General features: G+C 34.6%; 3 protein-coding genes across 6 annotated transcripts; 1 reads left to right on the plus strand and 2 right to left on the minus strand.

Annotated features, from left to right (window-relative positions):
* Window positions 1-12,342: 12,342 nt before the first annotated feature.
* On the minus strand, window positions 12,343-15,762 carry LOC137818727 (Zinc finger (CCCH-type/C3HC4-type RING finger) family protein). 2 transcript variants are annotated; one of them, XM_068622305.1, is made up of 4 exons: window positions 15,416-15,762; window positions 13,903-13,977; window positions 12,929-13,761; window positions 12,343-12,677 (listed from the first exon to the last, which is right to left on the minus strand). In XM_068622305.1, exons 2-4 carry the CDS (start codon window positions 13,955-13,957, stop codon window positions 12,576-12,578), a joined length of 990 nt encoding a protein of 329 aa, XP_068478406.1. In that variant the 5' UTR covers window positions 13,958-13,977; window positions 15,416-15,762; the 3' UTR covers window positions 12,343-12,575. The 2 variants fall into 2 exon arrangements, with proteins under 2 accessions (XP_068478406.1, XP_068478407.1); XM_068622306.1 differs by having other exon boundaries at window positions 13,903-14,001; window positions 15,416-15,728.
* A 7,976-nt stretch (window positions 15,763-23,738) lies between these two features.
* On the plus strand, window positions 23,739-29,093 carry LOC137819355 (glutathione S-transferase 2). Of its 3 annotated transcripts, none has more exons than XM_090296500.1 (10): window positions 23,739-23,854; window positions 23,977-24,082; window positions 24,451-24,507; window positions 24,617-24,702; window positions 25,109-25,180; window positions 26,034-26,087; window positions 26,173-26,245; window positions 26,336-26,397; window positions 26,972-27,031; window positions 28,148-29,093. In XM_090296500.1, the coding sequence occupies exons 1-10, from the start codon at window positions 23,837-23,839 to the stop codon at window positions 28,175-28,177; spliced, it is 618 nt and encodes a 205-aa protein (XP_090152626.1). In that variant the 5' UTR covers window positions 23,739-23,836; the 3' UTR covers window positions 28,178-29,093. The 3 variants fall into 3 exon arrangements, with proteins under 3 accessions (XP_090152626.1, XP_068479269.1, XP_090152627.1); XM_068623168.2 differs by having other exon boundaries at window positions 28,789-29,093; XM_090296501.1 differs by lacking the exons at window positions 24,451-24,507; window positions 24,617-24,702 and having other exon boundaries at window positions 23,787-23,854; window positions 28,789-29,093.
* A 1,000-nt stretch (window positions 29,094-30,093) lies between these two features.
* On the minus strand, window positions 30,094-37,432 carry FAS4 (RNA helicase family protein). The gene is made up of 13 exons (XM_068622030.2): window positions 36,987-37,432; window positions 36,656-36,733; window positions 36,486-36,558; window positions 36,326-36,397; window positions 36,193-36,242; window positions 36,041-36,101; window positions 35,599-35,952; window positions 35,006-35,245; window positions 34,690-34,905; window positions 34,121-34,237; window positions 32,803-34,014; window positions 30,846-32,376; window positions 30,094-30,526 (listed from the first exon to the last, which is right to left on the minus strand). The coding sequence occupies exons 2-12, from the start codon at window positions 36,703-36,705 to the stop codon at window positions 30,862-30,864; spliced, it is 3,960 nt and encodes a 1,319-aa protein (XP_068478131.1). The 5' UTR covers window positions 36,706-36,733; window positions 36,987-37,432; the 3' UTR covers window positions 30,094-30,526; window positions 30,846-30,861.
* Window positions 37,433-58,659: the final 21,227 nt, after the last annotated feature.

The raw sequence follows: 58,659 nt of genomic DNA on the forward strand, positions 1-58,659 counted from the left end.
TGGTCTTTCTAGAATGTTCACACAAATATGCTTTCTACACTACTCTAATTACTAAGCACCCCTATTGGGCCTTTATGTAACAATTACAAAGGTCTTCTCTTCCCAAAACCGTAGCTTTGACCCATGTGTATGTGAAGCTAGACGGTCTAGAAGGAATCCTCATCATGGCCTAGACGCTCCTTATGTAGCCACTCCTCATCATGGCCTAGACGCTCCTCTTCATGGGCTAGACGCTCCTTTTTGAGTCTAGACGCTCCTCATCATAGGCTAGACCGTCTAGTCTTGGAGGCTTGGCTTTCATCGTGTGGTGAGCTTGGGCCCTCCTCCATCATCCCCTCCCTCTTGAAAAGGATTTGTCCTCAAATCCAAAGCTTTTGCTTTTGAAGGGGATTGTTGTGGCTGGATGGTGTCCATCATCTCCTCCTTCGGGAAAAGATCTATCCTCAGATTTGCTAACTTGATCTCGTATAGCAGCCTCTTGCTTCGTCAAGGTGTGTCCTCCCGGATCAAATATCAACCTATGAGAATCTTGAAACAAAGCAAAGGAGTTAGAGTGAGTATTTGGAGAACAATTAATTGTGTGAAGTTGCCATCTTTGTTTTTTTCTTGTTTTGGTCAACTTCTTACAATGCTTCCCTTTTGATGGTTGTAGGTGCCCTCTAATCCTCTTATGTTTTCTAAAATTTCCAAAAGTAGTTACTTTTTCCTTAGGCATAATCCCTTTAGGAAATGGTGACAACTTTAAAAAGGCAAGAGGACTATGTTTACATACAACTTCAAATGGAGAGATATGAGTAATCTTGTGGACTACTCCATTGTATGCATGCATAAAAGGAAAAGGATTCTTATCCCAAGAATTGTGGGTGTCCCTCATGATTTCATGAAGCATAGAAGGGAGAGCTATGTTTTCAAATTTTGGAGCTCTATCCCTTATTTTTGAAAATAAATCATGGAGGCTTGTCACTTTTCTTAAGAAGAGTTTATCCACTTCCATGAAGATTGAATCACAACCTTTTGTTGTCCTAGGGAGTTTTAATATGAAATTTATATCTCCCCAAGGATCATTTGCAAAAGGTGAAGGAGTATAAAGTTCATGAGACATTGCCTTGGGCGTAGTTTGAAAACAAGAATTGTACCTAAGGTAATGTCTTTGAACTTCTTTTCTCATGGGGGACAAAAGTTTTCCTTTTAAAAGCTCTAGAGTTTTATCAACTCTAATTTGTCCCATGAGTTCTCCTTCATGAAGAATTTCTCTTTTATGTGTGAAGGTAGTCTCGTTGATACAACCTTTGTTCATGGAAATTTCAATTCTTTGCAAAGGTTGTCTCAATAAGACATGACAAGTTTCTTTAGGCACTACTTCACATAAAAAATTGTCTTTGTAGATGCCTATAGATGACTTGACCTTCACTTGGTGATATCTTGGCATGTATGTAAAATAATCTACTATATTTTTATCTATGCAAGCCTTTTTTAAGGATTCTTCTTTTTTTTCTAGGCTTGCAAGTGTTCCTTTACAAAAGGTAAGGCTAGGTTGTTCAACAAGAGGTATATTTTCAAATGTATTTTCAACTTTTCCTTCTTGTTGAATGACCTTGTGGGAAGGAACACTCTTCTCCCACGCCTTTTGTTTTCCAAGGGTTTTCTCTTGCTTTTCTATTTTTACATTTTCTTTACTCTCACTAGCTTCTTTTTCTTGGCTACTATTCTCATCTTTGTCCCTTAAGATCATAGATCTTTCATTGAAACATTGAGATGCTAATTGATCATTGCCAAGGTATTCTAAACATGGAATTTCTCTAGCTTGAGTGTGAGAGATATGCTTGGTTAGGTTTTCTTGTCTCTCTTTCCTAGCTCTCCTAGGGAATTGTTGATGATATTCATTTTTCCTAAGACTTTCTTCCCCAAGATAATCATGATGTTTAGAGCTAGATGCATGAGAATGTAATTTTTTTGAAAATTGAGACTTCTCATTCTTTGCTTTAGTCAAAACATTAAGTTTAGTCTCACTCTCCAATTGTCTATATGCAATTGATTGCACAGTTTGTGAAACTTCTTTCAAAAGAGTTTTTAAAGATTTTAATTCACTTCCAATAGACTTTGTAGAATGAGAAGAAGAAGACATGGCTAAAGCTTTGTGTATACAAGTATTTTACCTTGAGAAAACTTAGGAAAGTCAAAGAAGGTAGTTTTCCAGGTAAGGGAGGTGAGTCACAGTGGACTACTTAAATACCAAGTCTTTGCCTTAGCCAAAAACTATCCCTCAATGTCTTCACACAAAGCTTTCTCTTAGTAAACCACTTGGAACACAATTAAGTTGAGAAATCAGATTTTAATGCAAGAAAACAATGCATGCTAACTAATTAACAAAGCTAGACGGTTTTTAACAAAACTTAAACAAAATTAAACATGCAAAGCGTAGCTATGAAAACAAAAGAAAAGCAATTACAAACAAGTAACAATTACTAATCAAGAATGATATACTATTCGGCCCTAGGTGAGGCTTCTTGGACACTTTGAGCCCTTGAAGACACACTCACCGTCTAAAGCGTAGTTAACAAGGTAATTAACAATAAATCAAGTTGCAAAGGAAAATAAGAGAACTCCCTTTGTTGTTCCTCCTTTTGGTTAGTGCACTTCTTTGTTGTCTTGATTGTTGATCTCCTAAGTGTTTGTTTCAAGAAAGCTTGTTTCGGCTTTGGCTTTGTCTCCTCCTTAGAATGTTGGCTTTAATTCTCCAATTTCCAGCACCTATTCACAAGGGCTAAACCTTAAACCAAGTCAAATTCCATGCACATAAGCACCAAGGGAGAAATTAAATTCCAGCACCCAAAAAGAGAGGTCAAGGAACAAAAGCAAGAAACAAATTTAATTGAAAGAAAACAGTACCACCAAAAGGATTTATAATATGACAACTTAGAAAGAGATTCAAGAAATTAAAGCAAACAATTAAAGGTACTCAATAAAAGGTTGGCACACAAAAGAATTCCTAAAGAAAAGCACTAGATTAGATGACCAAATAAAAAAAACAGCACCACTGGAAAATGTTGTGGGCCAGAAAACGTGTTTGTTCCCCGATTTATGCTGATCTGTATTTTTGGAATTTGGCTCTGAAATTTGTTATGCAAGATATTCAGGATCTTATCTAAAATCTGGCTTTGGATTCACTCAAAACGGATGCACCATTTTTTTTTAATAAATTTTGCAAAATTGGTGTTCGGTTATGCCAGCTGGAGCGCTTCAGATTTGCACTCTGATGTTAAAAGATTTATCATTTTTTTTCTGTTGCTTCTTTTGACCTAATTCTTTTTTTGTCTTTTCTATAACACTTTAAACTTGCATTTTCCAGAAAATCAGAATTTTCCTATGGGTGGAAATATTTTTCTGGGTTAAAACAACCAAAACAGAGAAGGTGTAAACAGGGGAATCTGAAAACTGGAAACAAAAACAGCAAGATACCAAAGTTTAGACACAATAGAAATTTGTGAAATAGAATTGTGTATGATCTAAACACAATATGAACTCAAACTAAAAATAAAAAAGGCACCAAAGGATCAAAGAACAACAGATTCAAACAAATTAAAGAGACCCAAAAGCAAGAAACAATCAAGCCAATAATAGGACTACTAAGAATTGTTGACAAATATGGATTCACATGACTTGACACAACATTTATAGATTCAGAAAATAAAAACTCAAAGCATAAAATGAAGCAAAATTAAGAAAGCAATAAGGACTCAAATTCCTAAAAGAAAACAGCCACTCAATGGTGTAAGGAATCCTATCACAAGCTGCACAGAATTTGTTCAAGATCAATTGAACAATTGTGCTTCGGTTGGATCTTCCATAAGCACACCAAGAACAATTTAAAAAGTAAAAAACAGCAAGACAAGTATGGAATTTAAATGACAATATGAAATAAAGAAGAACTGAAAATTTAAAAGACCAAGCTACTCATCTTGAAGAACCAAAAGCTCATGATACCAAATGATGGCATTTTCATGTGTTCTTCTTGAATCAAAGTAGAAAAATAAGGTGCGGAAGCAATGGGTGAGATGATCAAGACCCTCCTAGGAGTTGTGTTGGCCTTGTAGGTGCATGATAAGTGTGGGTATTGAGTGGTTCGGCCAGCTCAAGGGAAAAGATGAAGGAATTGAAGTTTAGAGCCTAGGATTCTAGGGAGAAGCAAAGTTGAGCACAAATTGGCAGCATAACTTTACTCACAATAAACTTGAAAATACAAGGTGTAGGCTCCTCCTTTTATAGGCTAAGGAGGACCATAATGCAACCCTAATGCTAGCCAAATGAAATGTAAATGTGAAGCACATGGGTGCACATGGCACATGGGTGCACAAATGAGCACATGGGGAGGGGTGTGTCTAGTTTTTATGCTCACCCCCCTCCATGGTCTTTCTAGAATGTTCACACAAATATGCTTTCTACACTACTCTAATTACTAAGCACCCCTATTGGGCCTTTATGTAACAATTACAAAGGTCTTCTCTTCCCAAAACCGTAGCTTTGACCCATGTGTATGTGAAGCTAGACGGTCTAGAAGGAATCCTCATCATGGCCTAGACGCTCCTTATGTAGCCACTCCTCATCATGGCCTAGACGCTCCTCTTCATGGGCTAGATGCTCCTTTTTGAGTCTAGACGCTCCTCATCATAGGCTAGACCGTCTAGTCTTGGAGGCTTGGCTTTCATCGTGTGGTGAGCTTGGGCCCTCCTCCATCAATGCATATATTAGGCGGTTAAAATATAATAAGAATGCTTATTAATATAATAAAGAACATAATGAAGACTATAAACATTCTACTAATATTGAAGGATCATAATGAAAAAAAAATGTGATAAATGTAAAGAAAGTCTACAATGCAAGGTATGCATATCGAACAATGAACCAACGTCCTCTGACATAGATTGAATAACAACTTAGGAGTTGTGATATATACTTTTTAGACACATCTTGATTTAGTGAAATTATTTAATGTCTTTCATGTAGTATTGTTGATATATAATGCATACAAAACTAACATAAATAAGTTTCCTTAACTTGAGATTGTTGATGTTGGAATGTTGCACTTTGTGGCATCTATAATATTGGGATTTGAATATGGAAACAACTTTGTGTGGACTCTTGAAAGATTTAGATGACTCTTTTTTTGAGTTAATTCATTCTTATAGAGATGTAACATCGATGAATGCAAGTAGAATTGTGTTTCCTGAGGCATGCAATCCTCTATGTCGTAATAAAAAAATGTCAAAGCAAATTCTAAAATATTTGTGCATCCTAGAGACACATGGGACAAGTGATGGAGTTTTGGGAAGTATTATGGAGTTTTCAAGTGTTGATGTTTTTGAAGATCACTCTTAACTTTAAAATTATTTGTTCAACATTGACTATCTTTTTGTGTGAATGATGCATGGTTAATTTTGCACAAAGAGATAAGGTGATGCTTGGGGAACACAACAAATAACAAGTATGTTAATGTATATCATATTTATTTATTTAATTGCATTTATTACTCATTATGATTTTTCTATAGTTACTTTTGATTGTAATATGTAGGGTTGAACTTGTCCATTAAACCTAAATATGTTGCTTCAAAGTAGTGTGGAGAGTTAAGGAATTGTTAGGATGTAATAAACAATATGAAAATGTTGTAATATAATGAACTTAAATTTTCATTTTAGAAAAGTCATCATGTTATGAGTCATACTTTTAACATATTGTACAAAAGATTGTGGAGTTTTATCTCAAAATATGCATTGAAAATTATTATAAGTATGTTACGACCAACCATGATCATTATGTTTGCTCACTGAGATATATCAATGGTATTTCTTGTGCATGTGAATTAACTAGATATGATATGAAGAGCATATCACTCTCTTATGCATGTAGTTTGGAAAAGACTAAGTTTTTCTTTCAAATAGTTATCTATTTAATGGGAATTTAGTGTTATCTTGAAGCAAGGTAACAAAAAAAAGTAAATTGCATGAAATTGCATACCCCGAATCTAACATCACTATGTATGTCTTTGGACAAGGTCAAAACAAAATGTTTACAAAAAAGTGTACTAATAAATGTACAAGATCTACTAAACATGAATCTTCTTATTCTAAGTAGGTTGATGTGTTATATTTTATGCATGATAGTTCATCGAGTTTGAAGTCAACCAAAGGATAACAACTTCTACACAACATGAGCGTGAAATTTCATGCCCACTTCCAACCTTATATATTTTATCTTAGTAATATGAACTACAATAATTGAATTGAAAATGTCTCCCAAAGATAGAAATGCATTTAACTCATCCACAAAAGAGAAAAATAAAGATCACTCCAACTTAACATTATATATGATTTGATCCTAAAAATAAAAATAAAGGTGTATTCCTTTTGTTGTTATTGTAGCATGAATGAGCTAATTATATATCTAATGTTAGTCTATTATATACTTTGTTTTGATATAAGGATGGGGAAGGGAAGTATTTGGTGAATCCCTTCCCATTACACTTTCTATATAAGAAGAGTTCATATAAGCTAATAAGAATTAGAAATTTTTTTTTCTTGGAGTGTTCTTATCTTGAGTGAGTAATACCTCAAGTGGCAACATTCCTGCCATTTCTTATATATTGGTCAAGAAATGGTGATCTTCCATCTTTATTATTTATCCTTAAGTGATGTTCTTTAGTTTATCTCATGTGTGACACAATTCTTTTTCAATAACAAATATAATAAGGATCCCAATAAAATCAACAAAACAATGAAAATCTTATATAAAATTGAATTATTAAATTTTTAAAAAAATAGTAAATTTTTACAAATACAAACCAAATAAAAATAAAGTATTAAAATTTAGAAATATAATATAATCTCATAAAAAAGAACAGTGATACAAAGATCCCTAGTAATATATAAGTCTAAAACATATTGAACATTAGTTTCGTATAAAAAAATTAGTGTGTAATTGATCGTTGTCGTTTCACAATCAAATTAAACAAAAATAGATTCAGTATAAACCATCTAACGTAGTGTTAGACCATCTACCACCGAAAAGATGATAGTAAAATTTTGGTCATTTAACCCCAATAGTAGATTCAGTTAATCAGTTGTAATTCATCCACAAGAAATAAAAATTAGAAATAACTATAAAGATTAAAGGAGATTTAAGGATGTTTAGCAGAAGAAATAAAATAGACGATGAAAAACAATAAAGAAAAGAACAGGTTGAGTCTCAAACGCTTTCATCAATGAATTCTTTATTAATTGATATATTTATAATTCATTCAATCATTCAAAATGGAACAAATTGACCAACATGTATCAACCAAATTAATGAAACATGTATTCACTAATTCATTTAGTACCTTGCTTATCTACATATGTTTACTCATAATATTTTTAATATTTTACTTTTGAATTATGTCTTCAAGAGATTGTTAAGAATAATGTAAATTAAACAATAATTTCAATTAGAGAGCAGAGTTTAATTATCAACATGTTTTTTCATCATCACCATTTGCTACAACTCTAAAATTATTCATAACATAAATTTACCTTTCTTTTAGTTTACTTTAAAACTTGTAAGTCAGTGTTATTTTACATAACGTTGCATCTCATTCCATGTATTTCAAAAATAGTTAATTTTTATTTATTATAAGAAAAGTAAAGAATGACTAATAAAGTTATATCTCTTAGAATTTTAAAAAGAAAGGTACTTTCAAACCACTCATATTGAGAACTATCTATGTCCAAATTATTTTTTCTTTAATATTCTAACTTTGTCTTCCAAAAGGGCATAATAACCAACCATTATGTAATAAAAAGAATAAAGATACTTTTGAGATAAAGACGATATAGCGAAGAAATATTTAAAAAAACATTTCTAAATTTATACAACAACTCAATTTTATATTATAACCAACTTATAATATATAAATTATATACATTTTATTGTAAATAACATAAAAGTCTAGGAATCATTAGCCTTATGTAGTTTTCATTTACAAAATTATGGAAAAACAATTATTGTTGGAATATTCATAGAATTTTAAGTTTTAAATATGATTAAGAAGTAGGAAGAGTTTATCATTAATTTTTCTTTGGATTTTTAATTTCCTGATTATATTTGTGAAACATATGTTGAAAAGGAAGTTATAATTCATCTTGAACTTTTAAAATAGTTTCTTTCACCTCAACGAGTTTTGAAAGTTAAAGTTAAATGGAAGCAAATAGCATTAATATGATTAAGAAGTAGGAAGAGTTTATCATTAATTTTTCTTTGGATTTTTAATTTCCTGATTATATTTGTGAAACATATGTTGAAAAGGAAGTTATAATTCATCTTGAACTTTTAAAATAGTTTCTTTCACCTCAACGAGTTTTGAAAGTTAAAGTTAAATGGAAGCAAATAGCATTATTAGGTTTATTTCCTCTAACGAGTTACCTTGTAAATAACTTTAATATTTTATAGTCTTAAGAAATTTTGTATACTTGGCATGAGATACATTGTGTACTTTGTGCTCAATCTTAGGGAAAGATTAATAGATATCCAAAACTGGTCTTGTGTACTCATTATAATCCAAAAGTGTCAATGATAATACTTGTAATAATTGATTGATTAGTGAAATCCTTTATGATTTACAAAGGAAAAATGGAACTAACTCAAGTTTTGTGTACTATAGTATAAACCAATGTTTTCATTGTTGATGTCTATTACATAGGTTTTTCTACTCTTGTCCATCATTTTTATGTTTGTGGAAATTGTTTTAAACTTATTCAAGAAACTATTGGACTACCCCTTACCAACATTTGATATGCCTTATTGCAAAAAAAATCCAACTATTTTAAGTTATATTCAAACATCCCTCCTTTCTAGAGCTAATGGTATGTCTTAGGTTAGTTGATAACTTTTTACGGCAAGTGCATTGCGTTATCAGAAGTAATAATGTATTCATAAAGACGGATATCGAATCCACAAGGAAAAGTTGAATATTCAAGTAAAAGATTCGCTAAATATAAAAAAGAATAATAAAAGTTGGTTGAAGAATTGTTATAATGGCAAGAATTAAAAAGAAAACAAATCAAATAGTGGTTTTCAGTTGGAAAAATAGGGATTGAGTTTCATCTTTCTCACTCTTTTGTATTTTGATTAGCATTATAATATTATGCTCTTCTGATTGTTATTGATACCCGTATAAAATTCATTTATATCGATTCATCACATATTTATAAAAACAACTTAGTATCAAGATCAAACGTTGATAACAATTAACATTTCAAGTTTATTCCTATGACAAATATGTTAAGTATTAATGTTTAAGTCAGAATCATAAAAATACTTCCTAGTAAGATTTAAGATTCTAGATCAATGCATTAGGAGCAAAACAATAATACCAATAATCAATAAGAACAGAATATTATATTTAAAAATATCACCTCAATACATCAGAGTTTGAATAAATTACTCCCAATCCCAAAGGGTAGGACTAGCCACACACATGATAACCGTTACAAGCATGGATGACATGAAAAAAAGATTCAGGATATTTCTCCTTGACGGTTGCCTCCTCTAATGTTTGTCACACTTTTCTATTCTCCCAATTGGATTACAATTCACTCAATGGTATTTTTCTCTCAATTTGGCTCACTAGGGTTGTGCCTCAAGCCCCCTATTTAACCTAATTTTCATTGGCTTAAGTGTATTCTCACTCAAGCGAGAATGGGCTCGCTTGAGTAAGCAAAACGACGTCCAACCCAACTTCATTGGTGCTATCTCACTTCAGCGAGCTCCCATGGTGGCAGTTGATGCTTTTTGTGCGTTTGGGCCGCTTTGCTGAGTGTTGATGCAATCCAACTTTCTCTTTTTGGCTTTGTATATTTTCATTTTGCCTAATCATCTTTATTCTTTCCTAGAATCTTGGAATTAATACCAAATTTGAGAATAAATCGTTCATATTCAATTACAAATCACAAAATATGTAAAAATGTATAAAATCATTAATTAAGGGTTATTTTATAATTATTTTAGCAATTAATACTCATAAATATCTATATTTTAATGTGAAATATTACTGAAATTTAACACTTATCATTAGTCATAACTAATATTTCATATTCATGTGCTTCATCTTTTTATAGACAAGTTTTTTGTGATTTAATTTAATAATATTTTGATATAGAATTTGAATATGAATGAACATGTGCATCATATAAAATATGTGCTTAAATTTTTTTGGAAAAAAAATATTGAATGCTAATAAAGAAAAATGCATTGGTGTGAACTATGTTGTCCTTTTAGGATTCGTGTTGAGCTCTAAAAGAGTTCATTCAATGAGGAAAAGGTGATGACAATAAGAGATTATCCAATCCTACAAATATTAATGAAGGTACACATTTTCATGAATTGATTAGTTTCTACAGGAGATTTGTCAAAGATTTAGCATAATTGTCAGCCCTTTAAATAAGATAATAAGAAGGATATAGTGTTTCAATTTGAATAAATCAAGATAATTTTTTTCAAAGATTTAAAGAACACTCTATCAAAATGCATCTATTCTAGCACTTCCCAACTTCATCAAATTTTTTGGGTTGAATGTGATGATCCAATGTGACATTGAGTTGTCTTACTTTAGACAATTCAAGGATGGTCACTCTAACTATGATAAACAATTTATAACTCATTTGAGTGAGAATCTGAAGGGTAGTTACTCTAACTATGATAATGAACTTTATACTCTTATTAGTGTCTTGCAAAATTGAAACGTTATGTTTTCATAAGAAATTTATGATAAAGAGAGATCATGAATCTCTTAAATATTTGAAAGGTCAATGCGTGATTTAATAATATACATGTAAAATTTATTGAACAACTCTCTTACATGATGAAACATATGTAAGAAAAATAAAATGTGGTTGCAATGCCCTTTCAAGAAAACATGTTACTATTCTTGAAACAATTTTTATTTTTTTTTGGGTTTAATCATTATAAAGAAGTTAGCATCAAAATGATGACGATTTCTCTCAAGTTTTTAATGAGTACTCCAAAACGCTCCAGAAGAACTATTTTCAACAAGATGGATACATTTTTAAAGACAAGGCATACCTGAAGTTTCTTTAAAATAACCACTTATAAAATAAACACATATTGGTAGAATAATGGGACATTTATGGGCTTTGAAATTTTTTTAAAAGTCCTAAATGATAATTTCTTTTGGCCACACATGAAAAATCATTTTTAAATTATTTGTGAAAAATTCATTACATGTTAAAAAATCAAATCTAAAGTTTAACCCATGGACTTTATATATCGATGCATTTTGTACTTGGCTTCAAATTATAAGCAAGGGGTCATGATTCCAAATCTTTGTAGTTATGAACAAATTTTTAAGAATGACCCCTTTTATTATATATCACAAGGTTAATAGTGCGTGCCACATTGAATTTTCATTTAATAGAGTGGTTGACAACATATCTTCCCATTTTAACTTTCTACCTCTTCCTAACTTTCACTATATGTTATACAATGATGATCTTGAAAAAAATACAAAAAACTTAATTATTAAGTCAAAGTCCAAATTTAAAGGAACAAAGTCACTTTTGAAAGTAGTGATAGGAAGGAAATCATTCAAAATATATTTTGAAGTGTACAATTCAAAATATGATTTCAAATTACATGATGCAAAAATAACATTTCAAATTGTACGATCTATGATACATTTCCAAATTTAAAAAATACTTTCTGAATCGTGTAAATTACTTAATTGAAAACGCATTGCCAGAATTAAAAATGTATTTGGGATTGTGCAATACAAGATATGTTTTTAGATCATGCAGTCCAAAAACCAGACTTGTGAACAATTAAAATCTTTTTAACACTATAACTTTTAACACTCAATAGAGATGCAAGAAGAAACTATAACTATAAGAGTGTGGAAGAAGAGAGTCACCTTATTGTCAATCCATACTCTCCTTCAAATTAACTTGTGGAAGAAAATATAACTCATCTCCAACGACAACTCCAAGAAACTATTCCGACAATGTCCGATCGCAATGGTTCAAACCTAAACAAAGGTTAGAGAAGTCGCCGGAAGGCGTAGGAAGTAACTGCCCTTGTAAAATTGCTTCCAAAAGCAGATTCTAAATCCGAAAATTTATTTTAAAATGATTTTAAAATTAAACAAAGTCGTCAAAACAGTACCCTTTACACAAATTCTCTAAAAGGGTAATCACTAGTACTATGCATTATTATATGCAAATTCAAACAGGTAATTTATTTGGGACAAAAATTAATTTAGAAACAAACTAAAGCAAAAAAAAATATAAAAAAAATCAGTAACAACAACAGAGGTGCTATATACAAATGGGTAAATGTCTCTAACCGTTAGGTATTCTGAGATCTATATGTAAAAGAAATACAGCAAAATGAAAAAAATACCTAACCCACTGTCTAGACATTTGAATGTTTTGAACTCATCACATATAATCACTTCTTAACACGAAACTAAAATGGGAGGTTAAAGAAAAGTTCCTTAAAGCAAAGAGATCCATGAATTCAACAGAGAATACTTATTTTTCCTCGGCCATCCTCCTGCGTATCTCATGAGCAACATTAAAAATGCCAAGTGTTGGCTGGTTGCAGACAAAACACTTCTTATTCTTTGCATGATGCTGTAAATAAAACAAATAGCAAGTTAGACATAACTCAATGGCAAGATATTTAGTGTTACTAAAGGAACAGAAAGAGTATTCATTAATAACATGTATGCTTAATCAATCAATTCTTTCAGAGCAGAATCATTTAACCAAGCATAGGACCTAATCAGCAGTCATGTAACAACTGCAACCTAATATACCAAACTAAAATGAACACTAAAAATATTTAATCAGGTGCACAACACTAAATAACTATAAATCTATACCTTCAATGCACAATGCTCGCAGAAGTAGTGCTTGCACTTGGTTACAACAGGATCCACAAAAGGGTTTCTACAGATGAAACATGCAAAAGGTAACGAATCCTCATCATCTTCATCAGTCAAATTAGCACCCTCCTCCTCACCTGCATCCTCACCTGCAGCCAATCTCATCTTCCTTGCTTTCTCAGCTTCATCCCATTCCTTCTCCAACTGCCACCCAGACTTGTAATCCCCTCGATCATGCATAAACTTACATGAATCACCATATCCACAGTAACCAGTTTCCTTATAGTCCTTACATATGTCAGGCTGATAATCAAACCTTGCTGAAACTCTTATATGAGCTGAAGCCCTAAGAGGACCATGTGCTCCACCAGCTTTTTCACTAGCAATTGTTTGTTCTCTACGAAAGCCAGCCTTGTAGTCTTTGTAACTGTTCATCCCCTTATATAATTTTTCATCCTCAGACCTTGCACTTTTCCCTTTCAGACTCTCTGATGCTTGCTTGAGAGCTCTTTCACGGATGGCACGGGCATCTTTCGAGAACTCAGTCTCAGTCTCCAGAGTTGCTGTTGCTTTGCTATCATGTTGAACTTGAATCTCTTTTGAAGACTCAAATTGAAAGACTGGTTTTCCTGACTCTACACTGGGTTCAGCAGATACAGAACTTTTTGAAGAGCCAGTGGAAAAGTACAACTTATTGTCAGGCTTTAAGGTTTTCTTTTGAATATGCAACAGAGAAGTTTCTTTGTTTGAGTCCTCCTCATTATCTTCATCACCAATAGTCCGTTTCCTTATATTCTTTTTATTTATCGGTTTTCTGAAAAAACTACAAACTGAAAAAAAAAATATTAAATAATACAGAGTACTAACTAAGAAACTCCTAATCCAGAGAACAAAATGCAAACAAGATTGGACGTTTGGGTCCAATGCAGAGGCAGAAATTAACAAATTATAGATCAAATAATCCGGCATACCTTGGTCAGTTTGCTGGTTTTCAGCAGACTTAGCAGGTTGGTCAGAATCTTCCATAATTAGAATGATTTATACAGCTGACACAGATAAACATCCAAATCCTAATTAGGAATAAGACCATATCATATTTATGAATCTATATTTACAAATTGTATAAACCAATGTCAAAAAATAAATAAAACAATTTCCTTAAGATACATTAACTCAACAAAAAGATCAACCTCACAACCAGAGTACACCAGCCCAACCAAAGTTTCCCATTTAGTTAGTTAATATAAAGGATCCAGGTCCTCTAAAGAATTACATGCTCAACATAGCCAATGTCGACCACCAGAGCACACCAAGGCAACCATTTTTCCCCTTTTGGTTTTGCTTTGAAGAATTGATTACAAGTTGAAGCAACTCTAGGTTGCTTTGGTATCGGATCAAATATTTTATATAGTTTATTAACTTGCTTATATATTAAAAATATCCAAACATCATTCACATCACTTCAAAATCAATTTTAAGGAAAATCAATTTCACCAACGATCTTCCAAATACACACAGAGGAACGTGCGTTATATATACATAATACACACATAACTGTACAGGCAGGGTGGCGGATAGTATGACAACATATTGCCATATTCCCCACTTGTGACAAACTCAACATACAATATGTACATGGTAATCCAATAACATATGCTGACATGAATAACCAACAAATTGGCCGCAATTTGCAACAAATGTGGCAAAACGCAATGTAACTCAAAATTAGAGGGGCCTTTAATAACAATTCATTAAAAAATCATTTTTAGTTTTTGTGTAAAACCAGTAAAAGTTTATATATAATTAATATTTTGCACTACCCTAACTTTAAAGTGACTATATTTTTTTTTCTTTTTTTCATCGTAAAAAACTAAGAGATGGGTACTGCTGTTCTCAAGCTCATGGCTGATACCACTACTATATGTTTTCTTCCTCACAACCCTTGATTATTCTTAAATTACGCAATGACTCTTACCAAAAGATTTTCTCTTCAACCTCACCCTACAATTCTCTTTTTCAATCCCCCACACAAACATCTTAAACAGCTGCATACAGTTCATATTTGTATATATTACGGAGCATGCTGATACAAAGACAAACAAAAGAAACAATTAAAGCAAAGAAACATAATGGTGAAGCAAAACTTGGTCCACTCTAACAAATTGAGCCCCAAGCCCTAGCCATATGAGATGAGACAGTTTATTACAACAGAACCAGAAACAATAATCAAAATCACTATCATCCTACATGCCCCATTAGTAACAACACACACGCCCACTCCCCTAATTTAGGAGAATCCATTTTGGAAGTTAAAAAATTTAAACAGTAGAAAACTTCCACTAGAGCATATCTTCCATCTTCAATTCTATATACCAAACAAAGGAACTTTTTTTTATCTAAAAAGAGCCTAAGGTAATTACAAAAAAAATTAACACAGGGAGGAAGAAAAGCACTGGGTGAGATAAAAATAGGCGTGAGACATACCTGGTGAGGAACCGCAATTGGAAGACAGGGAAATGGAATGCGCAACCTCTCTTCGGTGATTCCCCAACAAAGGGAAAGTTGAAGAAACAAGATGAGTTGGTGAGAAAGGGAAGCAGATCGCTGTGTCTCTAGGTTTATTCAGGACCCTTGGATCTGTAAATTCAAACCGATGGAGGGAAGGGCTTCATTGATCGCGGCGGAGACTAGTCTTTCTACGACGTCACTGCGTCTTCTTCCTCGCGGCGGCGGAGGTGGCGGCGCGGTGGAGGCTACGCGCACGAGAGAGATGAGATAAGATAGAAGAGATGACAGCAGTGTGTTACCGTTAGGCTAAAGCATTTCTTAACAAAGTTTTTATTAAGAAAATTATTATTTTAATAAACTTTATTTACGAGTATTTACATTTTTATCACATTAAAATATAATTTTATTATTTTTATAAATAGTTAATTTTAAAAAAATCAAAATATATATAAATTTATAAAAATAATATCATTTTTTTATAATAATTATTTAAAATTTATTTATTTTATCAAATAAATAAATATAAAATTGTTCGATTAAAAAATAACACACACAAAAATTAATAGATAATGTATCTTTTTATTTACTTCATTTTTTATAAGAATAAAGTGTTATTGATGGCATCCTCATATTGATTAATGGAATAATGAAGTTCAAAAGTGAAATTGATAAAATTAAAATATAAATGTAAAATTCGTAAAGTTTAAAAAATAATGTAGTAAAGTTTTCAAAATTAAAAATTTTGTAATAAAATTTGTAGAAGTTTACTGGCAAAATACGAAATTCAAAATATGATACATATATTTCATCCTGGACTAAAACATACTTACAATTGTCACGTCATTACACGTTAGTAATTTGATGATTAATTAATAAAAGAGTAAAATGAATCTATTTTTTAAATTTAGATAATAAAATTCGTGAAATTGTGAGTTTAATGAAAAAATTCATAAAAATGTGGAAAATTATAAATAAATAATATGCAGTTAAGCATCTTTTATTAAAAACTTGCAACAACACATCAAACGTCAAATTGAAAGGAAGGTGTGCAAGTATGCGCAACACACCAATAAGGGGTGCAAAACATTGATCTTCTTTGAACTTGGGGGGATTGAGTTTGGCTTCATTTGAGGAATGATCGCTTTCATACTCAAAGGAAATCCAAACTCCTACCACGTGGTGATGACCCCTACCAAATCATCAAAAGGATCAATGATAATGCTTATGAGTTAGATTTACTTGACACGTATCTAGGGAGTCATTCTTTTAATGTTAGTGATCTAACTCCTTTCTCTGCAGGTGTTGCAAATTAGTGGACGAAATCTCTCCCACCCAGAGAGCATGATGAAGACCTGAGAGATAGAGCATCCCTTGACCAAGTCCAACCTTCTAAAAGGATTACCCGGAGTATGACACAAGATTCAAGGCTAGGTCAGGACCAACCACTAGCCAGTGCCTCAGATCCCATCATTCCTTAGAGGATCACTAGGAACAGAGCCCAAGCCATGGGAGTTAAGCACCAACTAGTCTCTTTGTTTTTAATTTCAGTAGAGTAGGATTCATATAGCATAATAGGGGGTGTATTTATCAAATTGGGCTTGTGCCAAGTCCATTAAGGTTAGGAGGTAGCTCTAGCTTCTAGAAGCTAGGAATAAGGGGTGGCTTTGACATAGGTCAGCCCCTAGGTCGCCCTTTTCTTATTTCATTTCTACCCTCCCCCCATCTTGCCCGCCAAGGCACCCATTCTTATAAATTGAGTATTTTGCCTCATGTATTTTCACATTGAAATTGAATACTAAAGAAACTCTGCAAGAGTGATTTTGTGAGACTTATGAGCTCTCATTTTTTGGTCTTATCTTTGGTGGGTAAAATCTCAATTGGCGGCCCTTTGCACCACTCATCTTGGAGTCCTCTCTTCTCCAAGTGGCGTGACATCTTTCTTTCTTCCATAAGCTCTCTTCATCTCTTCCTCTTTTTATCTTTCTTTGCGCCCTCCATTACATTCCTCTTTATACTTTCATATTTGTCTCTTAAATTGTTGGTTATCTTGGCCTTCTTATATTCAATTCCGCATCATTGCATCATTGTCACCATATAATTGTGTTTTTCTCTTTGCCCTCTAGAAGTGAACTTTCACACTTACTTAGCCACTAGGTTAAGTTCGTGTTCAATGGGGATTTTCTTTGGATTCTCACCTTACATTGCTAAAAATAAAAAATCATAAACAAAGAGCAACCAATAAAGATGTGCACACTTTTAATCAATTAAAATCAATAAAGACCCCTTTTTAAATGATTTTGGTTGATTTGGTTGATTAAAATATTGTTTTAGTGGACTGAAATTTTTTTCAATGAATGACGAGGTCATTCGAGAAGATATTGATCTGAGTTATCTAAGCCTTCAAATGTTAATTTTGATCGTTCAATTTGTCATATCTCTTAATGCTCAGACACTTTCACTTGGGTGGAAGACTCACAACTGTAATTTTGGGAGTAAAAGGATGATATGTTTGACATTTTTACCTACAAGGGTAGTTGGTCGAGTTTCCATGGTGTGGGAAGCGAAAACTACCCCTTTGTTGTTTGGATTCCTTTTCTTCTTTAATGAGAATTTGTGTTGGAAGTTTGTCACACTTAATAAGTTGTTTTAAGGTGTGGGCATCTTCTCAGACCCGTGATTTAGGAACATGCTCGATGTATCTAGGATCATTGTTGTGTTGTTCGTCTTTAGTGTTCTAAGGACCATGGATCTTCATTGAGGTTGTTAGTCGTGAATTGATATGCTCAGTTGGTTATGTATAATTTGGAATTTGTTGTGTTGTTGGTGATGTAACCTCTGGAACTTGTAACGTAAGTGATGGCCTTCTTCTCCATCCTTATGCGATTTCTTGAGTTAATGTGGAATTAGATGAAGGAAGCTTCTGGACTTTTGTGGAGAAAGAGTTGATATGAACCATGATTTTTTGAAGTAGAGATGTGGAAGATGCCTAGTGAAAGGTTAGGTCAATTCACTAAGAAAGGTTCTAAGGGATGCTAAGAGGAATACTACCCTAGAGATAGAGCTTACACAAGTGTTTGGACTAAATTTGGATAGCATAACACTACTCATACATAAGCTGAGAATACATGAAGTTATCACACTTATTTATAGTGCTAGAAGTTGCCCAAAGATAGCCAAAATCTGAAAAATTCAAATCCTAGATCTAGAAGAGCCAATGAAGATGTACCATGTGTATAGTCACACCTTCTATGTTGTCCTTCATGTGTAGCACATGCTAAATGCTTTAGTTGCAGCTTCAATGTTGTGACCTCTCCTTTTTGGACGTCCGCATTTGGTTAAGGAAACTCAATTGCAATCCTAGATGGCTTATGTTACTTTATTCTATCTCTATTATACTCTTGGAACTAATTCTCCCTGCACCAGACCAATTATGACCTACACCCAACACTGCAAAGAAAATGTCTGTTTTACCCTTATTTTTTCGGATACTTATATCCGCAACACAAATAAGACAGTTCCAGATATACAAATTCAGAACTATAATGTGCCTTTCGGATATGAAAATCCGCAGCATAATAATGTCTTCTGAATGCTAAAATCTAGAAGCTTTTTTTTTTCATTCCATGTGAAATTCCGAAAAAGATGACAAGGGCAATTTGGGGTTTAAAAATAAATGATGGGTGCAGATCAAAATTGATCTGGTGCAAGGAGAATTAGCCTACTCTTGGTCCAAATACGAAGCCAAAATCCTACACTACTTGGCCCAATTATTCTATTCTATTAGGCCCAATACATGACCCAAGAAATACTAAACTACTTTATACAATTAATAAAACAAAAGTTTGGCTCAAAATGATGTTGACTTGTCTCCTCTAAAGTCAACTGAGACTCATTCTTCTTGTATTTTTTTTTACCAACACTCTAATTGATGTTTGGATGGCTTGGATGTCTTATTGGATATGTTTTATATCTTCCTTCATCCTAGAGTTGTTCTCTTTAGTGTGCCTACAAAAGTCTCATTAGGCTCATATGTGTTAGTAAAAGCTTAGACAAACTCTAGGTCTTCATCCTCCTTATTTTGTAAGTGTTTGTGGCTGGACAGTTTCCATCAGTAGGACTAGAGGTTAATTTGATGTTATTGTCACACAAGTTTTAAATCATTGGCAAGCTTAACTCTTATGTTTTCTTCATTAGACTACTACATGACTGCAATTATGTTGTTTCATCACTCTTAGGCAGTTTCTTTTTGCACCCCCATGTTTTTCTTCCCGCACTCCCACACTCTTATGCAAAGACTAAATTGCCCTTATTAGTTTTTAAAATTCCAAAAATACCCTACCCTAATAAAAACCTAGAAACTGCAAAGTTATTTTCTTCTTGCGCAGTCGTTTTGATCTCCTTCTTGCAGCGACACCTCCAAATTAGAAAAGTGCATCCTCCTCTCAATCCTACACATCTCTTTGTGATTTAGAGTGCTCTTGGCAAAGGTAAGTAAATATTTTTGTTTTTGGATCTGTAAATCCGTTTTTTTATGGATTTTTGTTTCCGTAATTGCTTGTTCACATTCCAGCTTATAGAATTTGGTAAACTTTCGAATTATAGAATACAGATGAATTTCGGCTTTTGAAATCCGGTAAAATCCTGAATTTAAGCTTCTGGTAAAATCCCGAATTTGTGGTTTTGGGAATGTTCCAGATTTTTTGTTTCGGGATTGTTCCAGATTTTTTGTTCTGGGATTGTTCCGAATTGATGTTTCTGGAATACTAATTTGTTGTTTCGTGTTTGTGTTGGCTCAAATTCGTGTTTGTGTTGGCTCAATCTCAAACTAGAGGAGTTGCGGGGTTGGGTTAGTATGCACTCGTTCATTAGTTTGTAATTTGGTTTAACTTGATTCGTGTAATTGAACAGAAATGGTGAAGACTAGAGGAGGAGGTTCACAAGGTGAACATCTACGTCCCAACCTCTGTTAGAAGAAGAAGAAGAAGAAGAAGAAGAAGACATGCTAATGAAGATGAAGAACATGTTGAACATGAAGATGCAGAACATGTTAAATCTGAAGAAGTTGAACCCAAATGGAGGTGGAGGATGAAGGCGCACCTGAAGTAGAAGGTGAAGGTTATCCCTGAGGTCCACTGGATGGGACACTGTTCACAGGTTATGAAGACCATATGGCCATGCAATTATGGAATGGTTTGGTAAGTAAATATGTTGTAATATGATACTTGTTCATTGTTAATGTGATATGATTTTGGTTGATTAAATTGTATATTGGTTGGTTAAATTAGGATCAAGGGGAGTTAAAATTGGTGTCTCATGGCCGAAAAATGAATAAGATGGGTGCTCCTCATCCTGAGATACTACCTGCAATGGAGTTGTCAGGTTTAACTAGGCTTGTTGGGGCAAGCTGACACGATAGACAAAGGATTATTGTGTGCCTTTGTAAAAAGGTGGCACGAAGAGACAAATTCTTTTCATTTGCCTGTAGATGAGTTGACAATCACATTGGATGATGTGTCAAATTTGTTACACCTCCCTATTATCGGACAATTTTGCACATACCCGAGCTTAGATGCAGCTGCAGCGACCGATTTGCTTGTTGATTCACTTCGTGTAGATCATGGAGTAGCAATTGCTGAGACTCGTCATTTTCAAGGTGGACATGTGCATCTAAGTTGGTTGAGGGAGGTGTATGAGGACGCATGTACCAGAAGACAGTGGACCATGGTTGCACGGGCATATTTGCTACACCTAGTAGGTTGCACCATCTTTGCAGATAAGAGTGCTACGTCAGTTAATGTATCCTACTTGGGATTATTTGTAGATTTGAGGCACACCGGGGGATACTCAACAACTACTTTGACCCACATATATGAGCAGTTGGGAGATGATTCCTAGTTCCAACTCTCAGTAACCTATAAATCCTTCTTATATCATTTGTATTTACCTCCTCTCTCACAACCTAATAATACAAATGTTTTCCTTCGTCGTTGGCCAGTTGAAGTATCCGATCTCAATATCACAATAACAAAACCAAAGTGAAACACAACTTTTCTAACCCACATCAAGAGCTCATCCCGACTACGAAATACCTACAATAATTATCATAACAAATTATTTCATTTACCAATTAACAAACAACCTAAACATACTTTACAAACTTAACTTTACCTCATTTGTAGTAAACACATTTGTACATTCATATCCCTTCGATATATTGTCTATTTTTTTGTTCCATAATGACTTCTCAATATCATCATCATGTAGACCATCCCACACATCAACCCTATCATATAGTTCTTGTTCAAATTCTTCACTATTGTCCATGCTTCTACAAATAAAAAATGAAACTAAATCATTGCATTCTGGATCCATGAGTCCATAAGTCAAACAATTCATTCCGGATCCAATAATCCATAATTCAGAAGAACCATTCTGGATGCAGAAATCCATAACTCAAAATATGCATTCTGGATCCACAAATCCGTAATTCAAATTACGCATTTCGGATTCAAAAATCCATAATACAAAATAGACATTTTGGATCCACTAATCCGTAACACAAATTAGGCTTCCGGATTTAACAATCCGGAAATCAAGAATCTATAACACCCCCTCATCTAGAAAACAAAATTTAATCAATTACGGATTCATGAATCCATAACACATTACCAGATCCCGATTTCCGATAACCACAAAATCTCCATAACCACCAATGCTAAAAAAAAACTTAATTCTTACCTCTATAACCCAAGCAACACTTTTGCAATGTACCCTACTCCTCCACCTTGCTCCGAACAACTACAAAAGCCCTCCACCAACAGTTGATATTCAATTATGAAGATGAACAATGGCAAAGAGAGTTCAACACGATGCCCCTTTTCAGAGAATAGGTCAAGGTCAGTTTTGGGATATTTAAAAACGTGGGAGTGCAGGAAGAAAAAACCTTATTCTAACTCTATTATACTCTTGGTCCAAATACAAGGCCCAAATCCTACACTACTTGGCCCAAATATTCTATTATATTAGGCCCAATACATGACCGAAGAAATACTAAACTATTTTATACAATTAATAAAACAAAAGTTTGGCTCAAAATGATGTTGACTTGTCTCTTTTAAAGTCAGTTGAGACTCATTCTTCCTGTGTTTTTTTTACCAACACTCTAATTGATGTTTGGATGGCTTTGATGTCTTCTTGGATATGTTTTATATCTTTCTTCATCCTAGAGTTGTTCTCTTTACTGTGCCTACAAAAGTCTCATTAGGCTCACATGTGCTAGTAAAAACTTAGACAAACTCTAGGTCTTCATCCTCCTTATTTTGTAAGTGTTTGTGGCTGGACGGTTTCCATCAGTGGGACTAAAGGTTAATTTGATGTTATTCTCACACAAGTTTTAAATCATTGACAAGCTTAACTCTTATGTTTTCTTCATTAGACTACTACATTTTTCTTCATTAGACTACTACATGACTAGAATTATATTGTTTCATGATTCTTTTGAAAGAATGATGACGAATTTATCTCACCTTTAGAAGAAAAAAATATGGTATTTGATTTCTAGTAAAAACTATAAACATGAGTGATTAAACAAAAATTTGGCAAGTTTTAAATTATTGACAAGCTTGACTCTTATATTTTCTTCACTAGAATACTACATTAGACTACTACATGACAACAATTATGTTGTTTTATCATTCTTAATTTGTCTCACCATTTGAAGAGGAAAATATGATATTTGATTTCTAGTAAAAAATATAAAAAAATTAACCAAATCCCGTAATAGACACAAAATATTTTTATTAAAAAAGTGAAATATAGTTGAAAAATTAACTCCTTATAAGTTAAATTTTGGTTGTTATGCCAAATATTAAAAATAATAAATATCAAACAAAATTAAGTGAATAGGTTCTTTAATTAACTATTATACTTGTAAACTTTTAACTTGCGTAAATTAAATTGAATAATAGAAAATATATTCAAATTGTTGGTTGTGTTAAACGTTACTTAATTGGAATTATTTAACTAATAAAATTACTTAATTGGAGTTACTTAACTAATAAAATTACTCAAGTCGACTTAACTATAAGTTATTAAATATTAAATTACTCAAATTCGATACAGGAGAATTTTGGAATGAGATAAATCCAAATCATTTTATAGATCCTTTAAAATCTAAATTATAAAATTCTAATCATAAAAGATATTTAGAATATTATTATATTCTTACATATTATTTTAAAATCTAGGAAATGCAAATTGAAATAGCCTCCCTATTAATAATATTGCATTTTGAAAATATAATTAAACTAGTTTATTTCCTTAAAGAAGAAGTGGTTGGTTGAAATGTAAAGAACACTGTTGCAATTGAAAACATAAGATTTAGCACCTGAATCAGACATGGACCTAGATAAGCCGGTAATCCTTCTTTGATTTGTGTTCTTTGTTTTCATCCAACACTAATCACTGTCATGTTTTCAATTTTGGAAAATGAATAGAATTGAATTATTTTATTGTTGTTGAACTTGCTTGCACTGCAGAAAAGTGGCCACTGCAGCAATGCATCATTTTCATCCAATCTTCAGCTCTATTCTTACTGCCATGGCTCTTGCTCATGGCGTATCCGCTTTGCTTTATGCCTCAAAGGTTCCTTCCTCACCCCTTTTTTCATGACAATGCTTTTGGTACTGTTGTTCAATCAGATTATGGTACTGTTGCTCAATCAGATTTTCAATAATCTTCTTAATGAAGGTTTCATTAAATATCAATGCAGAAGAGTAAAGTAAACTCAATTCTAATGGGAGAACAACCAAACACACCTATGGAATTAGTTATATTCCATTTTTGGGATTTTATTTTGAAATTTTGCTTGAACAACTCCATCACATCATTGGTTCTTTTATTTTGTTTTCAATTAAGAATAACTACAGTTAATATGGGAGTATAACTACAGAAAATGTTGGATTGGAATCAAGAAATTTTTGGTTTCTTTTCTTTTGATCTGATATGACTAGGAATTCCATATGAGTACAAAGAAGTGGACCTAGCAAAAGGAGAGCAGTACAGTCCAGGTGAATTCAGAGCTCAATGATATATATGCAGTGCTTTAGGAACCAAACTTAATAGTGGTTAGGAAAGTTAGTTTGACTGAAAAATCTTCCATTTCTGCTTAAATTTCAGAATTCGAGAGACTGAATCCTCTGCACTATGTTCCAGTATTAGTTGATAATAATGTTGTGGTTTCAGATTCTTATGCAATATTTCTGGTAAGTCTAATGCTACGAACACTGAAAATATTGAGTACTCTACCCAATTCCACCTGAAAAACTACTAATTTTTTGGGGATATAAGGTTGACTTTGTGGTAATATTAGCAACAAGAGAGGGAGAGGTCGTGAGTTTGAGTCTCCCATTAATAAAAACTAACATAGTAACAAATAATATTTGTTGATAAAAAACTTCTAATTTTCTATCATCTGATTATACCAGTCTTAAGGGTGTATTTCTTGGTGACATGGGTTATTTAAAGATGGAATTCAGTGGGAATTGTTACCAAGTTGTTCAGAATTCTGATGCTTGAGTTTCTTTACAATCATGCATCTCACTGATTTGGTTTGGTATTCTGTTATTCAAATTGCAACTTTATGTGTTTCACTTTTACCTTTATGGTTAGCATTTGGAGGAAAAATATACTCAGAAGCCACTGTTGCCAGTTGATCCACAGCTCAGAGCTCTCAATCTTCAGGTAAAATTCAAGATGATTGATTTGGATTTGCATCATGAATGTATTGAATCAAGATTGATTCTAACTGCTAATCCTACTGGTTTGGTATCTTCTGAAGGAATTCAGTGGGAAAAAGCTAACCTTGTTATGAATTCTTATGCTTGATATTATATAGAGGGTTCCAAATATCTGATAATGATGGTAATTTGCCTCACGTATTCGTATCTAATGCTAACACTCTTATAATTGATCAACACATATTTGTGAAAGCCTTTAAAGAAAGTAATGAAAATCCAATACAGCTAAGTATGAGACAAAAAATCATGTATAATATAAAAGCATAGAAATCTGTCCCTTAATGAACCAAATAGGAAAGCTGCCCTCTATATAGAAGATTTCAAGAAAGGTATGAGATTGATATTATTCTTATTTGTAGACAATTGGCCATGATTTATGATAAATATTTATATTTTTTATTGTCCTTAGAAGTGTCTAAGAAATTATGTTCTTAGTTTGGATTTTGTAGAATTGCAATTATATATTGATCATTGCTTATGAATTTGTATACATACATATCTATACATAAATATAAATCTTGCACTTACACATATAATATCTAATCTATTGTTAGAAGAATTTTATTGTCATGCATGTTGAATACACATATTATATATGTGCATCATAGAAGATATATAAAAGGACTGCAAATTAAGAGTTTGTACACTATAAAATGATTCTCCTGTCCAATATGTAATTTGAACATTTGTATCAGGCTCAAATAATTGTGCTTTGGAAATGAGAAGGAGCTAGATCATGTGTGACCCCAAATCTTTCTGTAGCTTGGCTACTATTTGATGATTATCTTATTTTACAGGTAGCAAGTATTGTTCACTCCAGTATACAGCCTCTTAACATGCTTGCTGTTCTGGTACGTTCTAATTATTTTGATCTGAAATGCTTGGATTCGCATAATGCTCAAATATTTTGGATTTTTTACACATATTTTTCTACAGAAAGATATGGAGAAAATGTTTGGTGCAGAATCAAAACCGTGGGCTCAATTTACCATTGACAAAGGTTTCTCAGGTACAACATATTCTATACTATTATTTCCTTGTTTTCTGAATTTTTTTTATATCTATTCAGCTCTCTTACTTTCACTTGGAAAATGTCCAGCTCTTGAAAAGCTGCTGAAGAATTTTGCTGGAACATATGCCACAGGGGAATGTATCTATATGGTATAATCTTGTTGCCCCAAAGCCTTCTTTCACTTTTTACTTAATATAATGGTTTGCTCCAATATGATGGGAAGCCTTATTTTGAATCTGTTCCATGTTGTGGTCAATGTCAATTCCTGAAATATTTCTTGATCTCTATTTATTAAATGGAGAAAGGAAAAATTGAAAATGGAACTTTCTTTACCTTAGTCTGGCAGAAAAAAATTCCCCCTCCAATTTTACCTTTTTAAACTGTTATGGTGGGTTTCTCCAACATAGATTTTGAAATTTTAGTCTGCTACCAAAATGAGTTTCAAGCATTATCTAATTCTTTCTATTTTGAGACTCTTGCTCTTTTGGAAGTGAACTTTAACTTTCTCTGCAGCTAAGGGCCCTTGTTGTATATTCATAATCTTCAAAGGATCATATTCCTTATTGTAACTTTCATGTCCATCTTTTCACTTAAAATGTTTACTATACTCAAATGAACAATGTAATGACATTGATATCTAATGTGAAAAATATTTTGAAGTTAAACACTTATACTTCCAACCTGGAAAGGCATATATAACAAAGTAAACGCTGCATTATGCAGGCTGATGTATTTTTGGCACCACAGATAGAACAGGCAGTTCAGAGGTTTGATATCGATATGGTAAAGTATAGTTCTTACATTTTCTTAATATATTTCATTATATACAAATATTGATTCATAAGCCTGAGTGGTTGGGAGTGGATATAGAATTCTTCTCATCTCTTTTCTTCACTCTCTTCTATTGTCTTTTATTTTTTTTTAATAAACACGTAATATAATGGTTGTATCATTTGGTGATGTATCTTTGAATGAAGTGTCACTTTTACCAAATAAAGCTTACTTATATTAGGACCTAAGAATTAAATTAAAGGTGTTAAAATTCCCCTAATATTAGAATTTAACATTAGAGGGTCCTAATAATTTTACTTATTTTTAAAGTAAGATGGTCTTAAAATATATGGGATGATTTATAAAAATGGTGAATAATTGCGTAACAGATTGGAGAATGCAGTTGGCACTTGAGAAAATCATGTTAACTTTCACTAGAAATAGCTTTAGCAAATAGCAGTTCCAACTTTCTGAAGTATTCTAGGATGATTTTATTTTATAAAGAACTATAAAATTACTGGTGACTCTAAAGCCTTAACAAACAACTGTGTTTATATCATTTTGTTCCAAATCTCCAACCTTTCTTTTGGGTTCATGTTTGGTTTTTGTGGTTCTAGTTGGAGCATGGGAGGAGATTTCAACTTTCTCAGAGATCTCAAGAAAACACTAGGGAATGAGAAGCTTTGATAACTTTGTTAGAGAGATTTTACTCTTTCACATGCTTGCCTTACCTGGACTGTAACTAGGACCTGTGGTTTCATATCATTTGGACAGATTTCTTTTCACTAGTGTTTGAGAGGAAGCTTCCCTTGATCTTACACTAGAAACACTACAAAAAACAGTTTCTAATCACTTCTGATAGGAGACCAGTGGTTAAGAGAGTGTATGTAAGGGCTAATAGAGGTTAAACAGCAGTAATTGAGAAGCTTATAAATAGGAGGATAAGGGGTGGTAGTTGGCAGTTAAGAATCATTTCAGAAAGGAGAGGAGAGGTCTATCGAATACATCTTATATAGGTCACATTGATCAATAGTAATTTAATAAAATACTGTCTCTTTGCCTTATTCTTCTCTCCAAAACTATCCATTCCATCAGTTGAGTCCTATCAACTTCTCTGTTGTTTTGCAGCCGCGGTTAAATGGGACTATACTTCTTTGAAATTTGAAAAGGTGTAGGTTTGTTAGCTTCTTTCTTGTTAATTGTCAAGGAGGTTTGGTATTCTTCTGCTGTTGAGGGGTAGGAAGATTTTATTGATCTCTCAGTGCAACCAAGACAGGAGGAATTGGTCTCTTGATTCTTCAGGATTCTTTTCATGCAAATCTTATTTCCAATTTCTCAATTTTTCTTGACAATCTTTTCTGCTGCATAAGCCAATTTAGAAATCAACTCTTTCCTCTAAGACAAAATATTTTATTTAGACTACTTCTCTTAATTTTAGAGGCTTTGACACCAATGTATGGATGCTAAAAGGCTTTGGTGGTGTTCTCAGTTTGAAATAGTTTGGTATATGGTTGGAAAGAAATGCTATAACTTTCATGGCTCTTTTAGCTTAAGGGGATGTCTATGGTGGTAGATATTCAAAGATTGACATGCTACTCTACATGCATTACACTCATAATTTATGCTCAATTCTCTCTTAATATAAAGTATTTCTTATCCTCATTCTCCATAAAATTCTTTTTCAATCACAATAAATGCTTCTGCCAGAGAGAAGAAATTATAAACCATGTACATATTTTGAACATTTACAATTTTGTGAGTTTTTGCAGTCCAAATTCCCTGCCCTGAGTAGATTATATGAAACATACAAAGCTTTGCCAGAGTTTCAAGCCTCATCACCCCAAAGACAACATGAGGCCTTCATTCACAAACCTTGACTGCCTGAGAATCTGAAATTTCTATTTTATTTTGGCTGTGGAGTTACCATGCAAATTAAACAGTTGTCACAACACAAGGCCTTCTTATAAATATGCTTGTACTTGGCAAACTTATCTCATGTGTATGCCTCACAACAACTTCATCAGTTGAAAGTTGAAACTGGGTTTCCTTCAGTTCAATGGTTTGGTTCTTCAAATATATCACTACAGTACTTATGCCACGCTCAATATCAAAAGTATAGAGTCAAACTTTTTGTTTATGCAGAACTGTTTAAACAGTCTACAAAGCTATAAAAAAATAATATTGCTAACATTTTATATGAATATGTAATGTGTAGTTTAATATTTTAACTCTTTTTTTAAAGTGAATAAATGTGTAAATTGAAAAGAAATTATCTATCATCAGTTTTAGGTTAATTAAGATCATCAAGTATTATTTCAATTAAAGTTAACAGCGTGTATAATAGTGTATTCATTATATATATTCAATGAAGAATGAATTATGTACATTATTATATCATAATAAATCATAAGCCTAGCTCAGTTGGTAGAGCGCAAGGCTCTTAACCTTGTGGTCGTGGGTTCGAGCCCCACGGTGGGCGAAATAATTTTTTCTTCTGAAAATGAAATGAGTGACTTCCTTTGTTTCTCAATGCCATATTTGTTAATTTGAAAGAGGTTTTCTATGCTGTGTTTTAAATATTTTAATCATATTTGTACTCAAACAATATGGAGATTTTTCATTTTTTTTAGTTTTTTCAAGCTTATTTTAGACCTTTGTGTACATGAGTAATCTTTGTCAATTTAACTAGCGCACGGATTATTTTTAAAATTTAAAACAAGTAAAATTTTCTAACCAAAAAAATACTAATCTTTGACATAATTTTACTAATCTTTTACTTCAAAAGAATACAAATAGAAAATATAATCTTAATTCTAAATATAACCAACATACATAGAAATCTGAAAAATGGAGTCTAGTTTTTAATATATTGAATGAAATAAGGGAAGGAACTATTTATACAAATGCAAGGGGAGGTTAAATAAAAATTGAGTGTGCGTTTAAAGGATAGTTTTATCCAAGAAAATATACACACCAAAACTTTCAAGAGCCTTTATTATTGTTGTTATAAATTACGCACTAGGATTCTGTAATCAAGAAGCTGGAATCAAATCTGAAATATGCTAAACTTGGAGTGTAAAATAACTTCTTAAGAGGTGTATATTTAAGTGAAATATGCTAAAGTACAATTCAAAAATAGCCTAAACTCTTTGCTTCACCAAACTTCAAATTTGGCTCATTAGCAACCAAAATCAAGTAACACTCACTACAAAATTGTTAGCCTATAAATTCAGAAAGATACAAGACTAATGAAGCTCAAATTAAATTACTACCAATTTCAAACAAGTAATTTTCTCACTTTTTTCCCCATGGCTTCCACAAAGCCTCCCAAAGAGGATGATGAAAGAAAAGCACAATTTCTGAAGCATCCGTCGTGCAAATAAATCAGTTCAGCTATGTGCTTGACCATGCTAGAGCATTTGAGGTAGTTTAGGAATACAGTGATGGAGCTTCCCACTATTTTCTTGTTCACCAATGTTGTGCCTAAAACTGGGATGCATTCTTTTCCTGCAGAATGCAACATAATATATTCAAGATCAAAAATTGATATGCTAGATTGGAGAAGATGCAATCGAGGCTGTGCACCAAATTATAATAACGGCTCAAAACCTTCCACCCAAAACATTCACAACAGCCAAACATGTTGGTCCTCCTTCCCAAATTATATATCAAACTCTTCATGAAATTTCTCAAGTTATTTTTTTAATCTTCTAATGCTACCGAAAACAAGAAAACCATACATGTAAGAGAGTTGAAAAAATTACAATTGATACAGGAAGTGCATTAGTAACCTGGATTACACACAATTAAATAATGCACGTTTTACCTTCAATGTTGAGCAATTATGATAGTGCTTTAGATTTTACTTTCTTTTTTCTAGAACTTTTATGCTGAGGGCCTTCTTGTGTCTCCATAAGCAGTTCGTTAAGCATTTCTGACCATAAAGCTTCAAAGCGCCGGTGAAAACTCTGCTGAAACCAATCCAAAATTTCTGGAAATAGTTCCCTTGGATTCTCCTTCCACACCATTCTTAGCACAGCAGAGGAATCAATCAACCTGCTATTTAACTTGCTTAAAAGGTTTCCAACCCTTTTCTGACCAAATGCTTCTTTCTTCATGATACTTTCAGGGGGAGCTGACATATATTTTCGAACAGATCTTAAACAGGGACACACCTGGCCTTCAAGCAAAGCATAGGCAAACACTTGCACCCGATCTTCATCATTGCTAATTGGCAATGAATGCATTGGAAACTTCCAAGAGAAACGGCCAAAGGTTGGGGTTACCCAACATTTTACTTGGTCAGTCTGAGCATCATAATAAGGTCTAGGATCCTTCAGGGGAGTAGAGAAGACGCATGAAGACTTTGCATGCTCAACAAGCCAAGCGGGCTCAACACTTGTTACTCCATGCATATATGCTCTCGTACTTGTTATCCCTTCTTTATTTGGTCTTTTGGTCTCTAATAGTTCATTGTAGACCACATACTCAGGGCCTACAGTGGAAAGTGATGACCAACGATGAAGTAAAACACTCTCATCAACCATGCATGATTGATACCTTAAAGCACGGGAGGATTTCTCTCCATCGGAGGCCCTAGAGAAAGATGTAATACGTTTAGCAACCCTATCTGCCCAGCCAGCACATATTGCTTGACAGATAAGCCTTTCCTCAACAAGAGAAAGTGGGTACTTTTCAGAAGAAACCTGCCATGCACACTCAACATCCTCTAATGTTCCATGGATCCATGAGTACTCTTCTTCAAGACCACCTTTATCACTCTGATGAAAGACCAGTTTAAGTAGCTGTTGCCGAAGTTTGGACATTTCATCCATGGTTTTGAAATGCAATGCATAGTCATCACAGAATTCTACTGATTTCTGTGAATGTTCAAAACACTGTAAAGCATAAGCTATGGTGAGGGCATCACTTGTGATAACTCGAAATTTCTCGCGGGCAACTTTCGCTGTTGCTTTTAGTTTCTTTCTGCTTGACTTTCCCTTTTTATCAAAGTCTTTCTCACCATCTCCCATTCTAGATTTCTCAGAAATATTTGAATCTCTGCTGTTATCATCTTCATATTGCATTATAAAAGGATTTGACAAGCTCAACGCTGCAGCAGCTGCAACAGCATATGCCAAAAGCAAATTTGAATTACGTTTAAGCTCATGTCTCGTATTTTTAATAACAGTCAGGAGCATTCTAGAATGACGAGGACTCAAGGGATAATGTGCCATGGCTTTTCCCAACAGCGTAAGTTCATCCTTGCTATCAAGTGCTTCAAGAGATTTCAAGCAATTTTCAGCTTCGAGCAAAGAAGCAGCTTTAAGAGAAGTAGGAAATGGGAAGTTTGCAACCTGGATGAGAGAAGCAAAATTAATGAGTAAACAAATACCTCAACCTAAAAAACAGAATAGAAAATAAAGGAAACTCCAATTTGACTGGTAGGAAATGAATAGATCACATAGCCAGACATTTGCAAAACTTGATAAATTTTACCAAATATAACACAATTGACAAAGCAGGAGAAAATTTGAGATTAGAATGCTTTAGAGCCAAACAGCAACAATCTAAACGAATGCAATCTTCTAAATGATATATGTTGAGTAAGACCATTGCGCTTATGAAGGATTCCATTTCCTCACTCAGCCCATGATAAATAGCCAAGCTGAAAGGAGTACATAATGAACTACTTCCTACCATACCTTCTAATGATAGCACCAGACATAAAAAAAAGGAAATGCAATGAAACCTCAACCGATTAAGTAATACACTTAATCTACCTTTTTAATATGCATGGATTTCAAGAGAAGGACAACACCATGAACAGGTACTTTCTCAACTTCTGCAGGAGAGTGCTCAGGAAATTCATTATTAAAGGCTGCAGAAGAATAGAGACGGTAACAGTGTCCAGGTCCAGTTCTTCCTGATCTGCCTGCACGCTGTGCAGCAGATGCCTTACTTATCCATTGTATTTCGTATGTCTCCATGCCATTAGAGGGGTCATAATTCTTCACCTTTTCTCTTCCAGTATCAACCACATACTTTATCCCTGGGATGGTTAAAGATGTTTCAGCAACATTTGTTGCAACAACTACAAGCCGCTCTCCCTCCCCAACTTCTTCAAATACACAAAGTTGAGCTGCTGCAGGAAGCATGGCATACAGAGGTAGAACACAGAGTGCACCTGGAGGACTGCAATTTTCTTTTGTTTTTTTCTCCCTGAGAACTTTTGATTGGTCTAAATTACCTTCTGTGTTAGCAAGAAATGTCTTCTGTTCATTTGAGGAGCTTAATGCGGCTTGCCAAGACAATTTTTCAAAAGCAGCCTTTAGTGAAGCAAGACTTCCCGCCTGTCCTAAGGCATCCACAATATTACTATTGTTCTCCGGAAGCTCAAGATTATCATCATCAAATTCCAGTTCACTCTCTGTTTCAGTGTCATAAGAAAAATCAGATTCATTCTCATTTGCATTATCCTCATCTTCATCATAACCACTAAATCTATCAGTTTGCTGGATGGATGAACTTCCATGAACCTCAAATGCTTCATTGATCTCGCTAATATTTACTCCCTCAACAGAGTTTGTTTCATTGACCACAGTGCTAGCAGTTTGCACAGACCCTTCAACTTTTTTCTTGATAAACTCCCTTGATGCTTTCCGTAATTTCCTGCACAAGTCCTCTACTTCCCTTTGCCCAGTAACAAAGACAAGTATGCCCCCAGATGGCAACCTCTTGTGAATTGCCAAGACCTTCTTATATGCTTCTCCAATGTAATCTGTTTTCTCTGTTTTCTTTGAGAAGTATACTGCTACTGGAAATTGCCTCGTAGGAACTTCTATCACAGGTGGAGCAGTATGGAATAACTTCCCAGAAGTGAAGTCTTGTACTCGCAAGGTGGCACTCATAAGCACAAGTTTTAATGGAAAAATTATTTTTTCAGGACTTATAATTTCTCCTGAAAGTATCATCTTCTGTTGTTCATTATAAATCTGTCATCATAGCAAAATAAAAGACCATCTTGATTAGAATGTCAGAGGCACAATTAATATATATAGAGAATATTTCATTTGTAAAATAAAGAACTTTCATGCTAACCATTTGGCGAGTTTTAATTACACGTGAGAGCATCCCAATCAAAATGTCCGTGTTCAAGCTCCTCTCATGGGCCTCATCAAGAATTAAGACAGAATAACGTCTCAACAAAATATCATTCTGCACCAGTTATTCCATTAAACAACATAAGTACATACAATTCTGTAAATCTCTTACAAATTTTGTTTTAGTGTAACTATAGAATGGAGTCATCATAACAACATTACTAAAATAATAGCAAATGACAGGAAAAATTTAATAAATCAATTTTCAGTTTCCAATCTAAAGTGACATGGAATATGGATCATCCTAAAATGTGCTCACATTCACATACAAATAGTAATGTTCTCAAATATATCACAAATGAATACATGTTCTCAAGTGGTTTGACTTGGAATGATTAAGATGTTACACAATAAATAATACATTAATAGATCCTATCATGCATTAAGTTTTAAGTAATATACAAGGATCCTTGTTTCTTAATAAAAAAAAGTTCCTACGTTCATGTGATTATATGATAGAAGGAGTTCTCAATATTAAAAATTGTTGGTAGTAGGGGTAATAACAACCTGAACTTCTCGTAGCAAAATTCCATCAGTCATAAACTTGATAGAACAATTTTCACCAATCTTCTTGTCGTATCTGACTTGAAAACCAACCCCCTTCCCTAAATGAAGCCCAAGCTCATATGCCACACGCTTAGCTGTTGCAAGAACAGCCACTCGACGTGGTTGAGTAACACCAATGATACCCTTACTTGAACCGTAACCAGCTTCAAAAAGAAACTGGTAAATTTAAAAAACAAAAAGAAAATAATCAGTAGGTAAGCTAAATAAAATTAAGGATGCTATGCTATCACCATAATCAGGCATCAGACAAACTCACCTGAGGAACTTGAGTTGTTTTACCACACCCAGTTTCTCCACATATGATAACGCTGGAACAGTCATTTATAGCTTCCATTATCTCTTGCTCCATCATAACTATAGGCAAATCCTTTCTTTTGTCTTCAACTTCACTTGGTCTATATACATGCACAACAGTAGGAACATTTGAAGGCCTTGGTGCAGAAGAATCAAGAAGGTTGTTCAATTCATTGGAGTTATGATTCTCATCTGTTCTATCCTGTCCCATGTTAACAAACAAGTGCCAAAAAGCATTAAAGCAACTTAAAGAAAGGGATCTAAAAAATTAGGTCATCAATTAATAACAAAATATGAGATATTAACTAACTACACAGGTATATAAGCATAGTGTAGTGTCTACACAAGATCATTTCTCCCCTAATTACCAATAGAAAACAAAATTTTGAAAGCATGTGTAATTTTTACATACGCAAATAAAAAGGTAAAGTGATGAATATAAGAACTAAGTGTTATATATGTGGGGTATTATTCCAATGGTCCAAATGAAACAATTGAATTATATCTTGTGCCATGATTACCCACACTAACTTGCAATTTAATTAGGCACTATACCTTTAAATTGGAGTTTTCTATTTCATCAATCGAACAAGACAACGGAGAACTTCTGATTTCATAAAGTTGTTTGACAGTGGAAATATCAGCAGGATTTTCAGAAACACATTTATAATCTTCAACCTCATTGCCATGAACCAGTTCTTCAGAGGACTCCAAAGATGTTGAGGTTGTATTTAAGACTTCTTCAGATCTAATGGGTTGAATTTGAATGTCATTTTCTTCGAATTCATCATCTTGTGCTAAATGAATCTCGTCCATCAGAGGTTTCTTAGACAACCCATTATATGAAACCTTCAATCCTTCTTTCAATAAATGAACAGTCCTCCTACGCTTTTCCTTCATAGTCTCGTTCTTTAAATATATGACAGCACCAGTAAACAATCAGTCTCAACACTAACTAATTTTACCATAAATCTATCACTGTTTCAACAATACATACCCGATTTATATTGCATGAGGACTGCAAAAGATGATATGCATACTCTGGAAGTGTGTTCTCGCTGGAAAAAAATACTTCAAGCTTTTATCAACGACCCACAGAAAACAACATCAAAGAAAAAACTGTAACTGAATAATAAGTCATTCACATACTTCATTGTCTTAATAGCTTTTTCCTGCAGAAGTTGTTTATCCCTGTCATCCTACATAGGCAACCAAACAAACTGAGACTAATAACAGAAGAGAAGAGAATGAAAAGCATTCACTTCTTGTCTACCCAACAAACCTCAAACTTCCTCTTCCTCTTCTGAGGTTTGCTCAATTTCTGTTTCTTATTTGATTGAGTTTTTCCATGATGCTAAACAAACAGAACTTTGATCAGACAAAGTTTGTAAACATACAAAATTGAATAAACAAAATAGCATGTTCAATTCAAGTGTCTCTACCTGTTCCTTCCCTTTCTTTTTCTTCATCCTCTTCGCAGGCAAAATAAATGCATTACTATCACCATCTCCCAAACTAGCCAAAAGATAAACATGCAGGTCATTTAAAGACGCATTAAAAAAAAGGTGGTTTGCCTCAGTTTGCAGCTTCCACAAAAAGGGGGTAATTTTACCTTTGAGGATTGATTTCAGTAACATCTCCAGAGCTTACCCAAGTTTCCATTTTGCTATGCTCAGAAACCAGTGCTTCCCTACACAGCAGAGGAATTCCATGCAAAATGAATTAAGACAGATAATTACGAAAAAAAAACATTTTCTTTGTTCTCAAACGGGCTACTCAGACATCAGGCAGCAGAACTGCAAAGATAGCCTATTTCTTTACTTCTAGATCTATGAAACTAACAAGCATTCAAAAAGCTATTGGAATTTCGATAGAATCACAATTTTGATTAAGAATTTCAAATCACTACAGAATTCGGGAATCGGGAAAATAGTGTGGCTAACCTGCAATGACGTGTGAGTGTGTCACGTGCAACAGATTTAGGTGAAATGGAAGGCGGCGGCAGGGAGCTTCGTTGGAATTTGACGGCGGCGCACGGCGGTAAGGGGCTGGGAAGAACTTGCTTCTTCTGTATTTTTTTCAGAGTGCAGCAAATAGGTTAATACGCTGGGCAAATTATGTCGTTTTGATGATTTCAAAAACCACTTTATTTTATCATTATTATACATTTTTCTTGATAATTTTTTTCTATCTTTGTCATCTCTAATTCTAATTCTAAATTAAATTTTATTTTTAAATAATTAGAAAGAACATTGTAACACGATATAAACTATTTATTTTAATTTAAAATACACTTTACACATTTAAAATATTTATTTGTTATAGATTTTAATTTTATAAAGTAAATATTTGTTCCGTATTTTATATGTTATTCTATGTATAATAAGAGAAATTTTGTGTACATGAACACAAATAATGCTCTTTTATCTTTATTTATAACATCACTATTATATAGCATTGAAGGTAGGAGATTTATATCGTATAGTATGTGATCAGTTCTTTTTAATTTTAAATTTTAAATTTTAAAATTATTTTATTTTATTTTAAATATATTAAATTAATGTAAATATTAAGTTGTATTTTGTTAAAATAAAATAACGTGATAGAAAATGGAAACACACGTGTATTGTCAGACCCGTTTATGAATAATAATATTTGATTTAGATGAAGAAAATATTTTATATATATTTTAAAAAGAACATTTAATTTCATTCGTTGAACTACCCAAAGGTTTAAAAAAAACTCATAGCGTAAATATAGTTTTTTATATAATATAAAGAGAAAAGTTTTAAAATAAATGGAAAATTAATATTTTATTTAAAAATATTAGAAATAGAAAATTAAATATTTTTTGTCATTTACTAAAAGTAGTTATCTCTTTTAAATTTATTTTTTCTAAAATTTTGAAAAACTCTCATTCTTTTCTTTATATTTGATAATCCTATCTTGAAGATCTTAAAATTAGGTCAAGATTATTTGATTAGATTTTTCGTCAGCATAATTTTTTTTCTTTTTTTATACATTTTTCTTTTTATTTTTTAGTTATGCATGGATGAAATTTTGTTCTTATATACGTAATATGACTTAAAGATAAATCACTGTTTATATTTATGATATATTTAGTTTTTGAATCACAATATCCATTATTAAGTCAAGATTTTTTTAAGTTTTTTATATGTTTATTTTGAGAAAGGTAATATTTTTTAGATGATAAAATTTATTTTTCAGTTGATTTATATGAATATGAAAAAAAATAATAGATATGAAGAAAAAAAATTATAAGTAATCACTAAGGTTTGTTTGGACTAGGGATAGATTGAGGGAGTAGAAAAGAAAAGAAATAGAGTAGAATGTGGGGTTGATAGGATTAAGAGTCTCTTTATTTATATAGATGTACTCTTCACAAACAAATATTTGAGGATATATCACTTATGATTTTGAACAAAAGAAGATGAGAGGATATATTTATCAACAGTCAATATTTTCTCTCCTTTAAATGAAGACATAAATGAAGACAAGCCTATGAAAAGCGAGTCAACATTGTATTTTTTATTTTATCCTTTTTTTATGCACATGGATATTTTTTTTTTTTTTTCATTAATAAAAAGTAGACTTCATTACAAATATTAGTTATTAAATAAATTTAACTAACACAAATATTTTAATAAAATGAAATGATAATAATTAATAATAAAATAAAATTTTAATACAAAAATATATAGTTATTTATAATAAAAAAGTTATATAATAATTTTTATTATTATAAAAAATAATAATAATACTACTTACATTTAATACAAAAGAATTTTTTAATTATAATTTTTTAAATTTATGAATATTTAAATTATTTATTTATAAATAACAATTTTCAATTTTTACATATATTCAAAATTTTACATGTAAATTGTTTTTCATAAAATAACTCGTATTTTTTCCAAAATTAATTATTCAACTATATAAAAAATAACTTACATAATTTTAATTCGCCAAAATTTACACAAAAATAATTAATATTTAATTATTATGTTTTTTTTAAAGAAAAGGGTAAATTTGTAATCTTATATCTTTTACATCTTTAAGAAAAATAAATATATTCTCACAATATCACATCACTCACAAAGTTCAATAAATTTTTCTCACAAATCTAGTAAAACACTTCCTTTTGTCTCAAAACTTCACGTATCCACTCTATCAGATTCTTACACTTTCACTTATTAGTCCAAATACAACTAAAGGAAAAATAGTTGAAAATGAAGAGAAAGTTTATGAAAAAATTTTATTGATATTATTGATATAATATAATTATTTATATTATATTTAATAAAATATTTTTTAAATATTTTTTAAAATAATTTGATTTAAAAATAAACAAATAATTAGTTATTATATTAATTAAATTAAATATTATTTAAAAAATAAAAAATTATATATAATATAAAGTAATTTTATTATTAATAAAAACTTATAAATATTTCTAAATTGGATACCAATAATTAAAAAACTATTTTAAATAATAATAAATTTTAAATATATAAAATAATATATAATATAATCATGTCGTAATTAATTATTTTTTTCTTAGTATTTTTTCTTTAAAATTAAAATTTATTTAATAACTTTTTTTTTTAGTTTACATTAAACAGGTAAAACATTTTCAATAGAAAAAACACACCAATCCAAGACATTAAAACAAATGTCAAATTTAGTCAATAACATTTAAGCATGTTTATAACTTTAGAAACATTCCAATATAATCATTTTTTTTCATATACAAAATCACATTGTTCTACTTAGATATCGAGAGGCCGGATGCCTGACCATCCTAGACGGTATGACGACCTTTCGTCAAAAACAACGTTCATATCAAAACACAGGTTAGCAACTTAAATCTTGATTAAGAGATGCAAAATATGATAAAATGATTATTGGGCCTGTATTAACCCTTTTGACAACATAAATCCCAATAGAAAAGTATAAATAAGAGGAGACCCCATGGTGAAAGGTAATGATTGTTTAAACTCTGAATTGAACCAATTAGATAGATCTTCTCTAACTTGAGCATTGAAGTATCTTTGCAGGTACTCCACCCTCTCGGACCTACAAGGAAGATAATTGGATTTGAAGAGAAGACAAGAACAACTCGATTGGGGATATTTGGTTTCGGATAAGTCGTAAGAACATTTTGGCGTTCACCGTGGGACCGAAAGAAAAACCTATTGAGAAATCGCATGGTAACCTCCGAAACATGATGGGGAAGACAGGAAGAACAAAGAACCATCCGTGGACTCGATAGTTATGATGTTGCTATGAAGAAGGAACTTGAAAGCATGAAACGGATGAACAAGGAAGAAATAAAAACCCTGAAGGCCGAGAATGAAGTAATGAAGAAAAAACTGGAGCTTGGGCACACGTTGACAGGTCAGGAAGAATCAAGAAACCATGAACACTCTGAAAGTAAGACGTTGACGAGAATGGAAGGAGAAAACAAGTCACATCACCGCACGGTACACACCACTTCTAGTGGATCCATGGGTCGTCGGCACGTCGACACCCCTTCACTGAATCAATCATGTAGATATCGCTCCCGCATAGTTGGAAGAGTCCAGCGATTGATAAGTACGATGGCAGTGGCGACCCGGACGAACATGTCGACGCCTACGTTACTCAGGTTAGCCTATACACGACAGACGATGCCCTACTCTGTCGTGTCTTCCCTACCTCGCTAAAAGAAGTTGCGTTGAATCGGTTCACCCGTCTCCCACCCCTCACGATTGACTATGTTTGACACCCTTGTGTCAAAATTCTCAACCCAATTCGCCACAAGTAAACCTCACCATTTGACTTCCCTCACCCTAGTTAACATCAAGCAAGAGAAATCTGAAATGCTCTGATCATTCATTGAGAGGTTTGGTAAGGTAGCCCTCAGTATTCAAAACTTAAGCCCAGAAGTAGCCCTGCACCAACTAGTAACCGCCCTCAGACCGAAACCTTTTTCCTATAGCCTATGTAAAAGACTGGTTGGTAGTATGGACGAGCTGAGACAGCGGGCCGCGAAGTTCATGCAACTAGAAGAGCTTAGGAAATTCAAAATGAAGGTCACCAAAGATATGGGAGTTCGATAACTAGAAGAGGTACCCCAACTAATACGACCATCGAGAAGACAAAGGGAATTTATGAAACCAATCAGATTTTCACAATACACCCGCTTGAGGTCGAACGGTCAAGAGTCCTCGATGAAGATTTGAAAACTGACTTGATACTACCTTTCAAAAGAACCCCTACTCCCTCCAACACAGACCAAAGTCGACATTACTGGTACCACCAAAATTTCGATCACATAACCAAAGAATGCATTGTATTGAAAGACAAAATCAAAGAATTAGTGCAAGCCTGTCACTTGAAAAATATTGTGAGAAATGATTGGAGGGAGGATAGAAAGTATGATCGACGAGAACCCAAAACCAACCGAAGAGATTAATGGTCGAGATCACGAACGCTAGAGCATAGGGTCGACAGGGAAAGAGGAAGAGGCGTACCACCCAAGGGGATTATTAACACGATAGTCGGTGGGTTCGCGTGAGGAAGAACTGTTTACCCGTCCCGAAAACACCATATTCGTAGTCTTCGCTCTATTAACTTCATTGGGATTGGTGGACGCACAATGTCGCTGATAACCTTCACTGATGAGGATTTAAGGGGAAGAGACACAAATCAGGACAACTGATGGCATTTCATGTGTTCTTCTTGAATCAAAGTAGTGAAAAATGGGGCGGAAGCAATGGGTGAGTGAAACAAAGCCCTCCTAGGAGTTGTGATGGCTTTGAAGGTGCATGATGAGTATGGATTAGAGAGGTTCGGCCAGCTCTATGAAGAAAGGTGAAGGGAGTGAAGTTTATAGCCTAGATTTCTAGGAGAAGTAAAGCTAGTGCACAAAATGGGCAGCATAACAATACTCAAATAAACTTGTTCAATACAATGAGCTAGCCTTCCTATTTATAGGCTAGTTTGGGACGTAAATGATAAGCTACATTACAAGGAAAAGAAAACCAAAATTAAAACTAAATGCTAAGCCATGTGCCAATCCATGACCGGCCACACTAACCTAGTTTCTAGAAGGTTTCCATCAAAAATGCTTCCTACACTATCCTATCTACTAAGTACCCCCAATGGGCCTTTATGCAAACATATACAAAGCCTTCTCTCTTCCATCCGTGACCTCATTTGCTTGTGTTTGAATATGTTTGGCCATTGATCTTGTAAGGGGTCCTAGACGGTCTAGCTCCATGGATAGCCTCCCTCCTTCACGGCCTAGACGCTCACCTTCACGTCCTAGACGCTTACTTTCACGTCCTAGACGCTCACCTTGGTCTTGGTCTTGGTCTAGACGCTCTCCTTGGCTTGTGCCTTGGCTTCCTTGGGTAGGTGTGCTTGGCCCTCCTCCATCATCCCCTCCCCCTTGGAAAGGATTTGTCCTCAAATCCAGCTCGTCATCGTCATTGGTACCTACAAATGGAGAAAGATCAATTACATTAAAAGTGTCATGTACTCCATATTCAAGAGGTAGGTCCAATTTATAAGCATTGTTGTTGACTCGCTTGAGAACTTGGAAAGGTCCATCACCTCGGGGACTTAGTTTGGACTTCCTTTGAGTTGGAAATCTATCTTTGCGAAGGTGAAGCCAAACTAAGTCTCCTTCCTCAAAAATTATTTCTCTCTTCCCCTTGTTGTTGTATTTTGTGTACTTCTCATTTTGTTGTTGTATTTGAATTTTAATCTTCTCATGCATTTTCTTGATAAAATCAGCTTTGAGTACTCCTTCCTTATGCACAAAATCTTGTGGATTAGGAAGGGGTATCAAATCCATGGGCGTGAGAGGATTAAAACCATATACTACCTCAAAAGGAGAAGCATTAGCAGTCTTGTGAACTACTCTATTGTAAGCAAATTCAATGTGGGGAAGGTACTCATCCCAAGATTTGTGGCTTCCCTTCATGATAGCCCTAAGCATAGTTCCAAGAGATCTATTGACTACTTCGGTTTGACCATCCGTTTGAGGATGACAAGAAGTTGAAAATTGTAGTCTTGTTCCAAGTTTACCCCAAAGAGTTTTCCAAAAGTGGCTTATAAACTTGGGATCTCGATCGGACACTATACTTCTAGGGAGACCATGGAGTCTCACCACTTCTCTAAAGAAGAGTTTAGAAATGTTTTGAGCATCATCCACTTTGTGGCATGGAATAAAGTGGGACATTTTGCTAAAACGGTCCACTACCACAAAGATAGAGTCATGGCCTCTTGCAGTCCTAGGAAGTCCTAAAATGAAATCCATGCTAATGTCTTCCCAAGGAGCATTTGCAATCGGCAATGGGGTGTAGAGTCCATGCGGCATTGTTCTAGATTTTGCTTTTAAACATGAGATACATCTAGAACAATGTCGTTGGACATCTTTCCTCATGTGTGGCCAACAAAATTTTGCTTTTAAAAGATCTAGAGTTTTAGCAACTCCAAAATGGCCCATGAGTCCCCCTTCATGTGATTCTTTGACAAGGAGTTTTCTATGTGTTCCTTGGGGAATGCAAAGTTTTCCTTCTTTAAAAAGATATCCCTCGGACACATAGTAATCTCCTTGCGCTCTATGTAGACATTGGGCATAGATGGATGAGAGTTCTTGATCTTCTTGGTAAAGCTCTCTTATGTGGTCAAATCCAAGAATTTGGGCACCTAGTTTTGAAAAGAGAGTGTGCCGTCTTGAAAGAGCATCGACCACTATATTGGTGCTTCCTTTCTTGTATTTGATTACATAAGGAAATTGTTCAAGAAATTCCAACCATTTAGCATGTCTCTTGTTGAGCTTGTGTTGGCCCTTTAAATATTTTAAAGACTCGTGATCACTATGGATAACAAATTCTTTGGACACAAGGTAGTGTTCCCAAGTCTTTAGGGCTCGCACAAGAGCATAGAGCTCTTTGTCATAGGTGGGGTAGTTGAGGGTGGCACCATGGAGTTTTTCACTAAAATAAGCAATGGGGTGTCCACCTTGCAACAAAACCGCACCTATGCCTACCCCCGATGCATCACACTCTATCTCAAAAGTTTTGGAAAAATTTGGAAGAGATAGAATGGGTGCATTGGTGAGTTGAGCTTTGAGCCTTTGAAAGGCTTGCTCATGCTTTTCATTCCAACAAAATGCAACATCTTTTTTCACAAGTTCATTCAAAGGAGAAGCTAGACTAGAAAAATTAGGTACAAACCTTCTATAGAAGCTAGCTAACCCATGAAAACTTCTCACATCACTTACATTTTGTGGAGTTGGCCACTCGCGGATGGCTTTGATTTTCTCGGGATCTACATGTACCCCCTTTTTGTTAACTATGAAACCTAAGAAAACTACACTATCTACACAAAAGGTACACTTATCCCTATTGGCAAAAAGATTATTTTTCCTAAGAACTAGAAGAACTTCCCTAAGGTGACTTAGATGGTCTTCTAGGCTTTTACTATAGACTAAGATATCATCAAAGTAAACTACTACATATTTACCTATACAATCTCTCAAGGTGTGATTCATAAGCCTCATGAATGTGCTTGGAGCATTAGTAAGCCCAAAGGGCATCACCAACCACTCGTATAATCCAAATTTGGTCTTAAAAGCGGTTTTCCACTCATCACCCTCCTTGATTCGAATTTGGTGATATCCACTTTTAAGGTCAATCTTGGAGAATAGAGTTGACCCATGTAATTCATCAAGCATATCATCAAGCCTCGGGATTGGATGCCTATACTTGATGGTGATGTTGTTGATTGCTCTACAATCACAACACATACGCCATTTTCCATCTTTTTTTGGCACCAACAAGACAGGTACAGCACAAGGGCTTAGGCTCTTTTGAACCCAACCCTTCTCCAACAAGTCTTGAACTTGTGATTCTATCTCCTTTGTTTCCTCGGGGTTGGTTCTATAAGCAGGCCTATTTGGTAGGCTTGCCCCCGGTATAAAGTCAATTTGATGTTCTATCCCCCTAAGAGGAGGAAGCCCAATGGGTCCTTCTTGGGAGAATAGATCTTCAAATTCACTCAAAAGGTTTTCTACTTGAGGAGGTAAAACCATGAGTTCACTACTTGTGGCAGTGCATGTAAGTGCTCCTTTACAAAAGATAAGGCTTGGTTGTTCAACAAGAAGCAAGTTTTCAAAAACATTTTCAAGAGGTTTTTCTTGTTGACCAACCTTGTGGGAAGGAACACTCTTCTCCCACGCCTTTCTATCCCTAAGGATTTTCTCTTTTTCTAGCTCTTTTTTTTTTTTTGTTTTCCTCATCCCTCTTTTGTTTCATTTGTATTTGGTCTTTCACCACTTGAGAATGTGGTAAAGGACTAAGTACAAACTTCTTATATTTATGGGTGAAGGAAATCTCGTTAGTGAGACCATCATGCAAGGTTTTCTTGTCAAATTGCCATGGCCTCCCTAATAAGATATGGCAAGCTTCCATAGGCACTACATCACATAAAACTTTGTCTTTGTAGTTCCCTATGGAAAACTTGATTTCCACTTGCTTGTCTACATGTAGTTCCCCATTTTCATTAAGCCATTGAAGTTTGTAAGGTTTTGGGTGAGGAACTACTTGTAGCTTAAGCTTTTCAACCATCCTAGCACTACAACAATTACAACTAGATCCACTATCCACAATGAGAGAACATATATTTTCTAAAACATTGCATCTTGTATGAAAGATGTTCTCCCTTTGTGTTTCCATGGATGTGCTAGGGTGATTGTTGAGGGTTCTCCTAATCATAAGCAATTCTCCCTCTAGTGGAGCTACCCTCTCATCCTCTCCCCCTTCCTCTTTCTCACTAGGCTCATCCTCGCCACTAGTGTACTCGTCTACACCTTTTAAAAACAAAGTCCTTTGGTTTGGACATTGTGCTTGCACATGCCCCCTACCATAGCACTTAAAACACTTGACATCTCTAGCTCGGATGGGTGGGGTTGAGGTTTCTTTGGTGAAGGGCTTGGTAGGCTCTTTTGGTTTTTCCTTGGATGTACTACCCTCCCTTCTAAACTCTTTCTTGGGATAAAAGCTAGAATAGGGGCTCACCTTTTGACTTGAGGTTTTGCGCAAGTTTTGTTGCTCAACTTTAATGCAAAGTTGAACCAAATCATTCAAGTCTTGATAAGGTAAGAGCTCTACTCTATCTCTTATCTCAAGTGATAGGCCACTAAGGAACCTAGCAATGGTGGTTTCCTCCTCCTCTCTAATAGAGGCTCTCATCATATAGAGCTCCATCTTTTGTCTATACTCCTCTACGCTCATATTTCTTTGTTGGAGTCTTTGGAGCTTGTCCATCAACTCCCTATGGTAGTAAGAGGGTATATGTCGACGTCTTAGGGCTCCCCTAAGGTCATTCCAATATGTAATGGAAGGTTCCCTATGAAGACGTCTATCTCTTTCAAGAGAGGTCCACCAATACATGGCATTCCCTTGGAAACTAAGGGTGGCTAAGGGTACTTTTCGTTCCTCACTTACCCTATGGCAAGCAAAAAGTTGCTCTACCTTCATCTCCCAATATATACTTCTACATTTTCCTTACCATGGAAATGAGGTAGGTCTACTCTTGTTTCCCTTGGCACCTCTTGTTCCCTTTGCCTAGTTCTTCTAGGGGGTGGTTGGTAATAATCATTGATTCTACGGCTTCCCTCCCCTAGAGATTCAATACTTTGCGAATGGGATGCATGAGTTTTTTTTGATTTTTGTGATTTTTGTGACTTCTCTTCTTGAGCTTTAGCCAACTCATTAATTTTGTTTTCATTCTCCAATTGTCTAAAAGAGATTAATTGTACCGCTTGGGATACTTCTTTTAAAAGAGTTTTCAAAGATTTTACTTCACTTTCTATAGACTTTGGAGAGTGAGAAGAAGAAGACATGGCTAAAACTTTGTGTATATAGGTGTTTTACTTGGAGAAAGTTTAGGAAAGTTAGAGAAGGGAGTTTTCCAGGTAAGGGAGGTGAGTCACAATGGACTACTTAAGTACCAAGCCTTTTCCTTGCCAAAAACTTTTCCTCCAATGACTTCACACAAAATTTTCTCTTAGTAGAACACTTAGAACACAAGAAGTTGAGAAATCAAAAAGCAAGAAAACTATGTAAGCTAGATATGCAGCAAACTAGTCGGTATAGCACAAATTTAAGCAATACTAAACATGCAAAACGTTTCTACCAAAACAAAAGAAATACAAGTTCAAACAAGCAACAAATTACTAAGCAAATTGACTATGCTATTCGGCCCTAGGTGAGGCTTCTTGGACACTTTGAGCCCTTGAAGACACACTCACCGTCTAAAACGTAATTTAAAAGAGGTAATTAACAATAAACCAAGTTGTAAAGGAGATAAGAAAACCCCCTTTGTTGTTCCTCTTTTTGGTTAGTGCACTTTCATTGTTGTCTTGATTGTTGATCTTCTAGGTGTTTGTAGTGTTTGTTTCAAGAAGCTTGTTTCGCCTTAGCTTTGACTCCTCCTTAGAAAGTTGGCTTTAATTCTCCAATTTCCAGCACCTATTCACAAGGGCTTAACCTTAAACCAAGTCAAATTCCATGCACATAAGCACCAAGAGAGAATTAAATTCCAGCACCCAAATTGAGAGGTCAAGAAACAAAAGCAAGAAACAAATTTAATTGAAAGAAAACAGTACCACCAAAAGGATTTATAATATGACAACTTAGAAAGAGATTCAAGAAATTAAAGCAAACAATTAAAGGTACTCAATAAAAGTTGGCACACAAAAGGAATTCCTAAAGAAAAGCACTAGATTAGATGACCAAATAAAAAAATAAAAAAAACAGCACCACTGGAAAATGTTGTGGACCAGAAAACAGTTTTGTTCCCCGATTTATGCTGAGCTGTAATTGTAAAATTTGTTTCTGAAATTTGGATACAAGAAAATTCAGGATCTTAGCTAAATTTTGGCTTTGGAATCACCTAAAACGCATGCACCATTTTTTTTTAATAATTTTTACAAATTTGGTGTGCAGTTAGGCCAGCTGTAACGCTCAAGATTCGCACTCTGATTTTGTGAGATTTATCATTTTTTTTCTGTTGCTTCTTTTGACCTCATTCTTTTTTTGTCCTTTCTATAACACCTTAAACTTGCTTTTTCCAGAAATTCAGAATTTTCCTATGGGTGGAAAAATTTTGGTAAACAAAACAGCCCAGAACAGAGAGGTGTTACAGGGGAAATCTGGAAAACTGGAAGAAAACAGCAAGATAACCAAAATTAACACAATGGAAAAGTGAGAATGGAAATTGTGTATGAACTAAGACACAATTAGGAACTCAAACTAAAAATAAAAAGCACCAAAGGATCAAAATAACAGCAGATTAAAGCAATATAAAGAGACCCAAAACAAGAAACAATCAAGCCAAAAAATAGGACTACTAAGAATTGATGACAATATGGATGAACATGACTTGACAAAACATGTATAGATTCAGAAAATTAAAGACTCAAAGCATAATATGAAGCAAAATAATGAAAGCAATAAAGACTCAAAGCCTAAAACAAAATAGCAACACAAAGGTGTATGGAATCCTATCACAAATTGCACAAGAACTTGTTCAAGATCAAATGAACAAGAGTGCTTGGGTTGGATCTTCCACAAAGCACACCAAGAACAAATTAAAATATAAAAACAGCAAGACAAGTAAGGAATTGAAATGACAAAGATGAAAATAAAGAAGAACTGAAATTAAAAAGACAAGCTACTCATCTTGAAGAACCAATAGCTCATGATACCAAATGATGGCATTTCATGTGTTCTTCTTGAATCAAAGTAGTGAAAAATGGGGCGGAAGCAATGGGTGAGTGAAACAAAGCCCTCCTAGGAGTTGTGATGGCTTTGAAGGTGCATGATGAGTATGGATTAGAGAGGTTCGGCCAGCTCTATGAAGAAAGGTGAAGGGAGTGAAGTTTATAGCCTAGATTTCTAGGAGAAGTAAAGCTAGTGCACAAAATGGGCAGCATAACAATACTCAAATAAACTTGTTCAATACAATGAGCTAGCCTTCCTATTTATAGGCTAGTTTGGGACGTAAATGATAAGCTACATTACAAGGAAAAGAAAACCAAAATTAAAACTAAATGCTAAGCCATGTGCCAATCCATGACCGGCCACACTAACCTAGTTTCTAGAAGGTTTCCATCAAAAATGCTTCCTACACTATCCTATCTACTAAGTACCCCCAATGGGCCTTTATGCAAACATATACAAAGCCTTCTCTCTTCCATCCGTGGCCTCATTTGCTTGTGTTTGAATATGTTTGGCCATTGATCTTGTAAGGGGTCCTAGACGGTCTAGCTCCATGGATAGCCTCCCTCCTTCACGGCCTAGACGCTCACCTTCACGTCCTAGACGCTTACTTTCACGTCCTAGACGCTCACCTTGGTCTTGGTCTTGGTCTAGACGCTCTCCTTGGCTTGTGCCTTGGCTTCCTTGGGTAGGTGTGCTTGGCCCTCCTCCATCAACAACCCCATGCTAATAACAATCGAAGTGGCGAACTACACCGTTATGAAAACTCTAGTCGATTAAGGGAGTTTGATAGACACCCTTTTTCTTAAAACCTTCAAAAAGTTGGGGCTTTCTCCGGATGTAGTCGTCCCTTATGACGAACAAATCGTTGGGTTCTTGGGAGAGAGGGTAGACACAAGAAGTTACGTTTATCTTGTTGAACCAAGTGGTGTTCAAACTTTGAAGAATCCAAACCCTTTGAAGGATGTTGAAGGCTTGGTTGTGCTTGTTGTTGCTGAGCTGTCTTAGTTAGGATCTGGGGTAGTTTGACTTTTGTAATCCACTCTAGATTGAATCCAAAGCATAGACATTCTCAATCTTTTAAAAGAAAAGTGTTTTTCAAACTAAGTGAAAAACAACCGATTGTTTTGTCGAAACAACCGATTGTTTTATACTTAGATGTTTTGAGAAAAGATTGAAAACTGTTTTTCAAATGGTTAAGCTGTTGAAACCAAAACAACCGATTGATTCGAGGAAACAACCGATTGTTTGTTTTGGTACCATAACAAAAAAACTGTTTTAGCTTTGACTAAGCTTTAAATGCTTTGTCTGTTTACGCTCCAGTCTTTAAATGCTTTGACCAATCATTAAAAGCAATGAATAAGTTTGTTAAGATTTGATAACAAACAATATCTTTGAATAAATTCAGAAAAACAGATTTCAGTAACAATCTTTTGAATACAAGTTTTTGAGTTTTTCAAAGAGTTGAGATTGCTTAGAGTTTGTGATTGATCAAAGAGTGTGAGATAGGATTTCTGCTTGTATTGATTTCAGATTTGCTTCTGTAACAAGTGTAATCCTTGTATTCTTTAAAACAAGTTTGTTTGTGTGTTTGATGAGAAGTGTTGTGTGTTCTTGAGGGGATCAAGATCAACATTCTTAGTGTTGGTGTGTTGGCCAAGAGAAGTGTGTGTCTTGAGGGGATCAAGGTCACTTTCTTGGTTGTGTTGTAAGTGATCTAGGTTTGATTGCTTAGTGGAATTCCTCAGTGGTTTCTGAGAAGACTGGATGTAGCTCTGGGTTTAGAGTGAACCAGTATAAACATTTGTGTGCATTCTCTCTATCCTTAATCTCTTTAAATTCAATTTTGATATTTGCAGACTGGTATAAACAACTGATTGTTTCTGCGAAACAACCAATTGTTTTTCTAGTGCTGTTGTTTTTGCTTGTTGTTTTGGCAAACTGGATTCCTTATCAATTCTTTCTTGAAGTAATTTCATTATTGACTTAAAAGTTTGTGAAAACCCTCTTTAAACTATTCACCCCCCCTCTAGTTTAAAGCCATCCATTCTAACATATCTATGCACCAAGTTTGGGGAAGCGAAGAAGCAAAAAAGAATTAAAATCCAATACTTGATTGTTGATGTCGACACCTCTTACAATGTACTGTTAGGAAGTGTTACAAACCAAGACAACAAGAAGATGACCAAGGATGCACACTATGAAAGGTCATCTCAACATTCAAGTGAAGACCTCACCAAAGGGATAAATGGACAAAGACCAGAGCATCTCAAGTTCTTCCTGTTGGTCTACTTAAGAATAAAACATGTTGTAAATAATTTGGGCTCACTTTAGGGGTCCAAATAGTAAAGATAGGCTAGAATAAGGTGTCTTTAGCATAATAGGGGTTGTGGGTAGCATTTTAGCTTGTTCCTAGTCCTTTTGGAAGGCATTTTGACCTAGTTTCTAGAAGGACAAGCCTAGGAAGCGATAAGGCTGCCCATTTTTTGCCTTTTTCCATCCTACCCCTTTAGCTTTTTTTCCAAGGCTCCTTCATTTATAAATAGGAGGCCTCCCTAGTGTATTCGAAAACTTGAAATTGTTAGAAGAAAAGTTACTCCGCACAAATTGTTTGAGGTGTTAGTGAGGCTTGATTCCTCTTAGCATTTAGGTCTTATCTTGTGAGTAATTGAGAGCTCTCAAGTGGCGGCTAACAACACTTATCTTAGAGGCCAATCACACTCCAAGTGGCGTGATCCCATTATCAAATCCATCACATAAGCTTTCTCCTTCCTTCGTCTCTTATTCCATTTGTCATTCCGTTTTACTCTTTGTATTATGTTCTTGTTTTGTTTCCTTATTCCATTCGGCAATTCTTATTGGCTTTCCTTTTCATGTTCTTTAATTTCCGCACCTATTGGCATCATGTTCACCTTGTAATTATCTTTTTCTTTTGCTCTTGTGAAGTGAACATTCACACTTACTTAACCACTTGGTTAAGTTCGTGTCCAGTGGAGATCTTCTTAGAGTTCTCACCATATTCTTGCTTAAAATATCAATCTAAGTAAAGTGTCACACCATAAAATGAACAATCCTAAAATCAACTCACATCAGGAAGGGCGTCCTTAAACCGGCTGGGAGACATCTTATCAACGCCACATTTAACCATGAAGTTTCCAGCCGATGATGGATGCGTATCAAGAGTGAGGGTGCACTAGAAAATCACGAGGAAGTGTTATGCGTCGAGCCTAAGAATCTTACCGAGATATATCTTATGAAAGAAAGATGTAAACTCGATAGCCAACAATGGTGATTTCGACCCACGATCGAATGATAAGCCACGAGTGGAACCAAAAGATGAAATTGTTCCTTTACAAGTAGGAAAATGTGGGCAGGATACACAAATCAATGCCAATTTGAAAGGAGAAGACAAAGAAAAGATCATTGATGTGTTGGCCGATAACAAACACCTATTCGCTTAGACGACAACCAACATGCCAGGAATTGATCCACGAGTGATGTCGCACACACTAGTGATTTGCCGAGATTCAAATTTGGTAGCACAAAACAAGAAAGGACTAGGCAAAGAAAGAATGTTGGCAGCCCATGCTGAAGTGAGCAAGCTTAAGAAGGTCGGGTTCATACGAGAAGTACAATATACCACCTGGTTGGCTAACGTCATCCTGGTGAAGAAGAATAATGGACAGTGTGCATGTGCACCTATTACACAGATCTGAATAAAGTGTGTCCTAAAGATGCTTACCCTCTCACTAATATAGAGAGGTTAGTAGATGGTGCATGGCAGGACACAGTGTTATGAGCTTCTTAGATGCTTATTATGGAGACAACCAAATCCCCAAGCATGAAACCGACAAGCCTAAAACAACTTTTATGACCAATAAGGCGAACATCTGTTACGAGGTAATGTTGTTAGGTATAAAAAATGCAGGGGCCACGTACCAGAGGTTGATGGATCGAATATTTAAGGAGCAAATCGGCCACAACATAGAAGTTTACGTTGACAACATGATTGTCATGTCCAAGAACCCCGAGCAGCATGCCAAGGACTTGTTTGAAGTCTTCGGAAGATTGTGTGATTTCGACATGAAGCTCAACCCCAAAAAGTGTGTGTTTGGGGTAGAGGGAGGAAAGTTCCTAGAATTTTTGCTCACAAGTTTAGGAATCGAAGCTAATCCCAACAAACGCAAAGCCTTGGAAGACATGAGGAGCCCCTAAAACTTGAAAGAAGTACAAAGGCTTGTCGGTCATCTAACCTCATTATCCATATTTGTGCCCATATTGGCAGAAAGAATAAAACCAGTACTAAAGTTGATGAGCCGACAAATTCAAATGGAATGAAACATGTGAAGACACCTTAACCGCCGTGAAACATGGATTGACTACACCCGACATCCTTAGTAAGCTGAAAGAATGAGAACCCATGCTCGTGTACCTGGCCGTATTAGCCGAGGCCATAAGCGCAACAATCACGTAGGGAAGAAGTGAACAAAAACACATATACTTTGTCAGTCGAGTACTGCAGGATTCGGAAACTCGATACCAAACAATCGAGAAGGTCGCTTTGGTGCTAGTACATACAACTCGAAGGTTGCGACAAGATCTTTACAAAAGAGGTTTTTCCATTCCTCTCCTCAAGTGCTTAACCAAAATAGAAGTCAAATATGTGATGAATACACAATAGCGTGTGCGGAACCCACTCAAGAGAACGAAGCATGACTAGCTGAGTTCTTAAGGTCGACTACTTGTGGCCAAAGTTGCGAGCAAATTGTGCAAACTTTGGTAAAAAATGTAAAAGAGTTCAGGAGAACGGGCCACTCATCCGCCTACCGGCACAAGAGCTCCAAAGTATCAACTCACCATGACCTTACGTGATTAGGGGGATGGATGTTGTTGGCCCTTTCCCTCTTGCTTTGGGACAAAGGAAGTTCCTGTTGGTGATCGTGGACTATTTCACTAAATTGATTGAGGCTGAGTCGTTAGCTCGAATCACGACAACTCAGGTACAACAATTTATTTGGAAGAACATTGTTTGTCGATTCGACATCCCCATACAATCATCACAGATAACGATCGACAGTTCACTAACAAGAAATTAGGAAACTTCCTAATAGAGCTGACCATTAAGCATAAGGTGACATCAGTCGAGCATCCTCAAACAAATGGAGAGGCTGACGCCGCTAACAAAATCATCCTAACCGAGCTGAAGAAGAGGTTAGGAACGACTAAAGGAAGATGGACTGAGGAGTTGTTAGAAGTGTTATGGGCGTATAGATGCACCCCCCATTTCTCAACTGGTGAAACTCCGTATAATCTAACGTACGAGATGAATGCAATGTTGCTGATAGAAGTAGGAGAACCGACAATCCGCAAGCAGTTAGCTGATTTCTAGCTGAATGAGGAGTGCATGCAGACATAACTTGATTTGCTCTAAGAGTTGTGAGACAAAGCCAAAATATGAGAAGAAACATGCAAGAGGAGAGCCTCTCGGAGTTACAACACGAAAACAAGGACAAGATCATTCATAGCTGGAGACCTCGTCTGGAGGATGAAGGGAGACGCCCAAAAAGATCGAACCAAAGGGAAATTCGCCTCCAATTGGGAAGGACCTTTTAGAGTGAATAAGAATCTAAACAATGGGACAAATCAACTAGAAACGCTTGGCAGACAACACATTCCAAGAACGTGGAACTCTAGTCATTTAAAGTTTTATTTTAGTTAAATTTTTTGTAAAGTGTTCTCTTTCCACTACCGATGTTTTTTCAGGTATGAATCTACAACCGGAGGGGTTTTAACAAGGCACAAATGAACATTTCGACAAGTCCCCATTTAGACTTATTGGTTAAGGGCAAATTCGCAAATGGATCCCTACCGATAAGATAATAAACAAAGGAAGAATCCAAAAATGGATCCCTTACGTGAAAAAACAACTGAATAGGTAAATAACCAAGAAGCCAAAAAGTGACAACAAAGAAAAACCAAAAGTGATAAATGAAAGAATGTTCGTCGAATAAGCAACATACCACTGAGTAACAACTTAAAATAAAGCCAACAATAAGTATACTTTAACAAAAGAGAAGTTAAACTGTCATGATTAAAGGATGGTTACAAAATCGTCAAAGCTGTAATAAATTAAGTAAAGCAAAAAAATCGCCAACTTTACGGTATTACAACCATCACATAAAAAAACAACTTCACCAGACGACACACAAAAAGGTTGCGAGAAACAATCTTAACTTAATCATTGAATTCAAGCCTTCCCGACTGCATTATCAAGACCAGGGGTAGCTGACTGAGCGAACTCCTCTCCACCGTCGTCATCCAGTATATCAATAACCAACATAAGCTCCCCTTTGTAAAAATCCTTATTCACATCAAACTTCCATTCATTAAGGGGGATGCTGTATAAGTATGCGGCTTGATCCAAAGCCTTGTTGAAGCCGAGCTCATGTTTGTGGAGAACAAAATCTTGCGTGCGACGAAGGTCTTCACCCTCCTTGCGCAAGAACGCCTGCAACTGCTCGATCTTCTTTTGTTCAGAATGAGAGTGAACGGTCAGGTCGGTTAGATTTTGCTTTAATTCTTCATTCTCGATCGACATGATCCTCTCTTTCTCCTCGGCACTAAGACAATGAGTCAGTAGCGCGTCATTGTCCAACTTCATTCGAGCTAACACGACAACTAAATATTTGTTTTCACTAACCAAGGTAGTGTTGGTGTCAAGGGCGTATTGGAGGGAGGAAGCGAACTCGGCTAGTTGAGCCTTGAGGTTCTCCACGTCGGCACCCTCTTTCTCTTTGAGAATTGTGCTCATCAGTTTGTCGAGGACGAAAGCTCAAACACTCAACTCTAAAAATGACTCTGCCATCTTAGAAGTCGTTGTCGACACAAAATCTTCCTTCTCTACCGAGCTTAGTGGAATCGAAACGTTTTTGCCAAGACGTATGTCTCGACCAAGAAAATCTCATGAAGGGCTCGACCCAGCTTCAACGTGCAACCTCTTATTAGATCTTGTGGAAGACAACTTATCGAAATGACAACAAGAGGATTTTGTGTGTTCCTTCTCCCATCACACCTTCTTCGACGGATTCAACGGTTCCACCGCCTCGGCCTCGACCAAGAATGGTGGAGATTTTTCGCCAATAGCCTATCTTTGCTTCAACAACTCTTTGTAAAAGAGTTTCCCTTATGTCGAGGTCACGGAGGTCATTATAGCTGCAAAAGGCACAAGTCAACAAACATAACAAATCAAAGACGAAGGCAAAGATAAAAACGAAAACATACCTTCAACGTCACGAAAAGAAAACCTGCAACAGCTACTGAGTAAGGATTTTTCGGGGAAGCTTGTCTAAAATGGATATGGTTTCCATGTCTTCTCGGGTTAATGACGACCTTGGCCATGCACAGAAGCGTGCCGGCTCGTGAGTCCAGTAGAAGGAAACCGAGGAGTGTCGCCATCATAAAAAAAAGTGACGACCTTCCTCCCCGATCACAACCTTGAAGAAACCTCCTTTAAAATTCTTATAAGAAGAAGTAAAGGGAGCCAACAAGCATGACCTCGACTAGCTAATCAAGGATAACCGCCCTACTCGATTACTTGACTGGATACTATACATTTACAAGAAAACTTGAGGTGTCGATTTTAAATATAGTGACATGCACAACAACTGAAAAGCCTGAATGTAAGCCCAACTATTCAGATGAAGTTGCGATGGCGCTACATTCAAAGCCCGTAACACACCAATTGAAAACTCGTCCAAGGGAAAGCGGACATGAATGTCAGTTATTAAACACAAATAAAAGAAAAAGGAATCACCTAAGTTTGGATCCCTACCTAAACCTACAACGTCATACAACAAACACCTTCAGAGAGAAATGATTCCATCCGGTGCTTCGGGATCCAACCTATCTATACTAGCGCTGAATGACTTCAGTGAGGCAGTTGTGCTAAACCGAGAAGTATGTTCTCGAACGCTAGAGTCAACTCAATCGTACCTTACAACTCGAGTTGGTGGGGCATCCTGTTCGGCAGCGCAGACAACAAGGTCAACCAAAAGACGAATGTCTTCGACGAGCAATAGCGTTACTGCTAATGCGGGAGGATTCTGAAGAACTTTCGGAACTGGACGAATAAGTATCCGAAAGGTTGACAACCTCACAAGGCATTACAATGCCGACAAGCTTAGACACCCTCAAGGTAGAACTATCAGAGAAGGAAGACGACATTGGTTACCTCAACTTTTAGCTTTGAAGTCAGTCAGAGAAGAAAGAGGTGAGAGAAAGGAACAAACAAATGAGGGGACCACCCCCTTACTATTTATAGCACTAGGAGGGGAATGGAAAGCCAAGCATCGCACAAATTTCAAAAGTTAAATCCAGTCGAGAGGAATGACTCAAATCTTCTGACTGTTCACAACTGACGTGACACATCAGCCTCGAGTCAAATTACGAATAATAAAACACCACCCCATTCACAAACGATAGTTTAGGCAGGAACACAAGTGGTGCTCAGTAACTCGGAAAGCCCGCAAAGAAGTTGAAGTAAAAGTGTCAACATTGTTTACGACTTTTTGCTTCATGACTGAAGCTTAAGCCCGGGGGGCAAGTGTTCTACTAGAGACTAGGAGGCATAATGATCGACCATCATAGACAGCCTGACGGCCTTTCGACAAAAATAACGTCTATGTCAAAACACAGGTTAACAACATAAATCTTGATTAAGAGATGCAAAATATGATTAAATGATCATTGGACCTATATTAATCCTCCTGACAACATAAGGCCTAATAGAAAAGTATAAATAAGAGGAGATCACTATGGTGAAAGGTAATGATTGTTTAAACTTTGGATTGAATCAATTAGATAGACCTCCTCTAACTTGAGCGTCTTCTCAAACCTACAAGGAAGACAATTGGATTTGAAAATAAGACATAAACAACTCGATAGGGGATATTCAGTCTCGAATAAGTTGTAAGAAGACACATTAATTGCAAAAGCCATTTTCTTCATTTGATCTCTAGATTAAAGGCATCCCCTCTTTAGTGTATCCCTCGATTATTTTCTTAAATATTTTTTTTGGATATATCAATTAAATTTGTTTAAATTTCAAATTTTTAGTTTAAATAAAACAATTTAATGTAATGAATTTGTAATTTTTTTAAATGTATATTTAAAAATATAACTTTAATAGTAAATTCTATGAAAAAATATTATAGCTAAATTTTAAATATCTAATAATTTTAAAATAATATAGAAAATATCTAAAAATTAAAAAATAGAATATTGAGAGAGAGAGAGAGAGGAGAAAACATGATTTTTTATAATTTAAAATTTTACAATTTAATTAATTAATTTTTTTATAAATTTCTAAATTTTAAAATTTTCATTTACAAAAACATTTCCCTGCATAATATTTTAAATTTTCTGAAAAAAAAGTTAGTCTCTTAAAATTCTTCATTTAAACAATATTATTACTTTGTAATTGCGTGTGATAAGAAAAACGTTAACCCAATAACTTGATTTTCTATTTTTTTATTTGAGATTTTCGGATCATACACGCATTTATTAATTCAACTATTAAATTAAATCATTTAATAATTATAAATGATTTGATTTTTATTTTAAAAAAATAATGTAATGTATAATTTCTTGAATATAAATAAATATTCATTATAAAATTACATTGTAAATGTTTGATTTATCTACAACTCAGTATGCTTCATCATCGTGTTCGTATCAAAATTTCAATCATGGGATTAATATAATTAGTATATATATATATATATATTAATCATTAAAGAAAATAATTCTGTAAAAAAAT

This window comes from Phaseolus vulgaris, chromosome 10 (genome assembly GCF_051622355.1).
Source record: "Phaseolus vulgaris cultivar YP4 chromosome 10, ASM5162235v1, whole genome shotgun sequence".
In the NCBI taxonomy this organism is placed as follows: domain Eukaryota; kingdom Viridiplantae; phylum Streptophyta; class Magnoliopsida; order Fabales; family Fabaceae; genus Phaseolus; species Phaseolus vulgaris.

Coding starts and splice junctions, on each gene's coding strand:
- LOC137818727 (XM_068622305.1), bottom strand. CDS start 13,957: ATGGAAGATTCTGACCAACCTGCTAAGTCTGCTGAAAACCAGCAAACT. Junction 13,762..13,902: donor AAACCAGCAAACTGACCAAG/GTATGCCGGATT, acceptor TTTTTTTTTCAG/TTTGTAGTTTTTTCAGAAAA. Junction 12,678..12,928: donor GCGAGCATTGTGCATTGAAG/GTATAGATTTAT, acceptor TTTTATTTACAG/CATCATGCAAAGAATAAGAA.
- LOC137819355 (XM_068623168.2), top strand. Junction 25,181..26,033: donor TCAGAGCTCTCAATCTTCAG/GTAAAATTCAAG, acceptor CTTATTTTACAG/GTAGCAAGTATTGTTCACTC. Junction 26,246..26,335: donor CATTGACAAAGGTTTCTCAG/GTACAACATATT, acceptor GAAAATGTCCAG/CTCTTGAAAAGCTGCTGAAG.
- FAS4 (XM_068622030.2), bottom strand. CDS start 36,705: ATGGAAACTTGGGTAAGCTCTGGAGATGTTACTGAAATCAATCCTCAA. Junction 36,398..36,485: donor AAAAGAAAGGGAAGGAACAG/GTAGAGACACTT, acceptor CTGTTTGTTTAG/CATCATGGAAAAACTCAATC. Junction 32,377..32,802: donor AATCCATGCATATTAAAAAG/GTAGATTAAGTG, acceptor TCTCTCATCCAG/GTTGCAAACTTCCCATTTCC.